At 43.7% G+C, this 72,089-nt stretch overlaps 2 protein-coding genes across 2 annotated transcripts in view; one reads left to right on the top strand and one right to left on the bottom strand.

Moving 5' to 3' along the window:
• Positions 1-5,493: 5,493 nt before the first annotated feature.
• On the top strand, positions 5,494-57,279 carry LOC311141065 (RIMS-binding protein 2-like; the record flags this gene model as incomplete). Its single annotated transcript, XM_084176343.1, has 26 exons — positions 5,494-5,555; positions 13,041-13,130; positions 16,454-16,575; positions 18,979-19,083; positions 20,142-20,192; positions 20,798-20,818; positions 24,478-24,688; positions 25,508-25,662; positions 26,167-26,246; positions 26,917-27,026; positions 27,729-29,000; positions 39,821-39,972; positions 40,272-40,931; positions 42,807-42,947; positions 44,990-45,148; positions 47,027-47,809; positions 49,019-49,139; positions 49,668-49,781; positions 51,299-51,486; positions 51,681-51,849; positions 52,071-52,133; positions 52,762-52,865; positions 53,101-53,127; positions 54,079-54,150; positions 54,373-54,516; positions 57,091-57,279. The coding sequence occupies exons 4-26, from the start codon at positions 18,982-18,984 to the stop codon at positions 57,277-57,279; spliced, it is 5,088 nt and encodes a 1,695-aa protein (XP_084032469.1). The 5' UTR covers positions 5,494-5,555; positions 13,041-13,130; positions 16,454-16,575; positions 18,979-18,981.
• Positions 57,280-61,827: 4,548 nt separating this feature from the next.
• piwil1 (piwi-like RNA-mediated gene silencing 1) overlaps positions 61,828-72,089 on the bottom strand; it is a gene marked incomplete at both ends in the record, with an annotated part of 10,393 nt that continues 131 nt past the window's right edge. Inside the window, 19 exons of the mRNA XM_084176357.1 lie at positions 61,828-61,944; positions 62,120-62,267; positions 62,357-62,482; positions 62,982-63,135; positions 63,340-63,410; positions 63,554-63,657; positions 63,767-63,967; positions 64,082-64,154; positions 64,291-64,478; positions 64,893-65,007; positions 65,082-65,199; positions 65,318-65,444; positions 65,532-65,640; positions 70,049-70,246; positions 70,357-70,437; positions 70,594-70,715; positions 71,145-71,359; positions 71,526-71,654; positions 71,830-71,929. Of these exons, the coding sequence (XP_084032483.1) occupies positions 61,828-61,944; positions 62,120-62,267; positions 62,357-62,482; positions 62,982-63,135; positions 63,340-63,410; positions 63,554-63,657; positions 63,767-63,967; positions 64,082-64,154; positions 64,291-64,478; positions 64,893-65,007; positions 65,082-65,199; positions 65,318-65,444; positions 65,532-65,640; positions 70,049-70,246; positions 70,357-70,437; positions 70,594-70,715; positions 71,145-71,359; positions 71,526-71,654; positions 71,830-71,929 (2,496 nt within the window). The remainder of the gene's footprint in view (positions 61,945-62,119; positions 62,268-62,356; positions 62,483-62,981; positions 63,136-63,339; positions 63,411-63,553; positions 63,658-63,766; positions 63,968-64,081; positions 64,155-64,290; positions 64,479-64,892; positions 65,008-65,081; positions 65,200-65,317; positions 65,445-65,531; positions 65,641-70,048; positions 70,247-70,356; positions 70,438-70,593; positions 70,716-71,144; positions 71,360-71,525; positions 71,655-71,829; positions 71,930-72,089) is intronic.

The following is a 72,089-nucleotide window of genomic DNA, read 5'->3' on the forward strand; positions in this document are numbered from 1 at the left end:
TGGATAATTGTAATGAAATTAATAGACACTCATCTGAAATGTAATGTGTGAATTGCCTTTTGAAATAGTAGTACTTTGATGTTAAGTTGTGTCATATTGAACAGGTGATTTTTGTTAAATGAACAAATGATCTTAGTTTTATGTGTATTGTATCCAAGCAATTGAAAAAAGTGTTAGAGTTTTGAAAAATTTGCATTTTGATCATTGGTTGTGAGTTTTGTGTCTAGAGTTTTGAAAAATTACGTCAAGGTTCTGAAATTAGTGCCAAAGTGATTGTAAAAAACTGTAGTACATGTGGGCGTACATAGAGGAAATATTTCACTCTACTGTTTATCCTCTGTTGTGTATGTATTTATATTAATGTCATTGTGGCCCAAACAATAGATCCAGCTTAAGGGGGTTCGTCTCCCTCATCTGTCTTCATTTAATGTGCAGTAAACGCCTATACACTTTATCTTGGAGCTCATTACTCACAACGGCAGCCATTTGAATCTTTTATTGGAGGGATTTTTAATTGAACATTGGCTGGTGTGTTCCAAACAAAGGAGCCCGAGCAGCCTGAGAGCTGCGTGTGTGTGTGTGTGTGTATTTGTCTGTGTGTGTGTCTGTGTGTGTGCGTGCGTGTGTGTGAAATATTCCTAGCACTTAGCCCGATGTCAAGCCGTCTGGTTATAAAAACTGTACACATTATAGTGGCACCCCAGGGACACAGAGAGAGACGGAGCTGATTGTGGTGAGCGTGTGTGATTCACTCATAGTTAATAATGTAGATGGTGATTACAGAAATGAAAGAATGTAACCCTCTCTACTCATAACCACATACAGCACGCACACACAGACACATGCGCACACACACACGCATGCATGCATGCATGCACACACGCATAATTAAACTTGGTAGACTGGTTGTGATGGATAGGGGTGGTTAAGGATGCAGTCATAGCAACTGTCAGTTGCCTGGGGTAAGCAACACAAGGTCAAAGAGCATGTATGGGTCAAAGCAGTGTTCATTTTGGCACTCTTTTTTTGAAATTATAAAGTCACATTTTTGTCATTTTAATAATGATTTAGTCAAATTATTGTCAAAATGACGAAAACAGTGGGCCATTTTAGTCAACTAAATGCCGTTTCATTTTAGTCACATCACATTTGTATTGCCTCATTAAGCTACAGTGCCTTCAGAAAGTATTCATACCCCTTGACTTATTCCACATTTTGTTGTGTTACAGCCTGAATTCTAAATGGATTACCCCATAATGACAAAGTAAAAACATGTTTTTAGACATTTTTGCAAATGTATTGAAAATGACAAACAGAAATCTAATTTACATACACTACCAGTCAAAAGTTTGGACACCTACTCATTCAAGGGTTTTTCTTTATTTTTACTATTTTTTACATTGTAGAATAATAGTGAAGACATCAAAACTATGAAATAACACATATGGAATCATGTAGTAACCAAAAAAGTGTTAAACAAATACAAATATATTTTATATTTGAGATTCTTCAAAGTAGCCCCCCTTTGCCTTGATGATGCAGCTGATGTGTGCCGGGTGTAGTGCGTCCTTCCCACTGCTACACAGAACTGCGCTGTGCATCTGTGCTGCTAATACTAATTGGCTTATCACTGAAAATCTCTCAACCTCTCCAAAAACTCTTGTCCAGTCCACTTAGTAGTCTGATTTTAGTCACAGAGATAATCTTGTCTCGTCTAGTTTAAGTCAACTGAAATAAAACATTATTTTGTTTAATTATAGTTTTTTCTGGGTATATTTAGTCAGTTATAGTCTCATCAATTGCCACTGAAAAATAGGTGTTTGAGACAAATATTTTAGTCACAATATTTGTTGACGGAATTAACAATGGGTCAAAGTGGGTCCCTCCCCTTCCGTCCGCTCTCCTTCTGCCTCAGACATATTGCTAGAGAACCCCTGTGCCAACTCAAAAGCACAACCAACATAGAATCCTATTGCATAAAAATCACTTTATTTTCAATAATAAAACATAAAAAACATTCAGACAAACCAGGTAGATTAAACAAGTAACTTTCTATTACAAAGTGACAGTACAGTATATGTATTTTTATGAAATATAGGGAAAATCCCAGGTTGAAATGGATGATGTGCAAAGGAATGTGTTTTCATATGCATTATGTGCTGTGGTCTTCTGGTGGCTATACTAATGGTTATTGTAGTCCTGTCTAGGGATCTAGCTCCATTCCACCAGGGAGTGTACAGTAGTGGAACATATTGACACAGTTAAAATCCCTTTGAGTTCTACACACTAATCTTAGAATATCCAGCTGCACTTCCTCTGCACCCTTTCACTCCCAGCATGCCTACAGTAGAAAGCACATTCCTCATTAACACTTCACAGCAATCAGTTAGCTGGAGCTCAATCTACTGAAGACTAGAAGGAAACAATATTGACATAGGCCAGTTGCTGTTCACAGTTAGGACATGGGTTTTGATGTGTTCAAGCCTGTCAAATGCCTTGATACATTGGAATGTATTAACATTGCAGCTAGAAATAACAACACTAGGGCTTTCAAGGTGCCCTTAATTGTTTGATGGGGACTTATTTTGAGGTGATACCTGAACCCAGTAAAAGGTAAATGCTGATATAAAACATTTATATTGTACCAGGCAGTCCACCTGAGAATTCATCCATTGCTTCTGCCTGGCACCTACTACCATACCCTATTCAAAAGCACTTAAATAATTTGTCTTGCCCATTCACCCTCTAAATGGCACACATATGTACAGTGCATTTGGAAAGTATTCAGACCCCTTGACTTTTCCCACATTTTGTTACGTTACAGCCTTATTCTAAAATGGATTAAATTGTTTTTTCCCCTCATCAATCTACACACATACCCCATAATGACAAAGTAAAAACAGGTTTTTAGAAATTCTTGCAAAAAAATACAAAACTGAAATATCACCTTTACATAAGTATTCAGACACTTTACTCAGTACTTTGTTGAAGCACCTTTAGCAGCAATTACAGCCTCGAGTCTTCTTGGTTATGACGCTACAAGCTTGGCACACCTGTATTTGGGGAGTTTCTCCCTTTTTTCTCTGCAGATCCTCTCAAGCTCTGTCAGGTTGGATGGGGAGCGTCGCTGCATTGCTATTTTCAGGTCTCTTCAGAGATATTAGATCGGGTTCAAGTCCAGGCTCTGGCTGGGCCACTCAAGGACATTCAGAGACCTGTCCCGAAGCCACTCCTGCGTTGTCTTGGCTGTGTGCTTAGGGTTGTTGTCCTGTTGGAAGGTGAACCTTCGCCCCAGTCTGAGGTCCTGAGCACTTTGGAGCAGGTTTTCATCAAGGATCTCACTGTATTTTGCTCCGTTCATCCCCCGATCCTGACTAGTCTCCCAGTCCCTGCCGCTGAAAAACATCCCCCCATCATGATGCTGCCACCACCATGCTTCACTGTAGGGATGGTGCCAGGTTTCCTCCAGACGTGATGCTTGGCATTCAGGCCAAAGAGTTCAATCTTGGTTTCATCAGACCAGAGAATCTTGTTTCTCATGGTCTGAGAGTCCTTTACGTGCCTTTTGGCAAACTCCAAGTGGGCTGTCATGTGCCTTTTACTGAGGAGTGGCTTCCGTCTGGCCTGATTGGTGGAGTGCTGCAGAGATGGTTGTCCTTCTCTAAGGTTCTCCCATCTCCACAGAGGACTCTGGAGCTCTGTCAGAGTGACCATCGGGTTCTTGGTCACCTCCCTGATTGCTCAGTTTGGCCGGGCAGCCAGTTCTAGAAAGAGTCTCGGTGGTTCCAAACTTCTTCCATTTAAGAATGATGGAGGCCACTGTGTTCTTGGGGACCTTCAATGCTGCAGACATTTTTTGGTACCCTTCCCCAGATCTGTGCCTCGACACAATCCTGTCTCGGAGCTCTACGGACAATTCCTTCGACCTCATGGCTTGGTTTTTGCTCTGACATGCACTGTCAACTGTGGGACCTTATATAGACAGGTGTGTGCCTTTCCAAATCATGTCCAATCAATTGAATTTACCACAGGTGGACTCCAATCAAGTTGTAGAAACATCTCAAGGATGATCAATGGAAACAGGATGCACCTGAGCTCAATTTCGAGTCTCATAGCAAAGGGTCTAAATACTTATGTAAATAAGGTATTTCAGTTTTTTTTAAATGTCTATAAACCTATTTTCGCTTCGTCATTATCGGGTATTGTGTGTAGATTGATGAGGGAAAACATTTATTTAATCCATTTTAGAATAAGGCTGTAACGTAACAAAATGTGGACAAAGTCAAGGGGTCTGAATACTTTCCAAAGGCACTGTATGCAAAATTGCAGCATCTTTTCCCACTGTGAATCCTGGGACCACTTATGGGAGGCTAACATTCACGCCACCTGTTTTCTTTAACTACATATTGTTATTCTCCGGAAGACTTCGTGTTCAATTGACAACTCAATTATACAGCTGATCGATAGATGGGTGGTGTGAAAACCAGCATTGAATACCCCAGGTGCTTGACTGGGAAACACACCTCATGTGGGGAAGGAGTATCAGCAGCTATCATGTGGATGCTGCCTGGCCTGGTGGCAGAGGGGCTGCTGGGAATGGAGGCTTTGTCTGAACTTGTATCTCACTGCATTTCATAGGAGGGACTCTGCAGAGTGCATGGTATTATAACCCAGCCTTCTCTGTGGAGGGCCAAGCTATTTCATGTTTTTCCTTGCTTATGTTGGACATTTGGTGTGAAGGTTGAGTCTCACAGTGTCACGACTTCCGCCGAGTCTGCATCCCCTCCTTGTTCGGGCAGGTTTCGGCCTTCGGCGTCACCGGCTTACTAGCTACTGCCGATCCATTTATCATCACTCCATTTGTCTTGTCTTCAATCACACACACCTGGTCCTTATTCCCTCATTAGTCATGGTATAAATGTTCCCTCTGTTTCCTTGTCTGTGTGGGTGATTGTTTATTGTAGAGGTTTGTGAAGCTCGGTGGAGCTTGTGTATTGTGTATCGACGGGAGTATTTTCCCGTGTGCCTTGTATTTTCCATTGCGCCTGTTTTGTGCCCTGGAGTGTGTTTGACGCATTTCTGCGTAAACCTGTATTTTGAGGATTAAAGCCTGTTATTCTGTGATTTACCCTCCTGCTCCTTCTTCAACACCACCTCATCACACACAGACTTGAGAGGCAGGTGGTTGACACCTTTATGATGGCACGTGGATGAAGAAGAAAGGAGTTGAATGGACTCTTTCTCCCTCCCTCTATCTCTCTTGCCCCCCTCTCACATGCACACACACACATACGCTCAAACACTCTGAGACAGCACTGAAGAAATGAAAGGCTCTGTCCTCCACTGACTAGTCTCACTGTCAGACTGTTTTCTCTCAGGACACTGTTGTCATACTGTGGCATGACTAAATTAAAGTCATTGTCCCTGACAAAACAGAAAAGCCACACACAGCTACAGTCTTTTATTCTTCTCAGGAGACAGATCAGCAGGAAAAGGGTGGAGTGTGAAGCTCTAAGGAGGGGTTGAAGAAACAGATTAAAACATGTCAGACTTTGGTAAGTGCTCTAAAAATACCTCTGGCTCTCACTCGCTGAAATGCCAAGAGTCTCAGTCCCATTGATTTGCACCTGAGAGAGCGAGAGAGAGAGAGCTTTGCCCCATATCATCACGTACACACAGAGCTCCTGGCATTCTAGAGGTGATTATAGAAATGAAAAAAATAGGCTCACATTAATTGGATTTGCATGTGTAGCATAAACAAATTAATTGAACATTAACTCTGCTGCGTTCTGATAATGCGAGGATGTACAGTATTTATGCATTCAGGTTTATTCTGCTCTTTGCGCAGATGACAATATCCACACTGTTTATATATTCTACAAGCTACAATACATTATAGAGATATACTGTACAGTTTATATATTCTACAAGCTACAATACATTATAGAGATATACTGTACACTTAGCTAGTAAGATGTATCCTTGGGCCCTGGATATGTTGGCACTGATGTATACAGTATAGTTCATGCTGTGTAGATGTCATGGTTGTTCACAGAAGGAGGTCTGAGATGTGTTACACAAGCCCTCTGCTCCCATGTGCTGCTCTCTGCCTCTCTCTCTGCCTCTCTCCTCTGCGTCTCTCTCTGCCTCTCTGCTGCCTCTGCACCCCCAGGAACGTTTCTCATAAAGTAGCAGAAATGTCAGTGTGCCTTCTGGGCTGGCCTTGACTCTATACAAAGGGTCAGGGAGAGAAGAAAGGACAAGGCAGAAAGCAGCCAGTGCTGAGAGAGTAATCCACTCTGACATTTAAGGAGGAGTTTTTCTCCCTTACCTTGACATTTTCAAACATATACAGTATCCCTCTGTCACTCTGTCTTTATATTTTTCTCTCTCTCTTACTCTCTCTTTCATTTTCTCTCTCACTTTAGCCTTTAGTAGCAGGTGATAGTGCCAGGCCTCCCTCTCTCTCTTGCTCCATCCTAACGAACACATTCTGTAACGAGCCTGGCAACAGGGTGTGTGTGTCTGTGTTTCTGTAAGTGTGTGTGTGTGTGACAGAGAGAGTCAGCTCTTTGTTTCAGGGCAGACAGCATCAGCTGTTCAGAGCCATTGTCTAACAACCACTTTGCATATTTATTACAAGCTGATAGTACAGGGACCATCAGCCTTTTACTGCTCTATCTATCTATCTCTCTCTGTCTCTCTCTCTCTCTCTCTCTCTCTCTCTCTCGCGCTCTCTCTCTCTCGCGCTCCTTCTGCATATTTCACATGTAATAACATAGTAGGTTTTTGTGCTTTGGAATAAGCTGTGAAATCTAGATATAGCGCATGGACATTTTCTAGAGATTCACCTATGTCTCATTGTGTTGTATTGCAGTGTTGTATTGTTTTACATTGCTTGTCACGTGCAACTGAGTGCATGTCTGACTACAGCTCATGTCTCATCATATCAGTTTAAGCATAATTTCTTAACCCAGAACCAAATGTTGTGTGCGCTAGCTAGCTAGCTACTCGATTTGATGACATTTGTTTACATTTATGTTAAGTCTGTCACAAGAGACTAGTTTAAGCATGACATTTGTACTGTCATTGTATTTGTTATTCATATTATTCTATAGTAATTGTATATGTATAGTTTTGTCATTGCCGGATGTATTATTCATGCCAACCTGTTTAGAAAGGAAGCCCAGAATAATGTAGATAGACTGATTTAAGCAACACTTTGTGTGCATTATTTTCTTGTGGAGGTCTGCAGGGTGCTGGAGGGTAAGGTTCCATCAGTAAGCTAAATGGTGCTGCCTGTTTGCAGCTGGACCATTAGAATTCACTGGTCGCTGCCCCAAGGCCCTCCTCTTTAGAGGGGCTTCCTTTGTGTGTGGTGCTCTGCCCCAAATAAACACTCCATTAAGGCTGTATGCTCTGCGTGCTCCTGCTCATGTTCCCTCCCCACAGCACAGCACAGCAGCACTCCACTCCACCGCGCTGCTCCCCTGTCTGTCCTGTCCTGTCTGTCGCCATTGTCAACCTCCTCAGTCCCCGGGAATTACCCAAAGGAGAAACTGTCCCCAAATGACGTACATAAATGGCAGACAGGCTAGCCTTTACAGAGACTTCAGCGCTGCTCTTATCTCCTCATAGACTGAGCTGAGAGAGAAACAGAAACACAGCCAGGCAGCTGGGCAGACACAGAGACACGACCAGAGGCAAGCAGTCCATGTTAGAGTAGAGGGGATGGGGGGGGGGGGGCAGGCATTAGTGTCAGTCTGTTTGGTCTATGCTTGCTGACCTCTCTGTGTTTCTCTCCAGGTGAATGTAGATGCAGAGCCAGGGTCATTTCAGTGCACTAGTCAGTCACTAGTTAAAGACTGCCTAAACTCTATTTTGCGATTAACATAGCACACATTTGAGTAAAAACAAAACACTTGATGTTGGAGTGTGTAGTAGACTGTGTAGTATAGTGAGTGACAGTGTTTAGTGGCAGGGCCATCTGGCACCTCATCCTACCCAGTAGGACCCATGGACAGAGTGTGTATTTTACTGCTGCCCTGATCACTGATGTGGAATAAAGCATGTCACAGCCCATAAGGACAGTCACCTTGGTGATGGACATTAGCCATACTAACACCACCCCAATATTCATCTCTGCACACACAGTACAGAAGGCTGTTAAAACAACATGATCTATGAGGCAGCTTGTCTTATCAACTACTTAACCAAAAAGTCTAAACACTAGACTGCATTTAGTTCAACTGAGATAAACAATAATATAGCCATTTGCTCAGTAAACTGAGGGAAATGTGTGAGGTATCAGGCTGATAATTTTACTTAATCCAGCTATTGGCCTCATAGGCTAGTAATCTTCTTGGTGAGGGTTTGTAATATCACCATGGTTTGGCATACAGCATACAGACGGGAAACAGGGGAATTTGTTAGCAGCATGGTTGTTGATATGGTTTCTCCTACGGGTGTGTGTGTATTTCTCTCTCAGAGATGAACTGATATGTTGATGTGTGAAATGCAGCATGTTTCTGTGGTCATGAAGGCTTCATTACATCTGAGCACTCATTGATTATTTTCAGGGGTTGTTTACAAACACAAAGAACAATGTTTGTGCAGTAAGCTATAGGCCCAATACATTATCACTGCATATTGGCTTTGCTTGAATTGCCCTGTCAATGCATTGTCAATGCAAATTGTATTTCTATATTTGAGGTAGGCTATATGATCACACAGGTAATACAGCCGTTGTTGTATTACTTGTGAGGCACAGCTGAGTGAGCGAACATTTAAATAATGTGCTTTTTATTTTACTGGGCTGATGGTGCATGCATCTGGGCTGATGGTGCCTGCATCTGATGGCCAGTCTCAGCAGAGGGAGAGAGCAGCAGATTGTGGGTCCGCCTCTCAACATCCCTCCGCTCTCCATTTCCTCCACTGACACTGACCAAAAAGGGACACGTTTTCCAGCTGATGGCGGAACTCCAGTCGCACTGCATTATTTCTGCCTCATGGACACATTCATGTTGTTACTCCTATGAACAGAGAAAGTGAAATATTCCTCGATATTAAAAAAGACCCAAGCCACTAATAATAACAACAACTCAAGCCTATAGATACACTTTCCTGCTCATTCATAACAGCCTATTTACTGTATGCTTGATCCGACAATGTGGTCGGAGGCGCCGTATGGATGCTGTGACGCAATAGCAAAGCCTCCGGAGCAGTGATGCCAATTTAGCAATTTTGTTGCTAGATTTAGCAACTTTTCAGACTACCCTGGCAACTTTTTTTTCAAACAGCAACTAGCAACAAATTTAGCTACTTTTAAAAACGTATTTGGAACTTTTAGCAACTTTTGAAAAGTGACTCAAACGCTAAAATGCACACATTTTCCCTCTAAATGACACCAAAACGATTTTCTCTGTCACACACTCAGTCACAACACACGTGCCTGGCTGCAAAGGTGCATTGTGAGTGACGTCAGCAGCAGGCGCTCAGCTCGTGCACAGGCAGCAGCAGGCCAGCCAAGCAGCACAACAACCTGGAGAGAGCTGGAGAGAGATGCCTAGCGCACACATCATTATTTGAGTTAAGTTGCTTGTTCAATAAGATAGCATATATACCTTGTTATTAACTTGTACCTATAATTGTTGATCAGTTAGGTAGCATGTTAACTAACTACCAATACACTGCTTAAAACTATAATTGTTCAGAATGTGTAGGTTTACTAGTTAATAAGAAAATAAATAAAATGCAAATTGTTCAATAATGTGTAATTGTTCAATAATTCAATGTGTTGTGTTTAAAAATACAAATATCTGATCATATAAAATGTGTTGTGTTTATATTACTTTTACAAATACAAATATGTGATAATAAACAAACAAATCTAAACTAACAGATGTCAAATCATATTTGTTGGAGAGATGGCCAGTCAATTTGAGTAACGTTATTGTGTATTCTATGTAATGACGCAGTTTTACGTTATTACGTAATTACGTCATCGCGCAATGCCATCACAACGTAATTTAGCAACTTTTAGCAACAAATCGACCTGCCTCTAGCAACTTCCCCTGAAAATGAGTTGGCAACACTGCTCAGGGGGCACGCAGAGGCCAATTTGAGCTCTGCACGGAATCGCCGTGCGCCTCTCAAAATGTGTAACAATGCGGAGGGCTCCATATAGCTCCGCATTGTCATGATTGGTTGACGGTAGATGAGGGCGAGAGGTCCTGTATAAACATAAACTCACTTCCTTGACAACTTCCTTCACAACAGCTCTGCGCTGCTCTGTGAAGCGCAATAAGTATGAATGCCCTGACTTCTGCAGAGGCCGTATCACCGTAAATGCTGCACAGCCAAGGCAGACGTCAGAGTGACCATGCAGCGCCTTTTACTGCTGCAGTGCTTGTTGTAGCGCTGAGTGGAAATAGGAAGAATGTGCATTTTATGGCTTAAAAAGTGTTGAATACAAAGTGTTGACAGTACTGAGTAAGAACTTAAACATGAACTCACTCATAAAAACAGGAGTTCTTAGCTTTCTTTTATGCCTGCTACATTACTGCAGACACGGTAATCTGAACCATCCGATTGGCCATCAGTAGGCCTATGGTGCACTTGATTTGCTCTCTGGGCCAGCTGGGAAGGCAGAGTTTGTACCTTCAGACACATGAAATGGTTCAACATGGCAACAGTTCGCCTACCCGGCGCAGGGCAGCTGCATCATGTGCACCTAAGATTTTATCGTTGGGTTTTTTACTGAAATGTTTGTAGATCGACTAGGAATGCCTTGGAGATGCACCAGTTGATCGCGATTGACTGGTTCGCGACCACTGCTCTAGAAATTTGAGTGAAGTTCAATCTCGTGCTTCTTTCTGTGGGCTGATATATCTTCTGCGCGGCTGTCCCGGGGAGCTCTGCGGCAATCTCGTACAGTGCCTCTTATTGTTATGATGACCCCTCACTCAGCATTAATGATGCAGCAGCATCTCTGTTTTGTTTTCAGTTGGTCTCTGTTGGTCTCACTTCAAAGAAATGTACACCTGGACCTGTGTCCTTCAGAAAGCCAACCTACATCAGCTCTGAGTTGGAAGGGATCGATTTACGTGTATTGAAATACCAATGCAAACATGTGCTTGTACAGGAAAGATTGGAATTGACTCTAATGTATTGATGCAGTTTGAAACGCCAATGTTTTTTGATGAGAGGGAATTGAAATGAATGGAAGTACAGTTTTATACAGTTATTAGTCATCTCAAATGTTTTCTGCAAATTACATCCAAACATTATGAGACGACTGGGTATTCTAGCTATTGTCTGGTTTTCCTGTTCACTACGGTATTTTTCAGACAATCTACAAGCATTACAAATCATTCAGTGAAATTAATAATCAGAGTATTGGGTGTAGCTAGAACATCTCACTCTGCCGTTCTCTCTCTCTGGTGTTGCTAGCCTCAGCTTGGCAGAGATGGAGCTCGTGCATGTTGTGCATTCAGCGCAGACACTGCCTCTTATTGTTATGATGACCCCTCACTCAGCATTAATGATGCAGCAGCATCTCTGTTTTGTTTTCAGTTGGTCTCACTTCATATACATGTACAACTGGACCTGTGTCCTTCAGAAAGCCAACCTAAATCAGCTCTTAGTTGAAGGGATCGATTTACATGTATTGAAATGCCAATGCAAACATGTGCTTATACAAGAAAGATTGGAATTGACTCGAATGAATTGATGCAGTTTGAAACGCCAATGTTTTTTGATGAGAGGGAATTGAAATGAATGGAAGTACAGCCAGACTTCTGCAGAGCAAAGCGGTGTCACATGTCTCTTTAAAGTGTGCCCTCTCTGCACTGAGATGGCCATTTCTTCTGTCTGATGTGTTATGACATGTTCTAGGGCAGGGGTATTCAACTCTTACCTTACGAGGTCTGAAGCCTGCTGGTTTTCTGTTCTACCTGATGATTAATTGCACCCACCTGGTGTCCCAGGTCTAACTCAGTCACTGATTAGAGGGGAAGAATGAAAAAACGCAGTGGAACTGGCTTTGAGATCCAGAGTTGAGTTTGAGGGCTCTAGGGTGTGATATCTCTCTGTTAGGCTGTGTAAGTGTGTGAGTGTGTGAGTGTGTGCATTTGTGCCCGTATATGTTGTGTTTTCACAGTTCACATTTGTCCTCTATACCAACATGTCTAACCTTCATAAGTAAAACATCAGAAGATTCCTGGGCAACACAGTGCACTGTCAATAGCCATTAAAAGACACACTGTACTTACAGTAAATCTATCATGCATGAGCGGCGAAGGCTTCTTAGATCCTTGCAGAACAATACTGCCTTTGCTTTGCCTGCCGCTGTAGTTAAAGTGAACTGCACATCACAAAAGAGAGAAGTTCTCCAGTTGACACTCCAAATTGCATCTGCGGCACCCTCATGGTTGTTGATTGAATCTAATTACGTTTTCCTCCTCTGCAATGAAGGGATGTTTTTTAATCTCCCCCTGACACTTGGTAGGAAGAAGGGCGGGGGAGGATGCCATGGGTGTGTAGAGTGGGTATAAAAATGCAAATCTTATTTGCATTTGGTTTCAGTGGAAGCATTACTTGGTTGAATATGCCATTTTTTTCTAGCTGTTTCTCTTCCCACCAACTACATCTAACGCATTGCAGTAAGATCTGGTGTTTGTGTTTTTATGTAAACTGTCATATGGAAATGTTGGTTTTTGATGAAGGCATGTTGTTCCTTTAGTCAGCTCACTGGGCACAGATGTCAATTCAATGTCTATTCCACGTTGGTTCTATGTCATTTCATTGAAATGACGTGGAAACAACATTGATTCAACCAGTGTGTGCCTAGTGGGATGCTTCCTAGGACAGATGAGCAAACCACCAGTGGATGAATAACGCAGCACCTATGGCTGCAACACCGTCTGCTCTGTTGAGTACAGCAGCAGCTTACACTACTCTACTGGCCTAATCAGAAGCTCCTCTCCTCTGAGGTCTAAACACTGTTCTCTATCTGTTCTCTGTCTTCCCTCTCTCTCCAGGAGAATGAGCTTCAAGATGTTCTCCAGGAGAAAAAGCACTTGAGTCACCACTTGTTCAACAATAGCCAGAAGGCAGTCCAAAATGAGCAGGTAGGTACTGTAGGAGAGACAGCCACACCGAATATGGTTGCCATGGTGCTGTAATGGCAGCATAGTCTGAGAGCTCCTGTAAACATTGTACATATTTAGCTGATTTAAGTGTTATAAATTATTATATTTTTTGTTTGATAACTCATTGAATTTTTATCAAATATATTTAGTTGCCTTGACCAACAGAGTGGCAGAATTTATGGCAGATCGATTTGTTTGGTTTGTTAAACTAGCTCTATAGCTAACTGTCTACTGCATTCAAGAGATGCACAGCACCAGCTTCTATTTTCAACCACCCAAAGTGAGAGGACTGCAGTGTGGAGATGGCAGAGAGCGCTCCCTCGTAGTATGAGGGTTACTTTATATACTGGACTGATGTTTGGTGAGCTTTTAGTGCCTGTATCGGCAGCAGAAGAAGCATCACCCAAGTTGGTGCTACACATTGCCAGTGGAGGAGTTGTACAGTTGCTACAGAGAGCTGACGACTGCGAACAACAACAGGACCAGCTAGCCACCATTATCATCAAACCTGTTCCCTCCTAGTACCATCCAACTGGGCTGCCAGCAGAATGACCTTCACCAAGAGCAGTCACCATCTGAACCTGTCAAGACTAGACTTCACTCCATTTCTTTCTTCTTCAACTAACTTTTATCACCTTTTTTCTTTTTGTCTGTATACTGCAATTCTGCTTTTAGCTGTTAATGTGCACAAGACAGACTAAATAATAATACAAATACAAAAATACTTTTAACTAACCCAAGATACACCACAGCCTGTTGTTTCCAATGGGAGCAAATACATCATAGCGGGCAGAACAAGTGTAATGAATACTCAGGGAGAAAAAGGTGTAGATTCACACGCAGAGTGCGGCAGGTGTTTATTTCGGCTTCGCAGAAGGCAGGAATCGTGGTCACAGGCAGGCAATGGTCATACACAGGTAGGCAAACAGGTAGGTGAATCAAAACTAGGACTGAAGACTATAACTGGTTCTCACAAACGAGCTAGGAAAAGGCTTAGTAGAGTCAAAATGAATAATACCTCACAAGGCACAAACAGAAAGAACTGAACTAAATAAGGAGCTGATGAGACCAGGTGAGTAACTAACACAGGTGAAATCAATGAACAAAAATGAAAGACAGGGCTACGTTCAAGAACACAAAGAAACAGGGCTACGTACAAGAACACAAGGTTGACTAAGAAAATAAATACAGAACCTTAGAAGGAAGGAAGGATGTGGGCAGAGCACAGCATGAGCTCGTGAGATCCTATTTGCGCGTTCTGCATATATTTCCATTAGGGAACGCCTACTCTGTGAAGTGTGCGTGTGCAATAACTCAATGCGCCCTCGCACTCCTAAACAACGCAATTTTTTAAAACTTTGTCGAAGGGTAAAGTCTACAAAACTTAGTCCACTCTGTTCGTAACATTCTAGTTTTGGGAACAGAAAACTATACTGAGATCAAATGTTTTATCAATGAGAAAATTTGCAGAATGTTGGCCAAAATCCATCTCGCTCCATCTTCTCCCACTGCCAGCCACTGAGCTTCCTCTCATCACCATATTTGCTGGTGATGGGAAATGCCAACCGGATGCTTCAGATTTATACATCCAGCGAAATATCTGGCTCATTGTTCTATCTGTGGCTACAATGTGCTGCTGTGATTTATGACTACACAATGAAACCTCTGCACACACCGTCTCAGGGGTTCACTCCATTTCCACTCTCTACGTCTCCACTGGCTGTTTATAATGGTGTTTTTGTCATGTGACTGGGACTAAATGATCAGGGGTTTTCGTAATAAAAGGCGGTGGGCTTGGGTTCTGCTCTCTCTGTCTTTACACTTCCTGTCTTATCAGAGCGCTGTTTGCATCACAGTGGAATACTGCCAGAGCTGCCCTGGCCTCTCTCTCTCTCCTGTTATATAAATGAATGGGTTTATCTTCCTTAAGCGCAGTGCTGATACTGAAGCTGCTAGTGTCTCCAGCCTCATCTGTAACATGGCTAGAACCCTGAGCCTCTGATTGTATTTGAGCACTTCCTGTGAGCTTCTCACACCTCACAGACCTTCCTTCCTGCCCAGCTGATAACACCAAGACAGGGGTCCTCTGTATCGATCATCGAAAGTCTTCTGTATCGACACTAAGGCAATTTCCTGGAGGAGTTGATTGTCAGGTAGCTGCTGGGTGTGGAGGGAGTTGAGGAGGGGGATGCTCGTTATTAATGTCTAATCAGAACACTAGGCTCTCAAACAAGACAGCCATCCGTCAGTGTTATCACTGAGGCAGATATGAGGGCAGATATTCGACCCCCTCGCCCTCGCCTGCACCTCTGTGTTCCTATCATCACTCTTAGAGTGATGACGAGACTAGTGAGAAGGGGTGGAGTGTGGTAGTGTAACGGCACCTCCCATCTGCACTCCCACTGGCCCGTCTGTCTGAGTTGGCTCCCTACTACACCATACTGTTCAGTCCTATCTGGCCAACTTAGCTGAGACACAACAATGCCTTTCATCCTTCTACATACAGATCACCCCCACTGTGTGGAGATGGACCACTGACTCTGAAGTAGCTCTCTGTGTTGTTGTTGTTGTAACAGCCTCCTTCCTCCCTCATTAGTCAGTTATGTATTCACTAAGGAAGATTACCTTACATGGCTTCACTAGTCACCACTAACCTTGTTTGAGAAAAAACACATTATCAGGGGAGGAGATGGCTACACCACGGTCTGTGTGAGTCATAGTATAAAATGGTGTGATTACATGGCAGCCATCCCTTTCTAATTGTATTTTACAGTAGCAGTAGCTATATGTAGTACACTACAAAATACAACTTAATTCACTTAAACTCTGTTCGGGTTTCCTTGTTGAATAAGAACTAAAGCATTACAAGTGTATACAATAGTTGATCCCAGACCCAGTGTCATGCTACAATACACATCTATGACAGTGAAAACTGTTCTGTTACTCCACCATTATTATACTGGTAGCTATCATCATCCAGTCAGTCAGCCAGTCAGTCAGCCATCCAGTCAGTCAGCCAGTCAGCTATCCAGTCAGCTATCCAGTCAGCCAGTCAGTCAGCCAGCCAGTCAGCTAGCCAGTCAACTATCCAGTCAGCCAGCCAGTCAGCCAGCCAGTCAGCCAGTCAGGACAATGTTGTGTGTAATTGTGTGCTATTCTTTGGGTGCTGAATTCAGTCGTTTTTGATGAAAACATAATTTTATGTAAAAACGTCATTTCCGCCCACACTAGTTGCCGCTCAACTCCATTGTGGAGTTGAGTTTAATCAGCTACCTGTGTTGTGTTGTGCTCTGTGGGTGCAGGTGAAGTCAGAGTATGAGCAGCTCAAAGAGACCCTCGGTGCTGTGACTCAGGAGAGAGATCAGCCCTGCGGGAGAAGACCCAGCTCCAAGGCAAACTGGAGAACCTAGAGCAGGTGCTAAAGGTGAGAGTCTGGAAACATAGATAACCTTATCTTATATCTACTGTATATCTACTGTATGTCTACTGTATCTCTACTGTATATACAGAGCCTGACCCTCTGCCAGCCTCTACCCTTCCCTGACCACCTCTCTATCTTCCTCTCCTCTCTCTCTCTCTCTCTCTCTCTCTCTCTCTCTCTCCTCTCTCTCTCTCTCTCTCTCTCTCTCTCTCTCTCTCTCTCTCTCTCTCTCTCTCTCTCTCTCCTCTCCCTCTCCCTCTCCCTCTCTCTCTCTCTCTCTCTCTCTCTCTCAGCTCTCTCTCTCTCTCTCTCTCTCTCTCTCTCTCTCTCTCTCTCTCTCTCTCTCTCTCTCTCCCTCTCTCTCTCTCTCTCTCTCTCTCTCTCTCTCTCTCTCTCTCTAGTCCTCTCTCTCTCTCTCTCTCTCTCTCTCCTCTCTCTCTCTCTCCTCTCTCTCTCTCTCTCTCATCTCTCTCTCTCTCTCTCTCTCTCCTCTCTCTCTCTCTCTCTCTCTCTCTCTGTTCTCTAACTATCCCTGACCTGTCTGTTGCCTTCCAGTGCCGATGTGGGGAGGAAGCTTGACCAGAAGCTGTGAAAGACTAGGAAGCTTGGAGCAGTCTGTCCTCCCACGCTTACCCCTCACCCCTACCCCTCCATCCCCTTCCCCTCCATCCCCTCTCTCCCCTGCTAGATTGATCAGGTATCACTGCCATGTCCATCTGTATGGGAGCAGCCCCTGTAGCCCCATTTTGAATGCTTTTCTCCACCCCGGTGGCCATGCTAGCTCTCCCTATTTCTCTGGGCTGCTTTCCTATGACACGAAAGGCCACCTGGCTAGGACCAGTCCAGTATGAATGGCCACCTGGCTAGGACCAGTCCAGTATGAATGGCCACCTGGCTAGAACCAGTCCAGTATGAATGGGCAGCTGGCTAGGACCAGTCCAGTATGAATGGGCAGCTGGCTAGGACCAGTCCAGTATGAATGGGCAGCTGGCTAGGACCAGTCCAGTATGAATGGCCACCTGGCTAGAACCAGTCCAGTATGAATGGGCAGCTGGCTGGGACCAGTCCAGTATGAATGGGCACCTGGCTAGAACCAGTCCAGTATGAATGGGCACCTGGCTAGAACCAGTCCAGTATGAATGGGCACCTGGCTAGGACCAGTCCAGTATGAATGGGCACCTGGCTAGAACCAGTCCAGTATGAATGGGCACCTGGCTAGAACCAGTCCAGTATGAATGGGCACCTGGCTAGGACCAGTCCAGTATGAATGGGCACCTGGCTAGGACCAGTCCAGTACGAATGGGCACCTGGCTAGAACCAGTCCAGTATGAATGGGCACCTGGCTAGGACCAGTCCAGTATGAATGGGCACCTGGCTAGAACCAGTCCAGAATGAATGGGCACCTGGCTAGAACCAGTCCAGTATGAATGGGCACCTGGCTAGAACCAGTCCAGTATGAATGGGCACCTGGCTAGAACCAGTCCAGCGCACTGTGGAATGTGGGTGTGCATGATGAGGCGCGTCTATGAGTTCAGTGGATATGTGGAAGGGGTGGGAGAGGGGAGAGCTGGGGTTGGGTATCACTGTTCATGATGACAATGTCACACACAGGCTTGATGACATGAAATAACCCAGGGGATAGATGTATATTGGACGGCATGAAAATGTCCTTTGCTTTCTTCCCCCTATCAACTCTGCAAGTGTGTGTATTTTTATGATTCTTCACATTTAAATGAAAGCAATAAGATGACTGGATGGCACTTTGACATGATGGTTGAGGAAGGCCTTGCATTTAGCCTTTGTTTTGTATGGCTTCTTTTGTTGTTATGGATGACCACGGACAAGTGAGCACGCCTTGGAGTTTGCTCACCCTTTTCATATAACTAAAAACCCTGTATTGATCATGCAAACACATCATTGCTTAGGACAGCTCTTCTGTAGTGAGACATCAAACACAGGTATTGTGTTACCCAAAGGGTGCAGCAAACTGAAAACGGTTGATTGATGATTGGTTGATCATGCACAGCAAAGCTTCTCCAGTTCTCGTCCAAACATGTTCAAACATTCATTCTAGTATGGATTTTGAAGTTAAGATCCAGGCTTTGGGGGATATCTCTAATTTAGATAATTTGAAACAAGCTGTAAATTGACATTGGTCATTGACATTTGTCACATTGGTGTTTTGACATAACATCTGCCTAAAGTGAGGTGCAAGACTTGGAGGTCCAGTAAAGTGTCAACAAGCTCAGTATTTGTAACATAGAAGCCAGGAGTTTGTTGAGGACAGAGGACTGGAGACTTGTGGTAGCCTGATGTCATGGGTTTTTAGTTCTACTAACAGCAGTCCTTTCTATGACCCCCACTACCCTCCCTCTGTCTCCCCCTCCCCCTGCCCTCTGCGGACAGCATATGCGTGAGGCTGCAGAGCGGAGGCAGCAGCTAGAGTTGGAGCATGAACAAGCCTTGGCTGTACTCAATGCAAAGCAGCAGGAGATTGACCTTCTGCAGAAGGTAAGGTCACCATGCCAGCGCTAGCGGCACAGGGAGGGGCGGCCCTCTTGTTAGCCCAGACCAGTGCTGGGTCAGAGGTCAAAGAGCTTTGTGTTGAGCACTGCTACAGCTTTGGCGTATCCTCTTAAATCTGTCTGTCTGTCTGCCAGCCCCCCAGGCTGTGGGGCGAGAGAGAGAGAGAGTGCTGGAACCAAGCCACTCAGTAACAAGCTCTTTCCCTGCTACGGGGAGCAGACAATACAACTTTAAAGTTAGATCAGACTTGACGTTTTTTGTTGGCTTGCTAAAAGGCTGGCCCGGATGATTTGACGTTTTGCCTTCCTCCTCTGAGGAGAGGAGCTGATGTCAAGCAACAACTCATCTGGAATCGTCAGCCTCTCGCTCTCTCTTTCACGCTCTCACACTCTCTCCCTCTCGCTCTCTCTCTCTCCGTTTCTCTCTCTCTCTCTCTCCGTTTAACTCTCTCTCCATCTCTCTCTCTCTCTCTCTTTCTCTCACTGCCTGTGCTACTTATTTTAGAGTTGGCCATAAATACGCTCTGTTTTCTCTCATTAGCAAAAGGAGCTCATTACAGCGTTATCTTTCTATAGAGACACTGGCTGCTTTCTGCATCTCTACAATTAATTGCCTCCGAAGTGGATTCATGAAATTGGAAAGTCTGCAGATGTTCTCCTATTCATGTGGAACGTTAGTTTTCTCAACAGATGTTCCCAGTCACATGAAGTAAACTAGCATGCATTATTTTATGTTTATTATACACTACAGTGGGTTTATATCACACAAAGATTAATCTTCTAGAATAGCCCCGCAATCTAGTTTCAAGAGAGCACTACAGAAGTATATTGAAGATACATTATTAATTGTTTGTTATAATTGTTTGAATGTTTACACACCATTGTTTTCATAGATGGCCTTCATAACAGCTCAAACACAGCATTTTCTAACTTGTTTAGTGTTTTTTGGTGCTGTCCAGCCAGTTCCCAATGGTCTAGTTGTCCAGTTGTTGAGATCATGGGTTGTATGTGTGTTGAATGTAACACAGATGTTATGTTTTACAGGCTCAGGTTGAGGCTAAGAAGGAGCATGAGGGCGCCGTCCATCTGTTAGAGGTGAGTGTCTGGGCACTGGGGGGGGGGTGACAGGAGGTTGGCTGGCCGTGTTGTGTGTGCGTGTGCACATGAGTGTGTGTCTGCTGTTGGAGTGTGTGTGTATGGGTCAGCCTGCCAGTCGGACATGTGTGAGCCCGGGGTCATTTTCTACTGGCTCTGTCTGTGAGACCCTGTGCACTCTGTTGAAGGTTGTGAATGTGGCATGCATAAAGACCAAGACCAGATGGAATAATAGATTCTTGCCCATGATGACTTTATTTTGATGATTTTTAAAGTCTAAACTGTATACCCATGTAACTAGCAGTGCAAAATAAGAACGGAACAGTGCTTTTGATATGACACATTAGCTTTTGTGTTTTTGTAAATGTGTATTCAGTATATTCAAACAATATTATGTCGACATACGTCGTTATTGATCATTATATTATTGAAAATGTGTGGTTGTTTATTATTATTATTAACAAATACTTTTGCATTAGTGCTACAGAAAATCGTATGTTTTGATTTCAAGGTGTGTATGAGTGTTCGTATGTGTAATTGTGCTTAATTTCTTTCCTACATCTTTTTTTCACTGTGTTATTGGTGTGTGTTTTGTGCATATACAGAACCACTTGGACAGCATGCAGGTATTTCAGAATTGTTTTTATTTACTTGATATTTTCATCTCTGCCTGTACAATACAATATACATCAGGGATATATCCCCCTAGTTTTTGGCTCTTTGGAAGTAAATTATGATGGAATGACATTTCAGAATTGGAAGGGCAACGTTTTGGGGATTAAATTGATAGTCACATTTTAAGCATACACCACACCAAAGTGGCAGTCCATCAAGAGGTCATTTTCATAAGCTGATTTTGATGGGAGATATTGCTTTAGATTTACAGTGCATTCGGAAAGTATTCAGACCCCTACAACCTTATTCTAAAATGGATTAAATAAAAAAACATCCTCATGAATCTACACACAATACCCAATAATGACAAAGCGAAAACTGTTTTTAAAAAATGTTAGCAAATGTATTTACATCCCTTTGCTATGAGACTCGAAATTGAGCTCAGGTGCATCCTGTTTCCATTGATCATCCTTGAGATGTTTCTACAACTTGATTGGAGTCCACCTGTGGTAAATTCAATTGATTGGACATGATTTGGAAACCTGTCTATATAAGGTCCCACAGTTGACAGTGCATGTCAGAACAAAAACCAAGCCATGAGGTCAAAGGAATTGTCCATAGAGCTCCGAGACAGGATTTTGTCGAGGCACAGATCTGGGGAAGGGTACCAAAAACGTCTGCAGCATTGAAGGTCCCCAAGAACACAGTGGAACCCCCAAGACTCTTCCAAGCTGAGCAATCGGGGGAGAAGAGCCTTGGTCAGGGAGGTGACCAAGAACCCGATGGTCACTCTGAGAAGAGCTCCAGAGTTCCACTGTGGAGATGGGAGAACCTTCCAGAAGGACAACCATCTCTGCAGCACTCCACCAATCAGGCCTTTATGGTAGAGTTGCCAGACGGAAGCCACTCCTCAGTAAAAGGCACATGACAGCCCGCTTGGAGTTTGCCAAAAGGCACCTAAAGACTCTCAGACCATGAGAAACAAGATTCTCTGGTCTGATGAAACCAAGATTGAACTCTTTGGCCTGAATGCCAAGCGTCACGTCTGGAGGAAACCTGTCACCATCCCTATGGTGAATCATGGTGGTGGCAGCATCATGCTGTGGGGATGTTTTTCAGTGGCAGGGACTGGGAGACTAGTCAAGATCAAGGGAAAGATGAACGGAGCAAAGTACAGAGAGCAACCTGCTCCAGAGCACTCAGGACCTCAGACTGGGGCGAAGGTTCACCTTCCAACAGGACAACGACCCTAAGCACACAGCCAACACAATGCAGGAGTGGCTTCGGGACAAGTGTCTGAATGTTCTTGAGTGGCCCAGCCAGAGCCTGGACTTGAACCCGATCGAACATCTCTGGAGAAACCTGAAAATAGCTGTGCAGCGACGCTCCCCATCCAACCTGACAGAGCTTGAGAGGATCTGCAGAGAAGAATGGGAGAAACTCCCCAAATACAGGTGTGCCAAGCTTGTAGCGTCATACCCAAGAAGACTTGAGGCTGTAATCGCTGCCAAAGTTGCTTCAACAAAGTACTGAGTAAAGGGTCTGAATGCTTATGTAATGTGATATTTGTTTTTTATTTTTAATAAACTTGCGAACATTTCTAAAAACCTGTTTTTGCTTTGTCGTTATAGGGTATTGTGTGCAGATTGATGAGGGGAAAAAAAACAATTTAATTCATTTTAGAATAACGTAACAAAATGTGGAAAAAGTGAAGGGGTCTGAATACTTTCCGAATGCACTGTATTTTCATTTTGAAAACATGAGATTCAAGAGCTGAACAATGTCATATACTGGACATGAAACAATGGCCAGTCATTAATTCATTGCTAAGGTTTTGTTGTTGTTGCTAGCTGCTGTTCATAATTTATTTAACCTTTATTTAACCAGGCAAGTCAATTAAGAACAAATGCTTACTTTAAAAAGATGTATAGTTGTATTGTTGTTTCAGTTGTTGAATGTGTGCTTTCCAAAGGCAAGGCTGTCCTGTCCATAAAATGATGACTCACACACGCCTCCTTGATTCAGCTTGTCATCAAAGCATGTGCATCCACACTCCACTAGGCTCAGAGCCCGCTCTGCTTACCGGACAGTCACTGGGGAAGGGGTTGTCACAGGACAGAACAGAACAGGACACAACAGGACAGAAGGCCTAACTGGGACGTAGGAGAGGCCATCAGAAAATCGCTCTCATCATCTCTAATTTTAGTTATGCCTGAATTTTAGTTATGGCATCATTCTAATGTCTGAGGTATTGTATTTAGATGCTGGCATAATGGAAACAATTGCTGTTATGAGGACGTTCTAACCGTTATTTCTGGTTGGCGTTGCATGCAGTGCAGCATGTTTCACTAGGCTACTACAGTACTGGTCATACATCCAGGTGAGGGCTTTAAGATGGTGAAAGGCTAACCACCCTCTGTGCTAATGCATCAACCCATTGAATCATATGCAGTGATTACAAATGCCACTCCTCTTCTAATAGCATGTTCACGCGCTGACAATAACGTGTCTGCATGAAAGTCACTCAGAGCTGAAATAAAACGCCACAGACATTAGGCATCACTGTGCTTTGGGGAGAGAGTGCCGCAAATGACATGGTAGCTTTAGCAATGCTCCCAGGGTGGTCTGATGAAGGGGCTGATTTGGGTTTATGTGTTGAGGGGTTGGTTAACACTCAACACTTACCCCTGCCCAAGGGAAGATCTTGAGCTGGGCACCCCTGGGGTTTCTGCTAGGCCTGCCTGTTCTCCCACTGTACCGTAGTCTCCCATCAACGGGCCAGTGTGGAGAACAGACAGTATTTCACTGTAGAAAGCCAAGGATTTGATTGCATGGTTCTATGATGTTTTTAATTGCTGTTGCCCCTCTTTTATCGGCTTCGTAACTCATGATGATGATTCTTGCCTTTATTTTACTATCTATGTGCAATGAAGTTGAGGAGCATTCCCCGCGCTTTGAACACAGTGCAGTTTTTGGTATGCATACTTCCTCTTAACAAGAGGCTGCTCTATAGAATAATGTGCATTAACTGTAGTCCTGCATGTGATCTGCATACTGTGACTAGTTTAGGTGTTTATGACTGGACTGTATTTTGCCTGATAGGAAATTTAAGGCGTCAACTCCCTTTTCTCAGTAAGGAATGAACCCCACGTTTTTAAAGTCCAATATCTCATCCTACCTGATTTTGTGTGTGTATTTATAGAAGTATACAGTTTTGGGTTTCAGATTTTCTCTTTCTTTCACTTTATTTCCTTCTGTTACTTTCTTCTCTTTTGTCTCTCTACTTCTTCCTTCCTTTCTCCCTCTCTCTGTCTTACTCCCTCTCTCTGTCTTTCTCTCTCTCTGTCTTTCTCCCTCTCTCTGTCTTTCTCCCTCTCTCTGTCTTTCTCCCTCTCTCTGTCTTTCTCCCTCTCTCTGTCTTTCTCCCTCTCTCTGTCTTTCTCCCTCTCTCTGTCTTTCTCCCTCTCTCTGTCTTTCTCCCTCTCTCTGTCTTTCTCCCTCTCTCTGTCTTTCTCTCTCTCTCTGTCTTTCTCCCTCTCTCTGTCTTTCTCCCTCTCTCTGTCTTTCTCCCTCTCTCTGTCTTTCTCCCTCTCTCTGTCTTTCTCCCTCTCTCTGTCTTTCTCTCTCTCTCTGTCTTTCTCTTTCTCTCTCTCTCGCTATCTGTCGCCAGGCCAAAGTCCGAGAGCTGGAGGAGAAATGTCGGACACAGAGTGAGCAGTTCAACCTCCTGTCCAAAGAGCTAGAGAAGTTCCGGCTACAAACTGGAAAGTTTGATACCCTTGGCAGTGGCACCGATCCCTTAACTGTGTGTGAATCCCCCGGATCGCCCAACAAATCCCTCTCCCAGCTCCTCAACGGGCTGGCCGCCCCCACAGGGAAAGGTCAGAGGAATCCCAGAAGAGCTTTGTTTTAGTTTTAGCTGTATGTACGCCATAGACCACAGCTCATAGAATATTCATAATAATGTTATTTCAGTGATCTGTGAGCTGTATGTGGAGGTTTGAACTGTTAAATCAGACAGTGGAAGCAGTGGAAAGCTTTATTAGAGCAAAATGCAGCCAAAATACATTTTAAATGAACAATCCAGGATTATGAGGATGGAAAGACAAACGTGCAGCTGCTCCTGAAATTGGAGATCTGGAAAGCAGCGCTTGTGACGTACATGGATCAACATAGAGCAAGTAGCCTAATGAAATAATAAATCAGGGTACTGTATGACATAGCCTTTACCACAGCTTGGCACATTCTTGTTGTTGACTTAAATAAATACATGCCAATAATACTGACCTTTACATTGGGCATGTGCCTGGACTCTAACTCTCCTTCTGATTACATAAGGATCTGTATGTTTTTTAACACTAATGCAATTATTATTATTATTTTCCTAATTGTTAATGGGTTGTATCCATCTGTTGTTTGTGCTGTGGGTTCTTGCAATGTTACAATGTTACATATTATATATTACTTTTAATGGTATCTAATCAAATGATGTATGGATGATGATGATGATGATGATGATGATGATGATGATGAATGGTGATGATGACGATGAATGACGATCACATGATGAAATGGATAAATAATAGTATGTGATAAATAGCACTCCATTTTGGACATTATTATTACACACAGATAGAAATATGATTTTAGCAGGCGTAGTCATATTTCAGATCTTAGCTGTTCCTTTGTTTTGCCTGCAGGCAATGAGAGTCCGCTGAGCAGATCTGTGATCTCTGAGTTCATCCGACCGCTCCAGATCAGTGGGGACAAGCCAGAGCTCGTGTCGGTAAAGCCAACATTCCTCACCCGCAGCAGCAGCCGAGCTGGCAGCTCCCAACGAGCCCTCCTCACCGAGGTGAGTCCTACTAGGTTTCCCCCTAACACCGTCCGTCTGTCTGTCTGTCTGTCTGTCCCTCCCTCCCTCCACTCTAGCCCTGATTGTATAAGCCTAATGAAGATGGACCTAAATAGCTTGATTGCCATTTCAAAAAACTCCTCAGAAGATGGTAACGCATTAATTACACTAATGTTACATAATTACAGCATTTATTACATGATTGCAAAATTGCTTCCTGTTTTGAAAGTCTAAGCTGAAGTGCCACTCAGTTCGAGAGGCAGGACTGAGGAAACACAGTGAGGCAGAGAGGATGGGGTGTGAAGAGGCCTATCTGTTTCCTTTTACTCTCCTCGGCTGGGAGGATTGTGAGGTTTACCAAGTGTGTATAGGAGAAGTTTATAGGCTCTGCCATCATCCCACTGATTTCCACGATAGTGAGCATAAAGTGTTTTTTTTTGTGTGAAAAAAAAAGTAATATATTTGGTTGTTTCATCTCTCAAGGTTTGTTCTCTCTCTCACCAGATGGACAAAGAACTAAGCTCAACGACTAGGACCAAGAAGAGGTTCACAGGCAAGGTCCGTCTGTGCATCGCCAGGTACAGGTGAGAGGAGGGAACTGCTTTGAGATGCCTTACACTACAGTGTCATATTAAAAATGCATCCCTGCACAGCACTTTTCAGAAGTGTTTTCCACCCACATTGTCCCACTGAGGTTTGAACTCACCTCTTAATAATGATGCAGTGCTATGGTCTCACCAAATAAAATGAACTGTCAGCTGGAATAATTGGAATCCCCTAGAACAAAGGCAAATACATGAATGGAACCCAGTGCTGTCCACCCTCACTGTTTCTTCCTCTCTCATTTAGCCTGTTGAAAAATGTTGCCTGTTGGAAAATGTTATATTTGTTTTTTTAATGCAGCACTCAGCAATTCCCCTTTCATAGAGTTACATAAGGGTGCAGTGTTTGTGGCAAAATGTTTACTGTGCTTGGATTTGTTTGGAATTGCTCGGATACTATTTAGCTAGGCTACTGTGCTTTTCCATCACAATGTCGTCAAGTTTTGACAGAAGCTAATTGTCCATACACAGTTCCTAATATTGTGTTTAATAATTGTCCCATTTTGAACCTGGGTTTTGAACCTTTTTGAACCTGAATTCATCATCTAGCCTGAGATAATTGGACACATTTCCACTTGTGTTGGGTTAAGAGGAGCAACACAGCGAGTTCATCAGCTTGATTCTGTTGTACTCTACTCTTTCTTTCCCCCAGTTATAACCCCTGTAATGGGCCCAATGAGCATCCTGAGGCAGAGCTCCCCCTAGTGGCAGGGAAGTACCTCTACGTGTATGGGACCATGGATGATGACGGCTTCTATGAAGGTCTGATTACTCACTGTATTTTACCCTCTCTGTTAAAAACCAATTTGCATGATTTAAAAATAATTATTTCAGAGCAGAATGATTGTTGTTGCTAAGCGACAGCATGGCTTATGGGATGTATTTACTGTATGGGCATTAGATGAGACGAGGATTAGGCAGTTGTGGATCAATCCGTGCTAATGTGGCTTTTACGATTGTCATCTCTAGTCTTCACTGTACTGTACTCGGAGAGTTGTTGTTAATACTACTTACTGCTCTTCACTGTGAGTGTTGTTGTTAATACTAGTTACTGCTCTTCACTGTGAGTGTTGTTGTTAATACTACTTACTGCTCTTCACTGTGAGAGTTGTTGTTCATACTACTTACTGCTCTTCACTGTGAGTGTTGTTGTTAATACTACTTACTGCTCTTCACTGTGAGTGTTGTTGTTAATACTACTTACTGCTGTTCACTGTGAGTGTTGTTGTTAATACTTCTTACTGCTCTTCACTGTGAGTGTTGTTATTAATACTACTTACTGCTCTTCACTGTGAGTGTTGTTATTAATACTACTTACTGCTCTTCACTGGGAGAGTTGTTGTTAATACTACTTACTGCTCTTCACTGTGAGTGTTGTTGTTAATACTACTTACTGCTCTTCACTGGGAGAGTTGTTATTAATACTAATACTTACTGCTTTATCTCTATTTCTCTGTTCATCAGGAGAGCTGCTGGATGGACAGCAGGGACTTGTCCCTTCCAACTTTGTGGACTTTGTTAAGGACGAGAAGATGCCCTCTGCTCAGCACAGGGATGGGGCCAAAGAGTCAGGCTACCTCAGTAGTAACCACAGCAGCCTGGGCTCCACAGGGCTGGGCAGCATGGGCCTGAGCAGCATCAGCAGCCTGCTGTCTGACAGTAAACTGGACCTGGGCCCCAGCCTAGATAGAAACCTGGAGAGAAACCTGGAGAGAAACCTGGGGAGCAACCTCAGTTCCACTTTGGGTTCCACTCACGGTTCCACTCTAGGAAGCCACATGGGTTCCACTCTGGGCAGCAACATGGGTTCCACTCTGGGTTCCACTCACGGTTCCACTCACGGTTCCACTCTGGGCAGCAACATGGGTTCCACTCTGGGTTCCACTCACGGTTCCACTCTGGGCAGCAACATGGGTTCCACTCTGGGTTCCACTCACGGTTCCACTCTGGGCAGCCACATGGGTTCCACTCTGGGCAGCCACATGGGTTCCACTCTGGGTTCCACTCATAGTTCCAGTCACGGTTCCACTGGCCTGGGTTCCAGTCTGAGCAGCACTCTGACCAGCCTGGGCAGCAGTAGCCTGGGCATGGACTTCCTGGGCTCTATGGGTTCCTGCAGCAACGGGACAGGGACCCTGGATGTCAGCATTGACGAGATTGGTGAAAACATTGTGCCTTACCCTCGCCGTATCAATCTGATCAAACAGCTGGCCAAGAGTGTGATCGTGTGCTGGGACCCTCCGGTGGTGCCGCCCGGCTGGGGCTCCATCAGTGGCTACAACGTCCTGGTGGACAAGGAGGTGAGGATGAGCGTGCCCTTTGGGGGCAAGACAAAGTCGCTTATCGAGAAGCTCAACCTGGCCACCAATACCTACCGCATCTCGGTGCAGAGCATCACGGAGCGGGGCCCGTCTGACGAGCTGCGCTGCACTCTGTTGGTGGGGAAGGATGTGGTGGTGGCTCCTTACTATCTGAGGGTAGACAACATCACACAGGTCTCTTCTGAGCTCTCCTGGCAGCCTAGCAACAGCAACTACAGCCACACCATCTTCCTGAACGATGCTGAGTATGACATGGTGAAGGCAGGGGCCTACAAGTACCAGTTCTTCCAACTGAAGCCCATGACCGTTTACAAGGTGAAGGCCGTGGCGCGGCCACACCAGATACCTTGGCAGCTGCCCCTGGAACACAGGGACAAGAGGGAGATCTCTGTGGAGTTTTGCACCCAGCCTGCAGGTCAGCCCTCCTACTATCTCTTCCTTTCCCCCATCATTAAAACCAGTAAAGGCTGCTGAGGGGAGGACGGCTCATAATAATGGCTGGAATGGAGTGAATGGAATGGTATCAAACACATGGAAACCATGGAAACCACGTGTTCGATGTGTTTGATATCATTCCATTTATGCCATTCCAGCCATTACTATGAGCCGTCCTCCTCTCAGCAGCCTCCACTGATTAAAACACACACTTAGTCATCAGGTGGCATTTTGCATAATTGTAAATCATTTTAAGAATTGGTCGGTGTGTGTGTGTGTGGAATGGATAGAACTGTTGATGGATCGGTATGCTTTCAGGTCTCCCAAAGAGGTGTACTCAGCATAACTGGCCTGGTTATTTGTCTCTTCAGGGGGTATTGAGGAAGCAGTGCAATTGTAGTTAGTTCCTGCTGCTTCTGCTGCCTCTTGTATATCCAGCCTGCACAGCCGTATACTCTCACTGTGTTCTCCTGCTCTCAAAACCATTTCTGGCTAAAAAGCCTTTGGCAATTTGGCGTAAACACAGCAATCTATTTACTTTAGCTCTGACAAGCTTTGAGCCTATTATATTTACAACCTTGTACCTGACATCTAAAGGCTCGTTTTCATATTTCTCAGTCACTTTTTTTGATTGCCTTCAAGGATTTGTGTGTGCTGGCTTTGATAAGAGAGGCACACGCTAAAGATGGAAGAAAACAAGAAGTGTGATGAAATAGACATCTAGGGAGCGTTTGCTGCAGAGGACGAGAGCGAAAACAGAGTCGGTATCGGAGAGAGAGAGAAACTCTAGATGCCTAATGTGTGTAAATAGTGTATGTTCTGTAGCTCTGTGGGACTGGTCTCCCCTGAGACCCCATACTGCTCTACACACCAGGAAGAAGAGAGAGAGAAGAGACGGCACAGTCATTACTGTACATACAGCTGACTCTGTCTGCCAGCTCCCATAAACCCCACTGCCTGCTAGGCTTTCACTAGGAGAAAATAACTTTTCAAGAACACTACCAATGATTTCCCTCTGTTGTCTGGACATTAGTAATCAGTCCTAATAAAAAAAGAAAATACATTTGTGTCTAAAATAATGATAAACTTAAGAAAAAGCTTGCAAACTCCAACTGAATTGAGCTGACCTGAATGTACTGACTAGCCCTGCTGTGTGTGAGTGACTGCTCGAGTATAATGGAAGAGCAGAGGTCAGGAAGAGGTGAGAGGGAGGGGACAGGACAGAACAGGACAGGAAGGACAGCTGTACTGGGAGCTTTATGTGTGTAGGCAGCAGCAACAGGGAGGGGGCTTATTACTGGGAACACAGTAGGCCTTAACCTCACAATGCGATGGTGGCACTTGATAAGATAAAGACAGCATTTGAGAGACTTTCAATTACTGGAAATTGATCTTGTTCCTGTGGATGAAGTCACCAATTACATTACCCACTTTGTGCCCTCCACCGCGTCATGAGCTATTCCAGTCCTCTCTCCATTGATGTCTTTGATGCCACCGTCCCTCCCTAGTCTTTATGTTCTGTCATTTACAATATTATACTGGAGCTTGGAACATGGTAGAATCACTGAGGTAATAATGTCTGTTGTCCACAGTGTGACTGGGTGTGAGCTCATCACACGTCTGTTGTTGAACACATGGAGCAGCCTGTTTTTAGCAAATTTTGCTCCGGGGGCCGCATTCCGTCTTCAACAAGGTCCAGAGGGCCGCACTGAAAATGTGTTATATTTCCTTGCCATCAAAATTAGCTAAAAATAGTCCTCTATCCATCGTTTTTGGAATCTTCAAAGCTCCCTGACTGTCTAGCTTTCATTTCAGTGATTATTAGCGAACTTGACACAGTCAAAAAACATGTCTACACAGTTTTGATTAGGTTTTAGTCATTTTGAAGTATATTGAGTTTTGTTTGACACCCCTGGCTGGTGGTATACATGGCATTGTTCTCTTCTAAAGTGTAATGTGCTGTCAATTGATTTGTCAAGTGGACTTTAGTTACGCTGTTGTATTTGACTATAATGCAGGCCACGTATTGTGCTCCAACCAGGACCACTGCTCATGTGGAGAACAGAGATGGTTAGAAATAACTGGATGTATCCTGCAATCTAAACGTCATACAAGGGTTTATTCAAGGGTTATTGATAGACAAATGAGATTTGTCTCTTACTTATTCTTCTCTGCATGAATGTACATATGTGGAAGAGTTTCACTGAGATGATTTAAATGCACATTTGAGCTCTCACTGACACACATGCTTTATAATATTCATAGTTGAATGACTAAAACAGCTGAATGCTCAGAATGTCTACTGCTGAGTCCTCCTCTTCAGAAAGGGGTAGTTATATCTCTGCTGACACTCATCTAGTGGAGAAACGTGATTAAGATGTACAGTGGGGGAAAAAAGTATTTAGTCAGCCACCAATTGTGCAAGTTCTCCCACTTAAAAAGATGAGAGTGGCCTGTAATTTTCATCATAGGTACATGTCAACTATGACAGACAAATTGAGAATTTTTTTTCCAGAAAATCACATTGTAGGATTTTTAATGAATTTATTTGCAAATTATGGTGGAAAATAAGTATTTGGTCACCTACAAACAAGCAACATTTCTGGCTCTCACAGACCTGTAACTTCTTCTTTAAGAGGCTCCTCTGTCCTCCACTCGTTACCTGTATTAATGGCACCTGTTTGAACTTGTTATCAGTATAAAAGACACCTGTCCACAACAGTCACACTCCAAACTCCACTATGGCCAAGACCAAAGAGCTGTCAAAGGACACCAGAAACAAAATTGTAGACCTGCACCAGGCTGGGAAGACTGAATCTGCAATAGGTAAGCAGCTTGGTTTGAAGAAATCAACTGTGGGAGCAATTATTAGGAAATGGAAGACATACAAGACCACTGATAATCTCCCTCGATCTGGGGCTCCAAGCAAGATCTCACCCCGTGGGGTCAAAATGATCACAAGAACGGTGAGCAAAAATCCCAGAACCACACGGGGGGACCTAGTGAATGACCTGCAGAGAGCTGGGACCAAAGTAACAAAGCCTACCATCAGTAACACACTACGCCGCCAGGCCCATCTGAAGTGGATTTGGATGATCCAGAAGAGGATTGGGAGAATGTCATATGGTCAGATGAAACCAAAATATAACTTTTTGGTAAAAACTCAACTCGTCGTGTTTGGAGGACAAAGAATGCTGAGTTGCATCCAAAGAACACCATACCTACTGTGAAGCATGGGGGTGGAAACATCATGCTTTGGGGCTGTTTTTCTGCAAAGGGACCAAGACGACTGATCCGTGTAAAAGAAAGAATGAATGGGGCCATGTATCGTGAGATTTTGAGTGAAAACCTCCTTCCATCAGCAAGGGCATTGAAGATGAAACGTGGCTGGGTCTTTCAGCATGACAATGATCCCAAACACACCGCCCGGGCAACGAAGGAGTGGCTTCGTAAGAAGCATTTCAAGGTCCTGGAGTGGCCTAGCCAGTCTCCAGATCTCAACCCCATAGAAAATCTTTGGAGGGAGTTGAAAGTCCGTGTTGCCCAGCGACAGCCCCAAAACATCACTGTTCTAGAGGAGATCTGCATGGAGGAATGGGCCAAAATACCAGCAACAGTGTGTGAAAACCTTGTGAAGACTTACAGAAAACGTTTGACCTGTGTCATTGCCAACAAAGGGTATATAACAAAGTATTGAGAAACTTTTGTTATTGACCAAATACTTATTTTCCACCATCATTTGCAAATAAATTCATTAAAAATCCTACAATGTGATTTTCTGGATTTTTTTTTCTCATTTTGTCTGTCATAGTTGACGTGTACCTATGATGAAAATTACAGGCCTCTCTCATCTTTTTAAGTGGGAGAACTTGCACAATTGGTGGCTGACTAAATACTTTTTTTCCCCACTGTATTGATGCACATTCTCAGACTGCTCTGCTCTGGGTGCCTTCTGCTCTGCTCTTCACTGCTCTGCTCTGCTCTTCACTGCTATGCTCTGCTCTGCTCTTCACTGCTCTGCTCTGATCTTCACTGCTCTGCTCTGATTGTCATTGCTCTGCTCTTCACTGCTCTGCTCTTCACTGCTTTGCTCTTCACTGCTCTACTCTGCTCTCTACTCTGCTCTGACTGCATCTGCTGCCTCTGTATGACTGTGTGTGTGTGTTTGTGTGTCTGACTGTGTGTGTGTGTGTGTGTCTCTCTGCGGGGCTCTGGCAGCTCAGCACAGATGGGTCCTGTTGATTAGCACGCAGCAGAGCGGAGGTAGAGGGACTGCAAAAACCAACCTGACTGTGTCTGTCTGCTCTGAGGAATATTTGGACAGAAATCCTGACAGCATGATAATGTTACACCCATAGACATACATATGTAGACATGCTGTAGTGGACACAAACGTATACATCACGGGCTATGGTACATGCAAATGCACACATACATACATACATACATACATACAGTGGGGAAAAAAAGTATTTAGTCAGCCACCAATTGTGCAAGTTCTCCCACTTAAAAAGATGAGAGAGGCCTGTAATTTTCATCATAGGTACACGTCAACTATGACAGACAAAATGAGGAAAACAAATCCAGAAAATCACATTGTAGGATTTGTAATGAATTTATTTGCAAATGATGGTGGAAAATAAGTATTTGGTCAATAACAAAAGTTTCTCAATATTTTGTTATATACCCTTTGTTGGCAATGACACAGGTCAAACGTTTTCTGTAAGTCTTCACAAGGTTTTCACACACTGTTGCTGGTATTTTGGTCCATTCCTCCATGCAGATCTCCTCTAGAGCAGTGATGTTTTGGGGCTGTCGCTGGGCAACACAGACTTTCAACTCCCTCCAAAGATTTTCTATGGGGTTGAGATCTGGAGACTGGCTAGGCCACTCCAGGACCTTGAAATGCTTCTTACGAAGCCACTCCTTCGTTTCCCGGGCGGTGTGTTTGGGATCATTGTCATGCTGAAAGACCCAGCCACGTTTCATCTTCAATGCCCTTGCTGATGGAAGGAGGTTTTCACTCAAAATCTCACGATACATGGGCCCATTCATTCTTTCCTTTACACGGATCAGTCGTCCTGGTCCCTTTGCAGAAAAACAGCCCCAAAGCATGATGTTTCCACCCCCATGCTCCACAGTAGGTATGGTGTTCTTTGGATGCAACTCAGCATTCTTTGTCCTCCAAACACGACAAGTTGAGTTTTTACCAAAAAGTTCTATTTTGGTTTCATCTGACCATATGACATTCTCCCAATCCTCTTCTGGATAATCCAAATGCACTCTAGCAAACTTCAGAAGGGCCTGGACATGTACTGGCTTAAGCAGGGGGACACGTCTTGCACTGCAGGATTTGAGTCCCTGGCGGCATAGTGTGTTACTGATGGTAGGCTTTGTTACTTTGGTCCCAGCTCTCTGCAGGACATTCACTAGGTCCCCCCGTGTGGTTCTGGGATTTTTGCTCACCGTTCTTGTGATCATTTTGACCCCACAGGGTGAGATCTTGCGTGGAGCCCCAGATCGAGGGAGATTATCAGTGGTCTTGTATGTCTTCCATTTCCTAATAATTGCTCCCACAGTTGATTTCTTCAAACCAAGCTGCTTACCTATTGCAGATTCAGTCTTCCCAGCCTGGTGCAGGTCTACAATTTTGTTTCTGGTGTCCTTTGACAGTTCTTTGGTCTTGGCCATAGTGGAGTTTGGAGTGTGACTGTTTGAGGTTGTGGACAGGTGTCTTTTATACTGATAACAAGTTCAAACAGGTGCCATTAATACAGGTAACGAGTGGGGGACAGAGGAGCCTCTTAAACAAGAAGTTACAGGTCTGTGAGAGCCAGAAATGTTGCTTGTTTGTAGGTGACCAAATACTTATTTTCCACCATAATTTGCAAATAAATTCATTAAAAATCCTACAATGTGATTTTCTGGATTTTTTTTCCTCAATTTGTCTGTCATAGTTGACGTGTACCTATGATGAAAATTACAGGCCTCTCTCATCTTTTTAAGTGGGAGAACTTGCACAATTGGTGGCTGACTAAATACTTTTTTTCCCCACTGTACATACTGTACATACTGTACAAGCCCGTCCTCCCCAATTAAGGTGCCATCAACCTCCTGTGAAACACACACACACACATACATACATGCATACATACATATCCCTCGATCATGTGTAGTACTTATCCATCATGAGGTTGCTACAACCTAGCCTATGAATTAAAGTTTACAACGTAGGTGCACAGGTGAAGAGAAATTTGAGTAATTAAGGTGATAGACATTGACACATTCAATACTGCCTTGCACACGTTTGCCTGCATCTAGCTGATCTAGGGTGTAATCGTTAGTCCAACAGTTGCAAACAAGATTTTATATTGGACAAATTCAGGTATGTTTATCCCCGTTTCGTTCCATTTGCTTCCATTTAAGAAATGTTTTTCAACAGAGTCGGCGGAATGAATACATCCCTGATCCCACGCAAACAGAGTTAACTTTCATAGCAGCCACATAAACTCAGCAAAAAAAGAAACGTCCCTTTTTCAGGACCCTGTCTTTCAAAGATAATTCATACAATCCAAATAACTTCACAGATCTTCATTGTAAAGGGTTTAAACACTGTTTCCCATGCTTGTTCAATGAACCATAAACAATTAATGAACATGCACCTGTGGAACGGTCGTTAAGACACTAACAGCTTACAGACGGTAGGCAATTAAGGTCACAGTTATGAAAACTTAGGACACTAAAGAGGCCTTTCTACTGACTCTGAAAAACACCAAAAGAAAGATGCCCAGGGTCCCTGCTCATCTGTGTGAATGTGCCTTAGGCATGCTGCAAGGAGGCATGAGGACTGCAGATGTGGCCAGGGCAATAAATTGCAATGTCCGTACTGTGAGACACCTAAGACAGCGCTACAGGGAGACAGGATGTACAGCTGATCGTCCTCGCAGTGGCAGACCATATGTAACAACACCTGCACAGGATTGGTACATCCGAACATCACACCTGCGGGACAGGTACAGGATGGCAACAACAACTGCCCGAGTTACACCAGGAACACACAATCCCTCCATCAGTGCTCAGACTGTCCGCAATAGGCTGAGAGAGGCTGGACTGAGTGCTTGTAGGCCTGTTGTAAGGCAGGTCCTCACCAGACATCACCGGCAACAACGTCGCCTATTGGCACAAACCCACCGTCACTGGACCAGACAGGACTGGCAAAAAGTGCTCTTCACTGATGAGTCGCGGTTTTGTCTCACCAGGGGTGATGGTCGGATTCGCGTTTATCGTCGAAGTAATGAGCGTTACACCGAGGCCTGTACTCTGGAGCGGGATCGATTTGGAGGTGGAGGGTCCGTCATGGTCTGGGGCGGTGTGTCACAGCATCATCGGACTGAGCTTGTTGTCATTGCAGGCAATCTCAACGCTGTGTGTTACAGGGAAGACATCCTCCTCCCTCATGTGGTACCTTTCCTGCAGGCTCATCCTGACATGACCCTCCAGCATGACAATGCCAGCAGCCATACTGCTCGTTCTGTGCGTGATTTCCTGCAAGACAGGAATGTCAGTGTTCTGCCATGGCCAGTGAAGAGCCCGGATCTCAATCCCATTGAGGTCTGGGACCTGTTGGATCGGAGGGTGAGGGCTAGGGCCATTCCCCCCAGAAATGTCAGGGAACTTGCAGGTGCCTTGGTGGAAGAGTGGGGTAACATCTCACAGCAAGAACTGGCAAATCTGGTGCAGTCAATGAGGAGGAGATGCACTGCAGTACTTAATGCAGCTGGTGGCCACACCAGATACTGACTGTTACTTTTGATTTTGACCCCCCCTTTGTTCAGGGACACGTTATTCAATTTCTGTTAGTCACATGTCTGTGGAACTTGTTCAGTTTATGTCTCAGTTGTTGAATCTTGTTATGTTTATATAAATATTTATACATGTTAAGTTTGCTGAAAATAAACGCAGTTGACAGTGAGAGGACGTTTCTTTTTTTGCTGAGTTTACAAACAGCATGATCCCTTTGATCATTGTATAATTCCTTCTTGCATCTACGCGCTCTCCTCCTCTCACCTTTTCCCTTCGCTTGTGGACTTTAGTGTACAACACATCAGCTGTCAGGCCAGGCGAAAAAACCTTTCCAAGCCAAACCTTCATATCATAACCGCTAAACGCTACACACAGCCTACATCGTTGTGACCCTATTAGCTAAAGTCATAGTCAATATACCTACTAGAACTAACGCGTTAGTAAACCCGCTACAATCATATTGTACAGGGTACAGTCAGCAAACAGTTTAGCAGTTACACCGGCGGGCCCGGTGGCAATACATTTATTAAACCAAAAGCTTACCTTGACTTAGAACAGTTCCAGTGTTGGATAGCCATAGCCAGCTAGCTAACACAGCATCCCTCTCTGTTTGAGCCAGGTGTTTGAGTAGGCTAAACTAGCTCGCTACATTTGCTAGCTAAGTAAGTGAAAGTGAAAAGGAAATGCAATGAAATATACCTATCTCTCTCTCTCTCGCTTGCTTCTCCTTCATTTCTGAAGAAATGAATTTGTTCAAAACTGTTCAACTATTGTCTTTCTCTCTCTTTGAGTAAACTACTCACCACATGTTATGCTCTGCAGTGCTAACTAGCTGTAGCTTATGCTTTCAGTACTAGATTCATTCTCTGATCCTTTGATTGGGTGGACAACATGTCAGTTCATGCTACAAGAGCTATGATAGGTTGGAGGACGTCCTCCGGAAGTTGTCATAATTACTGTGTAAGCCTATGGAAGGGGGTGAGAACCACGAGCCTCCTAGGTTTTGTATTGAAGTCAATGTACCCAGAGGAGGATGGAGACTAGCTGTCCTCCGTCTACACCATGGTGCTACCCTACAGAGTGCTGTTGAGGCTACAGTAGACCTTCATTGCAAAACAGTGTGTTTTAATAAATTATTTGGTGACATGAATATACAGTTAATTCTGAGAATATTCAGACCCCTTGAATTTTCCCACATTTAGTTACGTTACAGCCTTATTCTAAAATTGATTAAATAGTTTTTTTCCCTCATCAATTTACACACAATACCCCATAATGACAACGCAAAAACAGGTTTTAGAAATGTTTGCAAATTTATTAAAAATACAAAACTGAAATATGACATTTACATAAGTGTTACAACTTCCTCCGAAGCTGCCTCCTCTCCTTGTTCTGGCAGGCTTCGGCGTTCGTCGTCACCGGCCTTCTAGCCACTGCCGCTCCTCATCTCATCATTCCATTTGTTTTGTCTTGTTTATTACACACACCTGGTTCATATCCCCTCATCAGTACCTGTATAAGTGTTCCCTCTGCCCCCTTGTCTTTGTGTGTGATTGTTTATTGTGGAGGAGAGAGAAGCTCGGTGGAGCTCCATGTATTTTGTATCTACCGGTAATATTCCCTGTGTGCCTTGTATTTTCCAGTGCGGCTGTTTTACAAACTGGAGTGTTTTTACGCATTACTGCGTAACTCTGTGGTTCAGAATAAATCCTTCTGCACCTTACTCCTTCAAAATCACCTCATCACAATAAGTATTCAGACCCTTTACTCAGTACTTTGTTGAAGCACCTTTGGCAGCGATTACAGCCTCGAGTTTTCTTGGGTATGACGCTACAAGCTTGTCACACCTGTATTTGGGGAGTTTCTCCCATTCTTCTCTGCAGATCCTCTCAAGCTCTGTCAGGTTGGATGGGGAGCGTCGCTGCACTGCTATTTCCAGGTCTCTCCAGAGATGTTCAATCGGGTTCAAGTCCGGGCTCTGGCTGGGCCACTCAAGAACATTCAGAGACTTGTCCCAAATCCACTCCTGCGTTGTTTTGGCTGTGTGCATAGGGTCGTTGTCCTGTTGGATGGTGAACCTTCGCCCCAGTCTGAAGTCCTGAGCGCTCTGGAGCAGGTGCTCATTTTGGCTGGGCGGCCAGCACTAGGAAGAGTCTTGGTGGTTTCAAACTTCTTCCATTTCAGAATGATGGAGGCCACTGTGTTCTTGGGGACCTTCAATGCTGCAGAAATGTTTGGGTACCCTTCCCCAGATCTGTGCCTTGACACAATCCTGTTTCGGAGCTCTACGGACAATTCCTTCGACCTCATGGCTTGGTTTTTGCTCTGACATGCACTGTCAACTGGGAGACCTTATAGAGACAGGTGTGTGCCTTTCCAAATCATGTCCAATCAATTGAATTTACCACAGGTGGACTCCAATCAAGTTGTAGAAACATCTCAAGGATGATCAATGGAAACAGGATGCACCTGAGCTCAATTTCGAGTCTCATAGCAAAGGGTCTGAATACTTATGTAAATACGATTTTTATTTTTTATACATTTGCAAACATTTCTAAAAACCTGTTTTCGCTTTGTCATTATGGGGTATTGTGTATAGATTGATGAGGGAAAATGTGGAAAAAGTCAAGGGGTTGGAATACTTTCGAAATGCACTGTATTTAGTATAGTTTTATCTAAAAAGGATAACTTTTTAATATTTCACTATTTTTATTTTTATGAAATTCACTGAGGATGGTCCTCCCCTTCCTCCTCTGAGGAGCCTCCACTGACATACACACGTACAATACACATCATACTGTTTCCTTATTGCCTCATTACAGACATTTTTGATTGCATAAAATATCTAATGCAACATTAACTATCTGAGTGCCTCTCTGGCATTGTATGGAATCAGGTCAAGACATTATTTTCCTTTGAAGGAACATACGGACTGTTCAGCTGATAGTGTATTGTGTTTATATCCTTACTCTCCTGTTTGTCTGCTGTCCTTTGTAGGTCCTCCCTTTCCTCCCCAGGAGGTGAAGGTCCAGTTGGGCCAGAACCCTGGGGTGCTGCAGGTGCGATGGAAACCCCCCATTCTCACCCCCACTGGAACCTCCAACGGAGCCAACGTGATTGGCTATGCCGTGTGCACAAAGGGACAAAAGGTGCATTAGAATGATGTATTATGCAGAACCTCATGTTTAATGCTGTGAAAGGGAGTGAGTGGTGTAAAGCCAACCCTCAATGCTGTGATTTGTGTGTAACACTCTACCGCCGTCTGCTGGAGAGTGGTGAGGTAACAGTGATGTTCAGTCCATGGTTTCTGTAGGGCTTATGTAATGCAGTTGTTTGAAAACAGGTTTACCAGGCCCCATTTTGCCTGAAATTCAGAAATAATATATTGTGTTTGTTACTTAAGACATGTGAATTGAAGTGTGTTGTCCCTGTACCTGTGTGTGTCCAGATAGCGGAGGTGATGTACCCAACAGCAGACTATGTGACAGTGGAGCTGAATAGGATCCAGTGTCTGGAGGCCAGGGAGGTCATTGTCAGGACGTTATCAGCACAAGGAGAGTCTCAGGACTCCCCCGTGGCCACAATACCGCACAATATCCTGGGGCCTCCCCATCACTCACCCCACCACCACTCCCCTGCACATCTCCAACCTATGCCTCAACCCCAGCACCATCAGCCACACACACAAACACACCCGCCCTACCCCCAGACCTACCCCCCGTCCCACCCCCAACCTCAGGTCCACCCTCTGCCTCAATCCCAGCCCCACACCCTGCCTCATGGTCAGCCTCTGCGCCACCCACCCCCTCACCCCCAGCCCCAACACCAGCCCTACCCCATGTCTAAGCCCAATTTAGTAAGTGCCAGAGAGTCAGAAACCAAAGAGTATGAGGCGGGCCTGCGGCCTGGCCCGCCCTGGGAGCGATCCCCATCGCCCCTCCCTCCTACCATGCGTGGACACACTCTGGAGCCGCCCCACTTCCAGGGGCGCCGTTCACCCTCTCCACAGAGGATCCTACCCCAGCCTCAGGGAGCCCCCATCCCCAACACCATCGCCAAGGCCATGGCCAGGGAAGCTGCACAGAGAGTGTTCGCTGAGAGCAACCGGGTAAGCAGCCACTTCAGATTTACCTAAGACATGATTACACACAGCACAGCGCAAACAGAGCTTGATTTGTGTACCAAGTGCCTCATAGACTCTCAGGGTACTATTGAGTCAACACTATAGAGAACTAATATCATGTACAGTTGAAGTCGGAAGTTTACATACAGTTGAAGTCGGAAGTTTACATACACTTAGGTTGGAGTCATTAAAACTCGTTTTTCAACCACTCCACAAATGTCTTGTTAACAAACTATAGTTTTGGCAAGTCGGTTAGGATATCTACTTTGTGCATGACACAAGTAATTTTTCCAACAATTGTTTACAGACAGATTATTTCACTTATAATTCACTGTATCACAATTCCAGTGGGTCAGAATTTTACATTCACTAAGTTGACTGTGCCTTTAAACAGCTTGGAAAATTCCAGAAAATGATGTCATGGCTTTAGAAGCTTCTGATAGGCTAATTGACATCATTTGAGTCAATTGGAGGTGTACCTGTGGATGTATTTCAAGGCCTACCTTCAAACTCAGTGCCTCTTTGCTTGACATCATGGGAAAATCAAAAGAAATCAGCGAAGACCTCAGAAAAAAAATTGTAGACCTCCACAAGTCTGGTTCATCCTTGACAGCAATTTCCAAACGGCTGAATGTACCATGTTCATCTGTACAAACAATAGTACGCAAGTATAAACACCATGGGACCACACAGCTGTCATACCGCTCAGGAAGGAGACGCGTTCTGTCTCCTAGAGATGATCGTACTTTGGTGCGTAATGTGCAAGTCAATCCCAGAACAACAGCAAAGGACCTTGTGAAGATGCTGGAGGAAACAGGTCCAAAAGTATTTATATCCACAGTAAAACATGTCCTATATCGACATAACCTCAAAGGCCACTTAGCAAGGAAGAAGCCACGGCTCCAAAACTGCCATAAAAAAGCCAGACTACGGTTTGCAACTGCACATGGGGACAAAGATCGTACCTTTTGGAGAAATGTTCTCTGGTCTGATGAAACAAAAATAGAACTGTTTGGCCATAATGACCATTGTTATGTTTGGAGGAAAAGGGGGGATGCTTGCAAGCCAAAGAACACCATCCCAACCGTGAAGCACGGGGTGGCAGCATCATGCTGTGGGGGTGCTTTGCTGCAGGAGGGACTGGTGCACTTCACAAAATAGATGGCATTATGAGGAAGGAAAATTATGTGGATATATTGAAGCAACATCTCAAGACATCAGTCAGGAAGTTAAAGCTTGGTCGCAAATGGGTCTTCCAAATGGACAATGACCACAAGCATACTTCCAAAGTTGTGGCAAAATGGCTTAAGGACAACAAAGTCAAGGTATTGGAGTGGCCATCACAAAGCCCTGACCTCAATCCTATAGAACATTTGTGGGCAGAACTGAAAAAGTGTGTGCGAGCAAGGAGGCTTACAAACCTGACTCAGTTACACCAGCTCTGTCAGGAGGAATGGGACAAAATTCACCCAACTTATTGTGGGAAGATTGTGGAAGGCTACCAGAAATGTTTGACCCAAGTTAAACAATTTAAAGGCAATGCTACCAAATACTAATTGAGTGTATGTAAACTTCTGACCCACTGGGAATGTGATGAAAGAAATAAAAGCTGAAATAAATAATTCTCTCTACTATTATTCTGACATTTCACATTCTTAAAATAAAGTGGTGATCCTAATTGACCTAAGACAGGGAATTTTTACTAGGATTAAATGTCAGGAATTGTGAAAAACTGAGTTTAAATGTATTTGGCTAAGGTGTATGTAAACTTCCGACTTCAACTGTATCATTGTGATAGTGTGATGCATTTGCAGCTATATACATGCATGGGGTTTGCTTGTCTGTGTTTTCCTGTGTCAGATGGAGAAGAGGAATATCTTCAGTGAGCGGAGCGTGAACTCTGATGAGGAGGAGGATGGTTATGACTCTCCCCACACCAGGAGGAGAGGGGCCTCTGTGGACGAGTTCCTCAGAGGCTCTGAACTGGGGAGACATGTACGGGTAATACAAAACAACAACCCTGTCACATCTTAATTACAGAATAACACAGTTTGTTTGCGTCCCCATCATCGCTCTGGGAAAAATGAAGAAAAATGAATGTATTTTATATTCCATTCTATTCTATTCTATTCTACTCTACTCTATGTGTGACAAAGACAAATTAATAAAGGCCTTATAAGTGTTAAAATAAGATATGATTGTAACCTGTAACTCCATGTTAAATCAAATCAAATCAAATGTTATTTGTCACATGTGCCGAATACAACAGGTGTAGACCTTACCGTGAAATGCCTACTTACAAGCCCTTAACCAACAATGCAGTTTTAAGAAAAATAAGAGTTAAGAAAATATTTACTAAATAAACTAAAGTAAAAAAAAAATAAAAAAAAGTTACAATAAAATAACAATAACGAGGCTATAAACAGGGGGTACTGGTACTGAGTCAATATGCGGGGTTACAGGTTAGTCGAGGTAATTGAGGTAATATGTACATGTAGGTAGTGGTAAAGTGACTATGCATTGATAATAAACAGCGAGTAGCAGCAGCGTAAAAAAAGGGTGGGTCAATGCAAATAGTCCGTGTAGCCATTTGATTAGCTGTTCAGCAGTCTTATGGCTTGGGGGTAGAAGCTGTTAAGAAGCCTTTTGGACCTAGACTTGGCGCACCGGTACCGCTTGCCGTGCAGTACCAGAGAGAACAGTCTATGACTAGGGTGGCTGGAGTCTTTGGCAATTTGTAGGGCCTTCCTCTGACACCGCCTGGTATAGAGGTCCTGGATGGCAGGAAGCTTGGCCCAAGTGATATACTGGGCTGTACGCACTACCCTCTGTAGCGCCTTGCGGTTGGAGGCAGAGCAGTTGCCATACCAGGTGGTGATGCAACCAGTCAGGATGCTCTCAATGGTGCAGCTGTAGAACATTTTGAGTATCTGAGGATCCATGCCAAATCTTTTCAGTCTCCTGAGGGGGAATAGACGTTGTCGTGCCCTCTTCACGACTGTCTTGGTGTGTTTGGACCATGTTAGTTTGTTGGTGATGTGGACACCAAGGAACTTGAAGCTCTCTACCTGCTCCACTACAGCCCCGTCGATTAGAATGGGGGTGTGCTCGGCCCTCCCATTCCTGTAGTCCACGATCATCTCCTTTGTCTTGATCATGTTGAGGGAGAGTTTGTTGTCCTGGCACCACACTGCCAGGTCTCTGACCTCCTCCCTATAGGCTGTCTCATCGTTGTCAGTGATCAGGCCTACCACTGTTGTGTCGTCAGCAAACTTAATGATGGTGTTGGAGTCGTGCTTGGCCACACAGTCGTGGGTAAACAGGGAGTACAGGAGGGGACTAAGCAAGCACCCCTGAGGGGCCCCCGTGTTGAGGATCAGCGTGGCAGAAGTGTTGTAGCCTACCTTTACCACCTGGGGGTGGCCCGTCAGGAAGTCCAGGATCCAGTTGCAGAGGGAGGTGTTTAGTCCCAGGGTCCTTAGCTTAGTGATGAGCTTTGGTGTTAAACGCTGAGCTATAGTCAATGAACAGCATCCTCCTGTAGGTGTTATTTTGTCCAGGTGGGAAAGGGCAGTGTGGAGTGCAATAGAGATTGCGTCATCTGTGGATCTGTTAGGGCGGAATGTGAATTGGAGTGGGTCTAGGGTTTCTGGGATGATGGTGTTGATGTGAGCCATGACCAGCCTTTCAAAGCACTTCATGACTACAGACGTAAGTGCTACGGGTCGGTAGTAATTTATGCAGGTTACCTTGGTGTTCTTGGGTACAGGGACTATGGAGGTCTGCTTGAAACATGTAGGTATTACAGACTCGGTCAGGGACAGGTTGAAAATGTCAGTGAAGACACTTGCCAATTGGTCAGCACATGCTCTGAGTACACGTCCTGGTAATCCGTCTGGCCCTGCAGCCTTGTGAATGTTGACCTGTTTAAAGCTTCCCCCCCTGTCTCCATGTTCAGCCAGTCAGACACAGGCTTGTTGTTCTAAGGTGATACTGTAACCTGTGGCTCCATGTTAATGCTTGTCCTCTCCCCTGTCTCCCAGCACCACCACAGCCACAGCCACAGTGAGGAGTACCAGACGGAGAGCAGCCGCGGCTCAGACCTGTCTGACATCATGGAGGAAGACGAGGAGGACCTGTACTCTGAGATGCAGCTGGAGGAGGGCCGTCGACGCAGCATCAACTCTCACAACACTCTCAAGGTACAGCACACATATATACACCCCATCTAGTGGTGGTCCATGGGAGGTTGGGAGGCGAGTAGGGAGTGGGGTTGGGGTGAGAGGGAGGGAGGGAGGGAGGGCCATCCTATCTACTGTGGCCCCGGCTGCCCTCTCTCACTGGCTGGCTCTACATGCAGGCCCACTGTGGCTTTGCCTGCTGAACGGTCCATCCTGTTCTGAGCTGAACAGCACACTGCATATCAGCTTCATCATCCAGGTCTTAACTAACCCATCTGAATGGCTGTACTATACACACCCAGCATGGACTGGATAAAGAGAGATGAACACACTATGTGTTGTCTTACTCAATCATGTTTAAAATGAGCTTGGTGTTGATAGAAACATGGAATGTTGTTTTGTCTCAATATGCATTGCATTTTAATATACAGTTTAAGAGCACATATTTTGTAAAAACTGTATAATTAGTAGGCCTACTGTTCATGAATACTCTGTTAAAAATGTGTTGTAAATGAATATGTCAATGACCAAACATTGACCTTTTAAAATGTACTGTACCATCAGCTAGAAGGGTCATGGCATATCGAATGCAATGGGAATCTCATTTAAGTGAGTTTAGGCTACTTAAATGGAATAATTCACTTTGGGTTGTGTCCGTGTCATGTTGTACCTTTTGTGTTTCAGTTATTATCTTGATGTTGATGATGGTTACCTTTGTGGATGTGTGGACCTGTCTCCATTGAGTATGTTCAAGGGGCACATGTGGATGTGTGGCCAATAATCATTATGTAACAAGTTCTCCTGAGTGAAATTATTATTAGTAGTGAAACATAGGTTATATTTACTGTGTTGATGATAAACAAGAAGCTAAATTGTAATCTGTATTCATTGGGAGTGTTGAAATGAAAGGTCCCCAGGTCACTTCCAAAGAAACATGTTTACAGTCATGCAATGCTGTGAGAATACTTGTTAAACTTTTAACTTATCAAGTTGGTAAGAGTCAGCCAGAAATGATTCCTCACACTGTATGAATACTGTACAGTACTCAACAGAACTGTCTTTTTAGGTGTATTGATCTGCTGCATCTGCCTATGTTTTCCATAGTACCTCATCATGTCACCAATAAGTATGTCTCATTCATGTTCTGTATGTATTTGCATCTTTTTACTATGTTCTGGAAATGGTGTGTACTATGCAGTAGTGCATGCAATCATGGTCAAATATCAGAAGCAACACAGCTGAGATTCAGTCGATAGTCATTATTGATGGAAAATCTAAATCTGTCATAAGAACAGCCCTTGGGTCATGTCTGAAAATGTTAGAACAGACTGAGATACTTTTTAAATGTCTTATTTTGCTTATGCAAGTGCTTTGCTCAGTTTGCTGCCTTATTCCTCTTTGTTAATGTATATGCTGTAGGTCTTATTCACTTGCCCAGGCTGTGCTTGGTGCAATGTGTTTTAAGTATTTTCTTTATAAGTTCATTCACTTATATGTTTTGTGTGTTTGTCACCTGTTTCATTTATCTGTGAGGATTTCTCCCTTGGCAGATTTTTTGCACCCTTTTGTAATCTGTCCTGGCTAGCTAAATCCTCCCCAAGACCCATCCTCAGTGTGACTGTCTATCACTCCCTTTGCTTTCGTCCCACAGATTCCCGTTCAGAGCATGCCATTTCCCCCACCTCACGGAATGACACTGCATGCCTTACATCTGGCCATTCTGCCACAAATAACTAATTCTGTTCTTATTTTGTCTTTTTTCCCATTTAATTTTTTATTCACACACTGTGTTGTTTCCTGCCTGTTCTAACACCTTCAAAAACTAAATTTTAAACAAAATTCTTAATTGAAATGCCAAACCAATCCACCCTGCGCTCCGCACCGTGGCTGGTCGTACAGGCATATTACAGGCGTCAGGACCTAGGGGAGGAGAGGGACTGCTGGGACCTACAGAGGGAGGTGGTGAGACAGAAGTCCCTGCGTAGTAAACGCCTCCACAGCATCCCTGAGGTGGCCGAGGATGAGCCTGACGGAGTGGATGGGATGGGCCATCATCATCAGCGCCTGCGCTTTGACGACGAAGGCAGGCCTGGTACACCCCGCATGCACCGCAGGGGCCCCCATATCTACCAACAGGACCCCCACCAGCACAACCACCTCTCCCCCAGCAAGAACCACTGTCGCCTGCTGCAGCCCCAGCACTCCTCTCCGAACTATGGCTGTACTTTCGAGGAGCGCAGCCTGAACCGGCCCAGCCGCCAGACCACCAAGAGCCCTGACAGCGGCCTGGACTGTGGCAGCGAGGAGGAGGGCTCTTTGGGGTACCGGGGTTACCCCCACGGCAGCCCCATGCGGGGTCCTGTCCACTACATCCACTGTGAGGGGCCGGTAGAGCGACGGGCCCTGGCTGCAGGCAGGAAGAGGCAATTGACACGGCAGTGCAGCATGGATGAGGACTACTGTGACAGCCCTAAGACGGGCCATGTGTCTGACCTGAGGAACAGGGAGGTGCACTACGGGCCAGGCCGGGAGCGGGAGAGGGAGCCAGGGAACAGCCTCAGACGCTACCCCAGGGACGGAGCCCTGAGCGAGGGCAGGCTCCACCAGCTGGACAGGCCCTATCAAAGGGACCTTAGGGCCAGCTATGTGAACAGGCTCAACAGGGTCTCGGACCAGCCGCTGGTGTGTGTGACTCAGACTCTTACCTGCTGTACATTCCATCAGCAAGCAGTAAAACCATACCTTTTTTCTTGGTGTTTTTTCTCTCTATGGGTCTCCCACCTTTACATTGATTTATTTTTGTTTTGTGCAATATTCTGGCAAGTTATTAGTACATGTTCATGGTGATTCTTATTTGTAGTTTTTCATGTGTGTAGTTTGCTCGTTCTTAGAACGTCCAGTGAGTTTTTAAGTGAAGCTTTTTTGATTATCTAAAGGCCATTTCAGAAAGTTTTTGTTTCTGATGTGTCTGAGGAGAAAGATTCCTTTTAAAACAAAATGACAGCTCAACCATTATAGTTTTCATGGGGATGCGCTATCCCTATTCTGCTCCGACTTCCCCCTCTCTCTACCAGCCAATGGGTTTGATATGCAGCTCTGACAGACATCTTGCCCATCCTATCCCACCTCTGACTTTACCCTGATTGCGCTGCCTTCCACAGGGGGACCTCTATTCCAGCATGTTCTGCTTTTCATTGCGCGTAAAGGCTGTAGTCCTTGACAGATAAAGCCTTTCCTAGTGGGACCACATTGAGGGTAGTCTCTCATAGCCTTCATTCCATCTGCATTATGTTAGTGCTCTGCAGACAATATGCTCTCCCCTCTTCATGCTCTCCCCTAATATTTTCAACAGAATCTCCTCTCCTCCTCATATACTACACACAGCAGTGGTCAGCTTGTTGCTCGATCCCCCTCCCCCCATCTCTGTCCCATATATCCTGTATGACTAACTGGATGAGAAGCCTTTGGGCCTCAGTCTCTCTCTCTCTTGTTTGGGCCCCAGGCTGAAGCCATTATGGTTGTCCTCAGCTAACTATCCCTTTCTCCATTCTATTCTCTTTCCTCTACTCGCTCGCTCACGCATTCTTCTCACCAAGGAGCTGACATGCGCAGAACAAAAAAACAAATGGTCTTTAGCTAAACATATGATCCTGTTGTGGTGTCTGGGGTTGATTTACTTTGGTTCTGTTGATGTTTTTTTGGTTTGTTTGGTCTCTTTATTTTATGGGTTTATTTATGACCCTTATTTTGCCTCCTTAAGGACAAATGGAAGTGATATCATTTGCTCTTATGGTTTTGCGATCCTTTTGAATGGCTGATTTGTTATGTGAGAGAGGCAGTGTAAAAGGCAGTTTGTTTTAATTTACGCTGTGTTTTTCTCTCCCTCTAAAGATTATAGGGAACTCCCCCTCCCATGGGTGCTCCCATGGCGACCGGCTAGACCATTCAGGGAGGAGGCCGGTCCATGGCGGCAACCCCCCACAGCGACGACCCATGATGGTTCCTTCCATTGGTTAGTGTGGTCACCACATGATGGGATGCCCCGTCCTCCCCTGCTGGGACTCTGGTGTTGTGTATTTATTATTCATTGTGTTGCCTTACCCTTGTGAGCTGAGCTGAACATCTCTCCCATAGACACATGACCTTAAACAACCATGTAGTCCTCTGTAGTGGTGGTGTGATCCTACAGCTGTAGTTCTGACCAACCTCATACCTCTTTATGGTGTCTCTGACTGGCTTTTTAAATGTGCATAAGCCGTTAAGTGTGGTTCTAGGTCTATAGACTTTATATACTGTGTGTATAGAGGGCTCACCCTCTCTTACCCTTCCATCTGTCTCACACAGTGCAAAGCATTGCTGTTTTACATTGAAGAACTCCAGAGTACAACCTGTTGCCTTATCCCACCCCCTGTTCCCCATGACCCCTCCCCCTCCAGCAGCATGTCAAGCTAGGCATGGGCCGGTCCGTGGAGTAGAGCAGTGTGTGTGGGTGGGGGGGTCCCTGACAGTAACGCTGTGATCTGATTGGTGTCTTCTGTAGAGATCACAATGATGGAGAGTAACAGTGAGGGGAGTGAGGGAAACCTCTCACCTGGCAAGGAGGATGTTTACTATCATGGCAGTGTAGCTCGGCGCAGGATATGGCATGACGATGGTATGTGGCCCAGCTTCTCTCTAGAACAACATAAATAAACGGTGAAAATTACAGTAAAGACAGTGTTAAGAACCTTACTTGATATTAGAAAGGATTAGTAGTCTAAAGCTTAAGTGTGAATTTTACACTAGGCTGCCGGGAAAGACAAGATGGCCACTTTTTCTGTAGCTGAAGAATGAGTGTCCCCTCCCCTCTCTTTAAAGCTCTCAGCAGCCTTAACCCCAGGCCTCCCTTGGAGACCCCTCTTTCTTCCTTCCCTCTCACCCATCCCTTCTTTTCACCCTTCCTCTCCCCCTCCCAGGGCATATAGTCTCCCCCTGTTGACTGTTGATTTTGCATGACTGATTGTTTACAGTACAGTGAGAAGGAAAACCATTGGATGAGTAAGTGCACTCATGTCTTGTTGGTATCACTCCATTGCACCGTGATGAAATTGCTGTCATCTAAACCAAACATTGTATCATTAAAACATAATTTAACAGACATGTTCCCTGAATTGTGCTATTGAAACGTGGTTTGTTTGGACATGGAGCTCCAGGAAATCCACTAGTGAATGAATATCAGGTGGATTCCTTTCCTTTCCCCTCACTGTCCCTGATGCCGCCGATGAGTCAGGTTTCTGCATTTGATGTTATAATTTAATGCAGGAATATTCATTTGCCCTTTTAGCTTAATGCTGTATTTCAAATGTGAGCATGGTTTCACCCCTCTTGTATTGATATTGAAGCATACTTCCTCATTTTGAAGAGTGGAACGCATGAATGCCTGTTGCGCTCCGTGAGACAGTGAAGTAAAACAGCAATGAACAGTCTGAGTCTGTTTCCCTCCATTCTTTGTTATGTGCATGGTCATGTAGTTCCACCTGCATCCCATGGCTTGGCTTGACATGTGCTGGTGTCTCTCCTACTTTACCTCTGTCTAACTGTATCTGTGAGTGTTATAAAGGTACTTTGTTTGTCGTTTTGGTGTCTGTCCTACCAGCATTCAGAGATGCATGAAAAAAGTATGAAAAATGTATTCACTCACTAACTGTAAGTCACTCTGGATAAGAGCGTCTGCTAAATGACTAAAATGTAAAATGTAAAAATGTAAATGTGTGAAAAAACAGCCAATCTGTGCTATCTGTCAATTATAGATAGCTTAGACTTTTTTTTTTTTTTTACTGTAAAAATAGTTTAGTAAATACTTACATGTTCTAATAAATTCAGAAATGTTGCTACAGTATGTAATTACAGTAGGGTCTTATCAACATTTTTAGAGGCGTGCCCTTTGAGAGGATGATGGACACAATAGTGCAGAATGACCATTCTATCTTCAAACCTCTTTAAATCCCCCTTGAAATCTTGGGCTCTTTTTCACACACATGTTTCATGGCCCTCTCCCATGTCTGTCAGCCATGACAAAGTGACATCTTCTCGTCCCGCTGCCCTCTACTCCGCTCTGCACCCCAGCCTATCCTGTGCTGGGGGCTGGCAGTAGCAGGGCTGGCAGTAGCAGCAGTGCCTTCTGTGTTTCAGATGGGTATGGCGGGCAAGGCCGCGGGCATGGCCGAGGGCGGCGCTCGCCAGAGTACTATGAGGAGTCGGAGCCAGAGGACCTGGCGCGTATATTTGTGGCCCTGTTTGACTACGACCCTCTGTCCATGTCCCCCAACCCTGATGCTGCAGACGAGGAGCTGCCCTTCAAAGAGGGCCAGATCATCAAGGTGGGAGCCTGATCCACACAGTGCTGTTGTCCAATCTGCTTTACTCATCCTAACAACAGAAGGGCCTAGTGTTGACTTACATTCATGGGTTAGATGTAGTTGTGTAGTCGTGAAGCTGCTATTAAAACAACTGTAGTGGTGGTGGCTGTTTTCTATTTCTCCCCCCTGCTAACATTGTTCTCTGTGCTGGTCAGGTGTTTGGGGATAAGGACACGGATGGGTTCTACAGGGCAGAGATCCGTGACCGTCCGGGTCTGATCCCCTGTAACATGGTGTCAGAGATCCAGACTGAGGATGATGAGATGATGGACCAGCTACTCAAACAGGGCTTCCTCCCACTCAACACTCCTGTAGAGAAATTAGGTAGGGCAGCACCTGGACTCCCACTTTCTCTCTCAGTTTTTTTATTTTCTCCACTACTCTTTCTTACTCTAATTTGGGGCTGATTTTCTCTTCCCTTCCTCTTTTCTTCTCTCGCTTGCTTTCTTTACACACTGATGTATATTGCTGATGGTACTCTCCTTTCTCTGTCTCTACAATCGTTTCCCTCCTTCTTTTTCTTTTCTCTCTGCTTTCCCGTGAAGTGAACTGCAACCGCTTCAAAGATGGCCGCTCAATAAACCGCAGGTCCCGGAAATCCAAGCGAGGTCTGTGTTCTCTTTAGATGTACTCTTTCTGCACCATCTTTTTTATCTTCACGCTTTGCTTCTTCACCCATTTCACCCAATAGTAGATTCTGGTAGACAGAAGGTGCTCATTGGTAAAAGGGGTACATTGGTCATCAAAAGAAAGGAGGACCAAGGTACTCTTCATATAATTAATTAAAATGCCTTTATTTGTATGGCATGTTCAATGGAAACAAAGTTTTTTTCCCTGACGAAGGCTGCATGGCCTTCGTCAGGGAGTACAGGAAGGCCATGCAGCCGAGACTTTGTTTCCATTGAACATGCCATACAAATAAAGGCATTTTAATTAATTACATGAAGAGTACCTTGGTCCTCATTTCTTTTTGATGGGTCTTTTCTGTCAGAATTGTCTAGAACATGCTCATCTTCAGTAAATCAATGGGGGTGTTCATTATGGCTTTCACCTTCATGTACCATGTTCATGCAGCCTTTGCCTAGTATAGACGGTCATTCATGACAGATCAGAAGGCATTGCATACTGTCATTTTAGTGTGTGATTTTACAACTGAGATTAGTAAGGTGATTATCTCTAGTTTAGTGTTACTTGTCATTCTTATTGATTGATGACTTTCTGTGTGTCTCTGTCCAGAGAGGAACAGGCGGAGTGGTCGTCAGCACCCCTCGTCCACACATAGAATGGTGGCACTGTATGACTATGACCCCAGGGAGAGCTCCCCCAATGTGGATGTGGAGGTACTGCTAGAGTCAGGTGTAGAGGTAGTTCTACCCTGTTACTACTAACGATGTACCTACTTGCCTTGCCAACATTGCACCAATACACCAGCCAGTCTTCCTCCCCAGATTTACTCCCCATCTTTACCATTACCTGGTCCCCATTAGTAGCTTAACCTTTTCCTGTTGTTCTTATGGCCCTTCCCCCCTGGTTTCACTCACTCTCACCTTTCTATTGGCACGGCCCCAGACACAGTATGGGAGAGACATGCTGAATGAGGAGGTGAGTGAGAGGAGTGTCCGCTCTCTGTGTGTTTTCTCCCTGACTGTTGTTGGAGTGTTCAGAGGAGGTGCAACAGAGGTGGACACATGGTGGAGGGGGCTACAGTATACCCCTCTCATGAACACAGCCCCTCACCAATTGCCTGCACTGGCATTCTTCCTCGGTTTGGTCTGTGTGTTGAGGCATCTCCTACGTTTGGTTTGTGTATTTTGGAGAGGCCTGGAAGAGTGGATAGTAGATAGTAGTATGGTATGCCTATTGTCTGTGCTGCAATCAATGATGTATACAAACCTTGGATTGCTGATGCAATGTATTGGCCATTGAGAGGCTTTGAAGCCACCGGTTGGCCATATAGGCACTCCCCAGTAGGAGCAGTCCTACATAGGAATGAATGGAATTCTACAGTATTTCAATTAAATGTTTCAAGGACAAAATTTTATGTATTTAAGTAATTTATTGTTGTAGTGGGGACAGTTACTAAAAATATATATATATATTTTTAGCTCATATAATATCATTTCAAAGTATGTATTAAGGTGTCTGTAATAGAATAAACGTGTAAAAAATGAATCTAGACATTAATAAATGCATTTATATAGCCTCCAAAATATTTTTTACAATGGATGATGAGTACCAAGATGGCTGTGTGGTGGCTTCATTACAGCGCCCCCTGTCAGTCATCCAGGGTTTATACACATCACTGGTTGCAATCCTGTCTTCAAACTTCCAACACTTGATGCATTTTATAGTTGCAACAGTCTGCCAAGATTGTACTGACACTTCTAGATTTACAATGCATCTCAGTGATTGGAATAGGAAGTACAGCATTTCACACAAATTAAACCCTAACAGTATCCCACGTGCTTGGGTTATAGAGAGAATCTTCAACAGATGCAAGCTGCTTTGTTGTAGAGAAAGCAGGTCAAACTTAACTCAAACCTGTTTTGACAGGCTGAACTGACATTCTGTGCTGGTGATGTCATAACAGTTTTTGGTGAAATTGATGAAGATGGGTTTCATTATGTAAGTATGTGAGATGTGACTTACACTTGATATAAAGTAGTTCATATTTCTTCAACCAGCTTTGTGCAAATAAAAACAGTGAAAATGACAGTGATAGTAATAGTAGCTGTATGATAAACAATTTAAATTGATCATAATTTAATATACCTTTAGTCTAGTTCTCTATATTATGGAATCCAATGTACATTCTATGCCAGTCACCCTGTGTTTGTGATCCCTCAGGGCGAGCTCAATGGACACAAAGGTCTTGTTCCCTCCAACTTTCTAGAAGAAGTGCCTCATGATGTTGAGGTTTTTCTCACTGACACTCCATCTCGAGATCCTCGATATCCCCAGGACGCTGCAGCGCGGATAAAGACCAAAAGGGTACATGCTCTCTCGCAGTACTAGCCCTCTTTTCCATTCCCTTTACCTCCTTACTCTCCTTTAGTTTTCCGTCTGTGCTTGTGAGTGTTTCATTCCTGAACATATGATGGGAATTCAGACTTTGGAACATTATGCTGTAAACGTTGTTGATGTCTCAGAAATATAAAGAAAACTATTAATACTTGACAGAGGTACTTTTATTTTTTATGTTGACTGCCGTGGGGGGAGGTGGGGAAGGGGGAAACATATGCATTGTAAAATATGTAGACATATTCATAAAGCATTCTCAAAGAGAATAGACCGAAAGAATAAAAGAAAAGCTGAATTCTTGTCATGTAATGTCTTGAAAAATAGCAGTCAACAACATGCAATGTTTTTTTTGCACATGAATATTTAAGTATTGTAATAAATGCTTTATGAATATTACCTGTGTTTGATCAGAAATAGTTTTGATGTACTGGATGAAAGATCTAGACTGTAGCACTGCATGTTCTCTCTTTAAGATGCATGAATTCCCTTTGAACCTTTTTATAGTGAACAATAAGTCTAGTACAGTAGAACTTTTGTATTTGCGCCTGAAAGCCTTGTTTTTGTATATTGCTTACTTGTAAAATAGCATCAAGAAGCTTATGTTCCTCTTTGAGAGTATAATTTCAAAAGTAATTATAATACTAGCTGTAAAATAATGTTACAATAATAATGTATTTAACAAATAATTGCAAGTTAATGTTTGAATATGAGCAGGTTTCATCTTGAGTTTCTTGGTTGGTTTTATAATTTGTCATTCTCATAGTGCAGACTATTGAAATGCCATCACTGCATTTTTTATTTTTTTCCTCACCCGCTTGGCAAAACAGAAGAAGAGTGTTCATTTTACACCTTAAAGGCTCTGTTTCCATCACGTAAGTGAGCAACTGAGGATACCAAGGTTACGCAGCCCTCGTCTAATGTAGATGACATGGGTTCCCCTTAGTTTCCGGTATGCAACACACATCTTTTATGACCATTATTTTGGCAGTTTATATTTCAGTTAATTCCTTTTCAAATGGATGTAAATATTTATAGAATACTATGGTACACACCAGGATGACACATTTGACCCCAGTGTACATGCTTTTATTTGACGTGAGTTTATTGTAAAAGCATTCAGGTTGTTGTGTTACCTTAAGGACGACCACCCTAGCCAATGCATTAGACAAGAAGCATGGTATCTTCAGTTGTTTCTCTGGGTGTTGTACATTACAATGTCCGTCTCTCAAGATAAGTCTCCTGCTGTAACTCATGGTAAGCTAAAAGGCCATTGTTGCACGCCTAGGTTGCCTCCCCGTAGTACTAGTGGTAACATTCAATCAGACTCTATAACTAACGTTCTAATAGATAGAACCTCCCCTCTCCTTGAAGTAGTGCACCCTGCCACACTTAATCTAATCAAACTCTGCTAGAAACAAGCCAATGGTAATTAACTGTCTGCCAGACAGGCAACTCCTTCTTGTTGAGGTTTCCAATCAATCAGATAAACATTTAATTGGCATTACTTTACCCATATATACCCAAGATAGTGGTCTGCTCCACATGCCCTTGTTAAGTTGTTAGTGGGGTGCACTTTTTCTCTCACATAAGGAATGATGCGAAATGGCAAAAATAGCTACTAACATTTTTTCCTCATAGAAAGTGTCATCAATTAGATTTCCAAACTGTATTTTAATTAACATGAGAAATGGAGAATCACATTTTAAAAAATTAGTTTGTATAAATATCTACGTTGCTTGTGATCAGATTTGTAAATACAACTTTTTTTAAAGCAGGTTAAATTGGTTCCAACAACCTTGATGAAGTTACCTTGATGAAAAGTGATTAATTGCTTCAAAAACTGGTAAATTGAAACACTTATCCCCTCTCTACGTATGATAAACTATGAACGTTCAATGTGCAGAATAGTATGACCCTCTTATTGATCTGGACATGTCTATATGTAGCTATATCCTACAATCTACTGTATATACTACAGTGCTAGACTAGTCTCATGTTAATGGGATCTTAAGGATACATCTTTCCTAAGTGCAATTGAAAATAAGCCTTTTAGCTCATGATTACAATGAAGGAATATTTAGATATTAGATGTTTACTGTAACCCAGTTGTATATGAATGCCCTTTATATTTAAAAAGAAAATCTGCTGTCATATGTTGTCCCATAATGTTAATACAATATTGTGTCTCTTGTTTTTGTGTGAAAGACATGGCTTTTGCCATTGATAGCCATTCTGGAGAATCTCAGCATAGAAATATGTGATTGGTAAAGAGTATGTGGACATTCTTTGACATTGAAGTCTTTATAATTTAAACCAGCTTGATGAAAGACTGTACCTAAATGGCAGTGGGGGAGGGGGGTATACAGCACCTCAGTACACTAAAGAGACAATATCCTAACATTCACAAGTTGATAGACTGATGAAGCCAAAGGTATGGTGGCCCTGTTGAGACAGAAAGGACTGAGTGGAAGGGAGTAGTGACTGGGGTGCAAGAGGGCTGGCTTTTTAACCCCGCTGAACTGTCCCTTACGGGTCTCCCATTAGGTTCCATTGGAAAAATCGGGTCCGCCCAGAAGAGCCACCTCCCCCACAGAGCGCCAACAGATCCCTGGCTCTGCTACCGTGGGGCCTGGCAGTCCCATCAGGGGCCCCCGCGACTTGTCCTCCAAAAAGAAAAAGGGACTGCTCTCCAAAGGGAAGAAACTATTGAAAAGACTTGGCGCTGTAAAATAACCCCTTCATATACTTGTTGAAGTATCTTACCAACCACATCATACTTAATCTCCAACACTTCCATTACTGTAAGCAGTCCTGTGAAAACATATAGTGGTCAAAACTTTGATTTTGATGGCATTTGACAGTTAGTCACTCTTACAAATCTGTTGTATTCTAGAAACCATATTTTCTTATGTAAATTGCAGTATGTATTTTGAATATGGTTCAGGGACCTCACTCATAGTTTGACATTTAGTGTCATAAGCCAACCTCTGGTCATTTATGTTTTGCTATCTGAAGCAGAGGCCTACAATGGATGGATGATTTGAAATATTCTCAATTTTGAAGGCCAATAGGTACGTAGGTGTTTTGATGATGCTGTAGACTACAATGTCCCTCAGTGTAAGAGGTGTTTAGACCAGCGTCTCTTTAGGGCTGAGATCAAAGGATAGGGCTCAGAATGGCCAGTCAACATCATACTTGATACTACTGCTGGTGGCCCACCCTAACCTTCATATTGTAGTACCCATGTTGAGGCAAGGAAAATAGCAGTTTTAGGGTCAGGCAGCTGAGGTCATTTGAACAGTATGGGAGGTTTGCATGTTTTACCTAAACCACATCCAGAATGAAAATGCCTATCCACCTTTGAAAGCACATGCTAACTGCTGGCCTTTTCTATCAGAACTCAAGGCTCAATTTGCATGTTTTGTCAGTGCATTTTTATAATGAGAGAATCTACAGTGTATGAGCCAAATTTGCTAAACGAATAGTAAAGAGTGTACTTTTTTTCTTTTCTTTTTACATACAAACAGAATATTCAATACAAACCTAAATGTCACATTCGTACTCAGTTCAATTCAAGCCCAGGTACACATTTAACTAGTCAGCACCTGAAGTCATGATATGTGCAGTGGTAAAATATGCAAAATCTCCAGAAAGACTTGAGTCAGATTGGTCTGGAGAGAATTTGATAAGCAAGTATCAGTTCTTCAGACACACCGAAATAACTCTGGACAAGCACATGAGATAGGACAGGGTTTCAAGATTCAGTATCTTTTTGTTGTTGTTGAATGGTCATGAAATGCCTAGTTAAAACCAACCTCCATGTATTTGCCTTATAAACGCACAATGGTTTGTATTTTGTCCAGTGAGTGGAGCATTTTTATGTCCTGTATGCATTCATGTCATTGCATTACTTCTGAAAATGAAATGTATTTGCAAATTATGTTGATCAAGACTAGTGATGTGCAGTTTATTACTTGTACGAATGTCATGTTTTTTGGAGGAGAATACTATAATTGGCACAAAATACTTTAATGAAATAAATACAAGGCACTTTATTTTGTTCTTCATGTTATACATGCAATGTATTCACTGCATTCACAATCCCATTTTGACACAGGTTTGTGTAAAAGACAATGGACGTGAAGGAAATGCAATTGAAGGCCAGTTTAATTCAAACTGTTTCCAGGATAAGTTGCAATCAGCAGTTGGTATTATTTTTGTTTCAAACTAAAAGTTTTGTAGAGTACACCCCAAACTTGCAATTCTTGCAGCAGGAGAATGTTGTTTTAGACTTATGCCGGAGACTAGGTTTGATTGAATAACCTTCATCAGATAAGAGCCCTATATCAAGTTATTGTTGTTACATAGAAATTGTGATTTCAACAAGACACAAGTCTACCTCCATAACGACCCCTATAAGTTCAACTAATTTGACTATAGGTTCACAGAAGTCAACTCTCCATTTCATATATTTGCAAAGGGTAGAAGTACTGTATTTGTGTCAGCACCCAACTAGCACAGAGTAGTGAATGTATGATTAATTGAAAGCCAATGTATTTTAATTTATCAAAACTATCCATTAGGAGTATGCAGATGTCCAGCGTTCTCTGGTCCAGTTTGTATGTTAAATGAAACCTTCCATCTGTTAACGCTTTACACTATTTTGTTAATCATTTCATCCTTCCATTCACTTTATATCACTGCTTTTTCTGGACTACTACTTACATGAGATTTGAACTGAGACTGCCAAAAAAGAATGTATGAAAAGCATTCTGTACAACTTTCTGTACAATTGTCAGTCATTGCTTCTATACATATTGTTTTGACTGTTGCTCTTTTTGTACTTTGTCCATTTGTAAATTGTTTTTAAATGTTTATACTTGATTTTCAGACTGCCTTTTTTGTACATTAAAATTGATAATCAAACAGTGCAAAGCTTTCCCCATGGTGTCTTCAAAACCATAATGATTTAAGTCTGCAATTGTGTGCTAGCTTTATGAAAAAAAAAAAAGATCAGCCTATATTGGTGGTTACAAAATATTGTGTGGGTGTGCATGTGCAAAAATTTGTATCAAATAAATTTCATATTTTGTAATGCTGCTTGCCCTGTGTTTTATTCCTCGAATGCCATGGTGTAACAGCAAAGTCAAAGGATTAAGGACTCGATTCAATCCATATCGCTCAAGTTCAGCGCTGTAGCGCGATTGAAATGTAAAGGTAATTTCCGATTGAGCTGACATACTAAGTCGTTTACTGTGAATGCGGGAACATTGGCTTTACATTTCTATTGCGCTGTATGTAGTGCAGGTCTTCAGCACTACGGATTGAATAAAGTCATAAACGTTAATATCAAAGTCCTGAGTATGGACAGAATTGAGTTACTCTGAAAAGGGCATAGGCCTGAAAAAGGAAAGGGACATGTAATTATCACAACTTCAAATACTAACTGCTCCAGGGGTATTCAACTCTTATCCTACAAGGTCCAGAGCCTGCTGGTTTTCTGTTATACCTGATAATTAATTGCACCCACCTCGTGTAACAGGTCTAAATCAGTCCCTGATTAGAGGGGAACAATTAAAAAACGCAATGGCACTGGCTTTGAGGTCCAGAGTTGAGTTTGAGGGTGCTAGACAGTAATGCAATAACACCAGTACTACACTTTTACTGAAGGGTAATCAAATTACAAACAAAACTTGATCCACAATTACTTTGATCAATTGATTTAACTGCTTTTTTTTATGCTCCAAAGTTTGAACACATTTTTTTCAAGCCAGACAATAACCTTAATATTCACTGTGATAGTTAACAAAGAGGTACAGTGCATTCAGAAAGTAATCAAACCCCTTGACATTTTCCACATTTTGTTACGTTACAACCTTATTCTAAAATTGATTTAATTATTATTAATTAAGTTATTAAATTAATTATTATTTTTTCCCCTCATCAATCTACACACAATACCCCACAATGACAAAGCAAAAACTGGTTTTTAGAAATACCTTATTTACATAAGTATTCAGACTCTTTGCTATGAGGCTCAAAATTGAGCTCAGGTGCATCCTGTTTCCATTGATCATCCTTGAGATGTTTCTACATCTTGATTGGAGTCAATTCAATTGATTGGACATGATTTGGAAAGGCACACACCTGTCTATATACGGTCCCACAGTTGACAGTGCATGTCAGAGCAAAAACAAAGCCATAGGGTCGAAGGAATTGTCTGTAGAGCTCTGAGACAGGATTGTGTTGAGGCACAGATCTGGGGAAGGGTACCAAAAAATGTCTGCAGCATTAAAGGTCTCCAAGAACACAGTGGCCTCCATCATTCTTAAATGGAAGAAGTTTGGAACCACCAAGACTCTTCCTAGAGCTGGCCGCCTGGCCGAACTGAGCAATCGGGGGAGAAGAGTCTTGGTCAGGGAGGTGTGACCAAGAACCCGATGGTTCGGAGAGATCCTCGATGAAAACCTGCTCCAGAGCGCTCAGGACCTCAGATTGGGGCGAAGGTTCATCTTCCAACAGGACAACACAGGAGCGGCTTCGGGACAAGTCTCTGAATGTCCTTGAGTGACCCAGCCAGAGCCCGGACTTGAACCTGATTGAACATCTCTGGAGACCTGAAAATAGCTGTGCAGCGACGCTCCCCATCCAACCTGACAGAGCTTGAGAGGATCTGCACAGAAGAATGGGAGAAACTCCCCAAATACAGGTGTGCCAAGCTTGTAGCGTCATACCCAAGAAGACTTGAGGCTGTAATCGCTGCCAAAGGTGCTTCAACAAAGTACTGAATAAAGGGTCTGAATACTTATGTAATGTAATAAACCTGTTTTTGCTTTGTCATTATTGGGTATTGTGCCTAGATTGATGAGAAAGAAAAAACAATTGTATCCATTTTTAGAATACGGCTGTAACGTAACAAAATGTGGAAAAAGTCAAGGGGTCTGAATACTTTCCGAATGCACTGTACAGCCAAAATAACAGCTGAGGTAGCAAACATTTCAAAACAGTCTCATACCATGCCACACAAATAAAACACTTTGCAATTACCATCTAAAAAATATTTTTTTCAAAGAAAACAGTAGCATAAAACAGAGAAGAGAAACAAATTGCTGAAGTGTAAAAAAATAAATAAAAAAAATATTGGTTTCACTCTCCTGTAAATTGGGGAATATCCTAACCACTTTACCCCAAAGTAAATTCAGTCTATTTTCCTGAACAAAAATCAAGCAGTTTCAAGGAAAGCAAGTTCTCCAATGTACTCTTTAGGTAGCTCGTGTTCTCTTACATGTAGTAGAGGAAGTCATCCAGGTTCATGTTGGGCTCTCTGTGGATACTCTGGCCCACCAGGAAGGCCAATTTGTGGGCGTACTGACAGGGTGCAGGCACTCGGATGATCCCCTGGAGATAAGCACACAGAAAGCCAATGACCATGCATTCCCACAATATACTACTTACTATCATGTCCGAAAGAAACAATACTCAACAACATAGCAATCAATAACCAATATGGATACAGCAGTAGTCTTCAGCTAGGAATGTTTGCAATACAACTAGCTACGAGATTACAGCCTACCTGCCAGTTGTAGTACATGTGGCAGAGTTTGTAGGTCAGTCGCTGCATGTGGTCAGGCTTCAGTCCGCTGCTGTCGTACACCACGTTGTAGTGGGTTGGGGAGACACTGCCCATACGGACGGCCTGGCTGATGATGAAGAAGTCGTACCTGAAAAGGAAAGAAAGACGATATGGATATGTAGTCACACATGATTACAGTTCCATGATTGACATTGACTGATTTATCAGTGATCGTACCATTCTGGGCGGGTGACCTCAGTGTCGATGCATGTTCCAGGGGGAGGGTTGGCCAGCTTGCCATCGATGCGGGCAAAGAACCTGGAACTGATGCGCTTCTTCACAACCACCACAGCGAGTTTGGGTCTAGGAGTCAAACAGACAGGCCTGGATGAGATCTTTAAGGTCAGGGCCCTCCGTAAGGCTCACAAAATCATTTTAGACCCAAGTCACCCCCTGTACCTGGACTTTGAATTACTCCCCTCTGGGCGTAGGTATAGGGCACCCCTCAGCAGGAAAAATAGAACGAGACAATCATTTGTGCCAGGTGTGATATCCCTCTTAAATAGCTTGGGCAAATGTTCCCATTGACCCCGTAAGGCCAGCAGGCTAGTCTTTGTTTTAAATGTTTTAAATGTTTTATTTCTTATTTCTTACTTTTATTGGTGCGTGACTGTTATTGAAAGTTGTATTGTCAATCTTGTTTTGTATTTAACGCCACTTTAAATGTGTACATGACACTGCAACAAAATTTCCCCATGGGGACAATAAAGTAAGTAAGTAAGTAAGGAGGGGGTAACACAGGAAAGAACAATATCAGCATTAGAATAACAGTGGCAAGTCTCTAGAACAGATTGTCTCTTACGCGTAGTCGTGTCCCATGGTCTTGATGGACTCCATGATCTGTGGCACCTCATAGTTGACCACGCTCTGCAGCATCCCGTCTCCCACTCCGTCTCTGTACACAATGATACGTGACGGCAGGCAGTTGTTGTGCTTCAGCCACGCCTTCAGGGCACCTGGAAAAGAAAGAGCCTGCACTCAGGATACTGGGGATCATGGTCACAAACTTCAATAGGGATAAAACCCTTTCAACCCTAGACTTTGAAAAAGCTGTCACAAATGTGACACTAAATTGGCTCAAATGGATCATAGAAAAACACTTGAAGTGAGCATTTAATAGTTCCTTTTATGTAACAAGTGTTTGATTTGACTGAACATGCCTTGAAGCGCCACCTTGAGTCCGTCCATGATCTCCTGTCCACGGTTCTGTAGCACACATTTTGAGAACCACCTGGGAAATCAGAGGTATGTCCCATTAGTTTAATTGTTAACTCATTCATCATAAAATCAGTTTCTGCCATCAGACTCTTAGCTTGGCAACAAACCCTGATGGGAAAGGGTCCAAGCATGCCTCCTGGCTATAAGGACACATACCTGGACATGCCCTGGTTAAGACTGGCCACCAGAGCTCCAATGGACCTCTTGCCAGCAGCCGTGTCGTGGTAGCAGTCAATGCCCACAATCATCAGCTGCTTCAGCTGTAAAACAGGCAGGTAAGGTGGTTGTCTTTCACGTGTAATGGCTTAGCATAGGCACATTCTTCCATTGAAATACATGGGATGCATTTGATTTGTGCATGTGTCTTACTGGGATCTCCACGCTCCACAGCTCTCCCCCCATCTTGCAGTTAATCTGCAGGGCAATCTTGGTGGCCACAGTCATGAGGGCCTGCTGTTTGGCGATGGTGCGGGCCAACACACACTGGCTGGGTGTGGGGCAGTCCACACACAGGTACTTCTTCACACTGTCGTACTTGTCCTTCCTGTTGCTGGGCAGGACCACCACCACCTTAGGAAGGAACCCAACACAACTGACATAGATTCCTAAGATACAGCTGCAACATGTTTGTAATAACACCATGACAGTCATGTTTAGCCAGACATTAGCTGAGTGACTACTGACCATCTGGGTTTCTTTCTTAACATTCTGCTGCAGGGCCCTGAGCAGAGACTCCTGCCGGTCCTCATACTCCACCCTGGAAGAATGCAATGTTATGTCAACTCTGGGACATCAAGTCATTTATCTGGTGAGAAAGGCTTCACTTGGTATTCCATACAACTGGGTGGTACAGTTCTCTGTATCTTACTCTGTGTGTGTGTGTGTGCACTCACATGATGGCCCTCTGCATGTGGATGCCCAGGGGCGTGGAGACCTTGTTGAGGGTCTGCAGGAGGGCCTGGGCCACATCATTGTTTCTGCGGGTGAAGAACATGAACCAGTTCTCCAGCGGTCGGCAGCTGATCAGGGGGATGCCTCTCATTTCCCTGGACCAGTCTGCTTGCCAGGGGTTGTACTCATACTAGGAGAGAACACAAAAAATAGCGGTTACATTACAGCTGCTGAAAATACCATACTTGACAAACATTGAATGTTAACCTGTTAAATCGGGAAAGCGCAGGAAGACGCCCCACCCCCATATACTAATATTGGGCTCCCGAGTGGCGCAGTGGTCTAAGGCACTGCATCTCAGTGCTTGAGGCGTCACTACAGACCCCCTGGTTCGATTCCAGGCTGTATCACAACCGGCCGTGATTGGGAGTCCCATAGGGCGGCGCACAATTGGCCCAGCGTCGTCCGGGTTTGGCCGGTGTAGGCCATCATTGTAAATAAGAATTTGTTCTTAACTGACTTGCCTAGTTAAATAAAGGTAAAATAAAAAATAAATAAAAATATAAACACCACTAAAACTTTGATTTTGTGTTGGATTATATACCGTTCTGGATCCCTGCACAATCCTTTCCGCAGGGAGGACTCTGCCTGTGAGGCTCAGGAGTTTGTTGTCAAAGTTGAGTCCCCAGGTATTCAGCTCCGTCTGGGCCTCAGTGTTCCTGCAAAATAAAGAGATGATCAGTATTGTAATCAATCAAAGCTGGGGAATAGGAACCACAGACATTAAACTTACTTGTGGATGTTCCCAATGAAGTGGTTGAGCCGCCCCTCCCTCTGCTCTGGGGTCAGTCTGGTGTGGGTGGACAGGTCCTTCATGATGTTGAAGTCAGCACGCATCTTGTCAGTCAGGCCTTTTGAAGAAAAGGCAAACAGAAGCCAAAAGTTGTGGTTTGGTCACATAATACTTGGCACGACAGTACGTCTAACACTTAAAAAACATTTGCAGTGTTTTGTTATAGTCAGTGGTACCTGTGAGGTAGCAGAACTCGGGGACAAGCATGGCCGGCCCTGGGGGTGGTCCTCCAGAAGGACCAATCTTCTTCATATGGCTGATCAGAAGCACTTGGTTGCCGTCAGTGATGTCCAGACCATATTGCTGAAGAGACATTAAACCACCATTAGTTCAGTCAAGGTTCCATTAAGTGACAACAGCTCATACGCGTGTGTGAGGGAGAAAACCTACTGCCTTGTAGTAGTCCTTGAAAGAAATCTCAGAGTCTCCCCTCTTGAATGTGTTGTTGGGAGTGTGGTCCCACGCAATGTCATCAATCCTGTAGGTTTTGTTGTTGTACCTAAGGGAAATTATGCATTTACATTAAAATGTAGCCTAATTTTCTGTTGTTCATTAACATCATTGTTATCCTTTGCAGAATCTTAACATGTTATCAATAGTGCTTATGTGAAATAAATGGAAGCAAAGACCTTAGCCCTTTACACTCTTACTTGTATACGGGTTGGAAAATGGCAGTTGGCCACTAACATGCTATACATGACGTCAGAGCTCTGTCTCTCTGCTTCACGGAGCTATATGGGTTTTGACTGACAAACATTCTGAACTTGAGCACCTCGCACGACAAGCAGTTGCCCCCATCCCTCCCGGTAACTGACCAACATTTTTGTTGTTTGAGTGAGGGAAATGCTATATTTTGAAAGATGAGACGTTGAGGATTATAATAAACACAGCTTTGATGTCACACAAGCAAGCCAAACACCTGTGAGTCCAAATGTTTAACACCACTGTGTTTGATGTACAGTTACAAGATGACATGGCGTCATACCCTGGGTTGTTCTGAACAGAATGTACCTATGTTTGTTTATTGTGAAGAAAACTCCCCGCAGCACACGCAGCTGAATGCACTCATGACCAGGGGTTGGAACCGGTTCAGGGAACAGACCAGAAAACCGTAAAATAAAGTCCCACAACAAAACGCAACAAAGTGCCTATTCAAAGCCCTCACGCTGTCCCTTAGAAACGTATTCCAGTGTCTGCCTGCAAGCTGAAAATCTTTGCCTGTGTGTGTTTAGGCTACCTGCCCCTCCCCCCTCCGAAGCATTGGCTACTGTACTGACGTAACAAGCTTCATTCAGAAGATAGGGAGAGATATTTTTTATTAGCTAGAGAAGAATGGATTAACTTTTAATGCTAGTTAAGGATACTATAGGCCTAGTTATCACGTTTCACATGGGAGTTACAAAAAGGTAAGACATATTTTTAATTCTGGTGCTGCTCAGCGCACACACAAGCTCGTTAGCTAGCTAGCTCAAGCTTGTTAGCGCGCTAGCTCAAAGGACATTCAAAATTCCCCAATAGAAGCCACTCTTTCTAGGTATAATTATGTGGACCTAATTCATATAATGCATATCATAACAAGATGCCCAGCCCATCAAGCCTCCTCCTCAACCCTCTTTCGCTCTTGCACCAGGCTATACTTGTCTGTCCATCACGCATGTAAACAACTACCTTGCCTTCTCTATCTGCACTGATTGAAGTAAAAAAATTGTTTAAAAAAAGGAACGCTATAAACTTAGGGCCCTGTGTCTGAACCACACCCTGTGTAACTGGGTCCTGGACTTCATGACGGGCCGCCCCCAGGTGGTGAAGGTAGGCAACAACATTGCCACTACTCTGCTCTTTAACACAGGGGCCCCACAAGGGTGCGTGCTCAGGCCCCTCCTGTACTCCCTGTTCACCCATGACTGCGTGGCCACGCATGTCTCCAACTCAATCATCAAGTTTAAAGACGACACAACAGTGGTAGGCCTGATTACCAACAACAACGAGACAGCCTACAGGGAGGAGGTGAGGGCCCTGGCGAAGTGGTGCCAGGAAAATAACCTATCCCTCAACGTCAACAAAACAAAGGAGCTGATCGTGGACTTCAGAAGACAGCAGAGGGAGCACGCCCCCACCCCCATCCACATCACTGACAATCTGATTGAACGATGCTCTGAGGTCCACACTCCAGTCCAGTTGGTGGTGGTAATGCACCTTAAAGTTGGTTGCCAACCGCCAATATAAAGTCAGAAGAAGAAGAATATTGAAGGAGGCGAGATTACTAGAAACTAACTCAGTGTACCCTTCTATCTGTGGATTAACTGTCGGAGTAGAGGACCTTGTGAATTTCAGGTAAAATAACAACCCAATGTTTATATCCCACAACAAATTAGCTAGCAAGAGCAAGCTAGCTAGCTAAATTGTCATGAATGTTTAATGTTTTTCAACCTGTCCCCAAATTAATATAGTTGGTTCAGAGTTAATTTTGATATTTCAACATGCGTGTCCTGATCATGTCTGGTGTGGATGGACAAAATCAACATGCGCGCCCGGTCTAGTCAGCATGCTAAACCCTCAAACTTTTACAGATGCACCATTGAGAGCATCCTGTCGGGCTGTATCACCGCCTGGTACGGCAACTGCACCGTCCGCAACCGCAGGGCTCTCTAAAGGGTGCCCAACACGTCACCAGGGGCACACTGCCCACCCACCAGGACATCTACAGCACCTGGTGTTACAGGAAGGCCAAAATGATCATCAAGGACCTCAGCCACCCGAGCCACGGCCTGTTCACCCCGCTACCATCCAGGAGAGGGCAGTACTGGTGCATCAAAGCTGAGACCGAGAGACTGAAAAACAGCTTCTATCTCAAGGCCATCAGACTTAAATAGTCACTACTAGCCGGCCTCCGCCCAGTACCCTGCATTCGGAAATCCCTTTTCCACATTTTGTTATGTTACAGTCTTATTCTAAAATTGATTAAATAATTGTTTTTCCTCAATCTACACAAAATACCCCATAATGACAAAGCGAAAACAGGTTTAGAAATTTCTGCAAATATATTAAGAATAAAAGAATTTACATAAGTATTTAGACCCTTTGCTATGAGACTCAAAATTGAGCTCAGGTGCATCCTGTTTCCATTGATCATCCTTGAGATGTTTCTACAACTTGACTGTGGTAAATTAAATTGATTGGACATGATTTGGAAAGGCACACACCTGTCTATAAGGTCCCACAGTTGACAGTGCATGTCAAATCAAAAACCAAGCCATGAGGTTGAAGGAATTGTCCATGGAGCTCCGAGACAGGATTGTGTCGAGGCACAGATCTGTGGAAGGGTACCAAAAAATGTCTGCAGCATTGAAGGTCCCCAAGAACACAGTGGACTCCATCATTGTGAAATGGAAGAAGTTGGGAACAACCAAGACTCTTCCTAGAGCTGGCCCCCTGGCCAAACTGAGCAATCGTGGGAGAAGGGCCTTGGTCAGGGAGGTAGACCAAGAACCCGATGGTCACTCTGACAGAGCTCCAGAGTTCCTCTGTGGAGATGGGAGAACCTTCCAGAAGGACAACCATCTCTGCAGCACTCCACCAATCAGGACTTTATGGTAGAGTGGCCAGACGGAAGCCACTCCTCAGTAAAAGGCACATGACAGCCCACTTGGAGTTTGCCAAAAGGCACCTAAAGGACTCTCAGACCAAAAAATAAATTTAATCAATTTTAGAATAAGGCTGTAACCTAAAAATGTGGAAAAGGTTAAGGGTTCTGAATACTTTCCGAATGCACTGTACATACATACACTCCAGACTCCGACATTGCTTGTCCTAATATTTCTAAATTCCATTACTTTACTATTTTTCTTTATACGTGTATTGTTAGATGTTACTGCACTGATGGAGCTAGGAACACCCACATTTCGCTACACCCGCTGTAACATCCGCTAAATATGTGTATGCGACCAATATAAATTGATTCGATTTTTTTTGGGTTCGAACCAGTTCAGAACTTTATTTTGCTGGTCGAAACTAAACGAAAAAAGTGTTTCTGTTCAGAACACAATGATTGGAAAATAATTTCAGTTCCAACCCCTGCTCATAACTCCTTTCTATGCCAAGCTACCAAACTTACAATCCGGTTCTTTAAATTGCCTTGTGAAAGCGTAACATTAAGATCCTATTTTATAACTTTGCTAGTAATGTTGGCAATAGAAAAAGCTTTCAAATCATGCCCACCTGACCTAGATTGCGATTTATAATGTACCGTTTTTGGATTGCGTAAACAACAAAAGTAATTGTGTGATGGCGGGGATGCAGAGTTGTGTTCCAAAGTAAACTACATATGTGATTGCTCTAGTTCCTCAACGGCACAGCTAGGAGAGCTCAAAAAAGTACATTATTGTTGAAAACTCTTCTTTTAAGTCCTAAAAGTGCATTGAAAATGCTTAGGAACTGTACACACTTTGGAAAGGTGTGTGGCTACTTGGAGACACCAGATAGTCCTCTCACTCAAACCCTTGTCATTTGTTGGTCTTATGTTGCACCTACCCCACATTTTCCAGGAATAGTCTTATGTTACTGAATGTATCCAGAGTATTTTCAGATTTAATTATTAACAAATGTGGTGAAAAGTACAGTAAATGTAAAACGCACATAAAATTAACAGTGTAATGTTTGGATTTAGTCTTGTGTCAGGTGAACTGTTGTGTACTCACCTTCGGTCTAATAATTGTCCCTTTATCTATAAACTGTTCCCTTTCGATTGCTACCATGGCTATGCATGTCTTTCATATTTATTCTGTAAGAAACATTTCAATTTAGCCCTATCCATATAGGCCAATTCCCAGAAGTGTAAAGGGTTAATACTTTTCAGATTAGACTCCTGTAGTTCAGTATTGAAGGCACTATGTAGTAGTGGGTCTTACTTGGTGAGGACGATGAGTCCCACCAGCTCCTTGGTGCAGGCCTCTGGGAAGCGCTGATCTCCACTCTGCTGCCTGAGGCCCATCATGAAGCTGAGCACCGTCTCACTGCGCAGCACCTTGTGGCTCACGTCCGTGCACAGCATGATGCTGGACTCGTACTGGAGGATGGTGGTAGTGAAGCCAGGCCAGATGGTCAGCCTGAAGAACACACACAGCACACAATGAAGAACGACAAAATACATCACACTGCTTAATTCTGGTTCTCTAGTCTCCATAGATTCCACTGTTGAGGCTAGTGAAATACAGACCTGTGCTGTGGGATATTGAGGGGGTCTGTTGGGTTGTAGTAATGGCGTCCAATCTGCTGCATGTTCAGCATCCTCAGCACTCTGAAAATTAGGCAATGATGGAGTAGAGCCAAGGCTGGGGTTTTGGTGTCAACATGTCACTGTCCTATGTTTTACAGATATGGAATATCATTATTTTCAGAGTTTTGAAACTCAAAGCTGTGAACACGACAATGACCCTTCAGTGGGTGTTCTGACCTTCTGAAGATGATGTTGTAGAACTGCAGGCACACTGGGGAAGTTGGGGGCAGCTCATTGGTCAGAGTGACAGTGATCTGGACTTTCTCTCCCATTCTGGTCTCACTGTATAGCACAGTCTCCTATAAACAAAGAAAGTGTATATAAAGACCCAGCATATTTAGAATAACTTATTAATGTAAGTCTAAAAAGCACCTAGGTGCCAATCAGCCTTTATGTTGCTTAAGAGAAACTTAAACCTGCAATACGCAACTTTTTGGCGACCCAACCAAATTCAGAAAGTTTTGCGTCTTTTACTTTCGGTTTTGTACAATACAATATTTTGGGTTATTTAAAATATATTTCACAGCGGTTTAGATGGTAAAATGATTCTTGTTTTGTCACAAACTGAAATTAAGCGAACTATTAGAATTTTAGCAATCAGGAAATGGTGGAGCGCTTTCTGCATATTGCACCTTTAACTGTAAATCCCATGTTACACAGGCAGTTAGTACTAACTGACATGACTATATTAAGCCACCAGAGGAATAGTGCCCTCCAGTGTACTGTACCGTGTTGTGCAGTTTGTGAGGCAGGAAGAGGAGGGCTCCATCAAAGGTGCGAGCTTTGCCTAGTGTCTCCTCATGCTGATACATGAGGGCAGAACGTAGGCGCCGTGACTCCATGACGGGCTTGAAGTCCACATGGTACTGGTACAGCACCCACTGAGGGCGGGACAGGATTTTGAAGAAGTTGGCTTTCAGCTCAATGGGAGAGCCAGAGAAACCTGAGGAAATATCAACGGTTACCATTAAACCAGACTGCAGGCAGCGCAATTTTATTTTTGACATCTTTACTAAATGATTTAGCTCAGTAACACTTTTGGGGTTTTTAAATAAGGATGTATCACGGCAATTCCTGTCAGACCATGTAGTCATAAGCCATTTACACACCAGACTTGGACTCTCTCACGTGTTCCATGGCCTGCCTGGTGTTGATTCCTGCATCGTGAAAGTCACGGCGTCGTCCACCTCTCTCTCCGATCTTCACCTGCTGAAACCCTGCAGATATCTGAATAACGGCTGTGAAAAATCAAAACACAAATTCTTTAAGTCAGCCTTCTATCGTTGTTCATTGTAAATGTATGCACAGTATGTTTTCATATCCATTAAATTCAGCTATCCATAATCAAAGTTGTTTTGGGAGTTACTGTGTCATATTAGATGATCCAGAGGATGTATGAAAAGAGCACTGCACCTTCGGAGGACACAGCCCCTGGGGCAGTTCTCTGTCTTCCTCGACCCACAAGCTCACCCTCAGAGGGGGGAGCTTCTCGTGCAGTCTCCTGAAAGGGGGTCTGCAGGTAAGAAGATCACAGACTCATATCAGGTAAGACAACTGTAATTTCTTACATTTGATTAACAAACAGCTTAAGATTCAAGTACATCAATGTTTTCGTCACAAACAAAACTAAAGTGTTAAAATTGACTACTGTAATAATATGTATCATAGGACCA

The sequence above is a fragment of the Coregonus lavaretus genome (assembly GCF_964263955.1).
Source record: "Coregonus lavaretus genome assembly, chromosome: 14".
Classification (NCBI taxonomy): Eukaryota; Metazoa; Chordata; class Actinopteri; order Salmoniformes; family Salmonidae; genus Coregonus; species Coregonus lavaretus.